Source organism: Moschus berezovskii, chromosome 25 (assembly GCF_049115385.1).
Source record: "Moschus berezovskii isolate FMDL1 chromosome 25, NW_MosBer_1.0, whole genome shotgun sequence".
NCBI lineage: Eukaryota > Metazoa > Chordata > Mammalia > Artiodactyla > Moschidae > Moschus > Moschus berezovskii.
The window spans coordinates 7,726,471-7,791,071 of record NC_142484.1 but is presented as its reverse complement, the minus strand read 5'-3'; the positions used below and the strand labels follow the sequence as shown (position 1 = coordinate 7,791,071).

General features: G+C 53.0%; 9 protein-coding genes across 19 annotated transcripts; 4 read left to right on the top strand and 5 right to left on the bottom strand.

Annotated features, from left to right (window-relative positions):
• Nucleotides 1-13,845: 13,845 nt before the first annotated feature.
• On the bottom strand, nt 13,846-21,609 carry CDCA5 (cell division cycle associated 5). 2 transcript variants are annotated; one of them, XM_088832414.1, is made up of 6 exons: nt 21,474-21,609; nt 21,146-21,240; nt 21,007-21,072; nt 20,893-20,928; nt 18,028-18,465; nt 13,846-17,836 (listed from the first exon to the last, which is right to left on the bottom strand). In XM_088832414.1, the coding sequence occupies exons 1-6, from the start codon at nt 21,517-21,519 to the stop codon at nt 17,756-17,758; spliced, it is 762 nt and encodes a 253-aa protein (XP_088688540.1). In that variant the 5' UTR covers nt 21,520-21,609; the 3' UTR covers nt 13,846-17,755. The 2 variants fall into 2 exon arrangements, with proteins under 2 accessions (XP_088688540.1, XP_088688539.1); XM_088832413.1 differs by having other exon boundaries at nt 20,893-21,072.
• A 127-nt stretch (nt 21,610-21,736) lies between these two features.
• Nucleotides 21,737-26,536, top strand: ZFPL1 (zinc finger protein like 1). Of its 2 annotated transcripts, none has more exons than XM_055415580.2 (8): nt 21,737-21,897; nt 22,220-22,329; nt 22,642-22,753; nt 23,867-24,060; nt 24,153-24,225; nt 24,299-24,445; nt 24,686-24,809; nt 25,307-26,536. In XM_055415580.2, the coding sequence occupies exons 2-8, from the start codon at nt 22,228-22,230 to the stop codon at nt 25,491-25,493; spliced, it is 939 nt and encodes a 312-aa protein (XP_055271555.2). In that variant the 5' UTR covers nt 21,737-21,897; nt 22,220-22,227; the 3' UTR covers nt 25,494-26,536. The 2 variants fall into 2 exon arrangements, with proteins under 2 accessions (XP_055271555.2, XP_055271554.2); XM_055415579.2 differs by having other exon boundaries at nt 21,737-21,902.
• Nucleotides 25,780-26,390, bottom strand: CATSPERH (catsper channel auxiliary subunit eta). Its single transcript, XM_055415582.2, has 3 exons — nt 26,217-26,390; nt 26,012-26,111; nt 25,780-25,903 (listed from the first exon to the last, which is right to left on the bottom strand). Exons 1-3 carry the CDS (start codon nt 26,388-26,390, stop codon nt 25,827-25,829), a joined length of 351 nt encoding a protein of 116 aa, XP_055271557.1. The 3' UTR covers nt 25,780-25,826.
• Nucleotides 26,537-30,508: 3,972 nt separating the features above from the next.
• Nucleotides 30,509-42,761, top strand: VPS51 (VPS51 subunit of GARP complex). 2 transcript variants are annotated; one of them, XM_055415573.2, is made up of 10 exons: nt 30,509-30,912; nt 31,382-31,511; nt 38,754-38,900; nt 38,974-39,193; nt 39,303-40,020; nt 40,389-40,604; nt 40,805-41,023; nt 41,460-41,581; nt 41,679-41,766; nt 42,377-42,761. In XM_055415573.2, exons 1-10 carry the CDS (start codon nt 30,688-30,690, stop codon nt 42,635-42,637), a joined length of 2,346 nt encoding a protein of 781 aa, XP_055271548.2. In that variant the 5' UTR covers nt 30,509-30,687; the 3' UTR covers nt 42,638-42,761. The 2 variants fall into 2 exon arrangements, with proteins under 2 accessions (XP_055271548.2, XP_055271549.2); XM_055415574.2 differs by lacking the exon at nt 31,382-31,511 and having other exon boundaries at nt 30,774-30,912.
• Nucleotides 42,762-42,901: 140 nt separating this feature from the next.
• On the top strand, nt 42,902-47,379 carry TM7SF2 (transmembrane 7 superfamily member 2). Of its 2 annotated transcripts, none has more exons than XM_055415575.2 (10): nt 42,902-43,144; nt 43,528-43,724; nt 43,830-43,884; nt 44,240-44,434; nt 44,514-44,617; nt 45,795-45,914; nt 46,004-46,172; nt 46,364-46,444; nt 46,533-46,655; nt 46,953-47,379. In XM_055415575.2, exons 1-10 carry the CDS (start codon nt 43,093-43,095, stop codon nt 47,111-47,113), a joined length of 1,257 nt encoding a protein of 418 aa, XP_055271550.2. In that variant the 5' UTR covers nt 42,902-43,092; the 3' UTR covers nt 47,114-47,379. The 2 variants fall into 2 exon arrangements, with proteins under 2 accessions (XP_055271550.2, XP_055271552.2); XM_055415577.2 differs by having other exon boundaries at nt 46,844-46,983.
• A 139-nt stretch (nt 47,380-47,518) lies between these two features.
• Nucleotides 47,519-48,860, bottom strand: ZNHIT2 (zinc finger HIT-type containing 2). Its single transcript, XM_055415578.2, has one exon. The coding sequence runs from the start codon at nt 48,750-48,752 to the stop codon at nt 47,553-47,555; it is 1,200 nt and encodes a 399-aa protein (XP_055271553.2). The 5' UTR covers nt 48,753-48,860; the 3' UTR covers nt 47,519-47,552.
• Nucleotides 48,861-51,222: 2,362 nt separating this feature from the next.
• FAU (FAU ubiquitin like and ribosomal protein S30 fusion) lies at nt 51,223-52,634 on the bottom strand. Its single transcript, XM_055414953.2, has 5 exons — nt 52,503-52,634; nt 52,152-52,234; nt 51,917-52,061; nt 51,555-51,610; nt 51,223-51,396 (listed from the first exon to the last, which is right to left on the bottom strand). Exons 2-5 carry the CDS (start codon nt 52,224-52,226, stop codon nt 51,271-51,273), a joined length of 402 nt encoding a protein of 133 aa, XP_055270928.1. The 5' UTR covers nt 52,227-52,234; nt 52,503-52,634; the 3' UTR covers nt 51,223-51,270.
• A 90-nt stretch (nt 52,635-52,724) lies between these two features.
• Nucleotides 52,725-56,832, top strand: MRPL49 (mitochondrial ribosomal protein L49). Of its 2 annotated transcripts, XM_055415571.2 has the most exons (4): nt 52,725-52,847; nt 54,271-54,421; nt 55,206-55,330; nt 55,442-56,832. In XM_055415571.2, the coding sequence occupies exons 1-4, from the start codon at nt 52,782-52,784 to the stop codon at nt 55,586-55,588; spliced, it is 489 nt and encodes a 162-aa protein (XP_055271546.1). In that variant the 5' UTR covers nt 52,725-52,781; the 3' UTR covers nt 55,589-56,832. The 2 variants fall into 2 exon arrangements, with proteins under 2 accessions (XP_055271546.1, XP_088688217.1); XM_088832091.1 differs by lacking the exon at nt 54,271-54,421 and having other exon boundaries at nt 52,742-52,847.
• Nucleotides 56,738-64,179, bottom strand: SYVN1 (synoviolin 1). 6 transcript variants are annotated; one of them, XM_055415569.2, is made up of 16 exons: nt 64,099-64,179; nt 62,773-62,923; nt 62,455-62,547; nt 62,213-62,365; nt 62,037-62,085; nt 61,513-61,616; nt 60,750-60,876; nt 60,554-60,653; nt 60,409-60,474; nt 60,197-60,313; nt 59,939-60,102; nt 59,545-59,673; nt 59,297-59,452; nt 59,022-59,208; nt 58,034-58,185; nt 56,738-57,958 (listed from the first exon to the last, which is right to left on the bottom strand). In XM_055415569.2, the coding sequence occupies exons 2-16, from the start codon at nt 62,902-62,904 to the stop codon at nt 57,852-57,854; spliced, it is 1,836 nt and encodes a 611-aa protein (XP_055271544.2). In that variant the 5' UTR covers nt 62,905-62,923; nt 64,099-64,179; the 3' UTR covers nt 56,738-57,851. The 6 variants fall into 6 exon arrangements, with proteins under 6 accessions (XP_055271544.2, XP_055271545.2, XP_088688213.1 ...); XM_055415570.2 differs by lacking the exon at nt 64,099-64,179 and adding an exon at nt 63,764-64,070 and having other exon boundaries at nt 59,022-59,178; nt 62,773-62,921; XM_088832087.1 differs by lacking the exon at nt 64,099-64,179 and adding an exon at nt 63,764-64,068 and having other exon boundaries at nt 62,773-62,921.
• Between the last annotated feature and the right edge of the window lie 422 nt (nt 64,180-64,601).

Sequence of the window (64,601 nt, the reverse complement as noted above, 5' to 3'; positions counted from 1 at the left end):
GACACCGAGACAGAAGCCCCATGGTCCTGCCCTACCCCCATCCTGGAAAGTGGGAGGACACAGACATGACACCTGGACGAGCGTGTGACATCTGAGTGGGTGACATCGGAGAACTCCAGCTCAGGTTGTTGGAATCAACTGATGTCAATCTGCTGTCCGCACCTGATGTTAACTTGATCAATCTTCTTTCTCCGTCTTGACTGGGAGGATGGTATGGCCCCTCTCTGAACATTTTGGAGAGACTGTGGGTATTGATGGAAATCCCTTCAGAGAGCTAATGCATTTGATTTCCTTTAGTGAATGATTATGTCCATCCACTCAGCTGCACTTGTTTATCTTACTTTTGGGGCACACCAGTGGGCATGTGGGATGTTAGTTCCGCGACCAAGGATCAAACCCGCAACCCCTGCAGTGGGAGCGTAGTCTTAACCGCTGGACCGCCAGGGAAGTCTCTTGATTTCCTTATCTTCCCACCTCACTCCCTCCATCCCTCGGACTCAGAGTTCTTTGATCCTCCACCACTGCCGGTCCACTGGTGCTGGCTTCTGTCCTCTCTCTAACTCCCAAGCGTGCTTATCTTCTTCCTCACCCAGCCAGAGTCTCTTGCAAACCCTCTCCACCACCTTGATCCTCTCTGCTTTGGTCACATTCACCGGAAAAATCCCTGACCTGGTTACATCCGCCCCTCTGCCTACACTTCACCTTCACCCTTGACCTCAAATGTGCCTGTGCAGTCAGATGCCCTCACTCGTCTCACCTTAAGTTTATGATCTGGGACCTCAAGCAGGCCCTCAATACTGCCCAGCAGCCCTACCATCCTCCCCTGGCCCACAGTCCTTCCATCCCAGACGGTTTCACATTCGAGCTTCCGACACGTTCTTCTCTACCCTGAGTCTCAGCTGAAGATTGTGCTTCCTATTTCACTGAGAAAATCAGAAGGAGCGTCCCCTTGTGTGATCCGCACCTCCATCCAAGGGAGCCTCTGCCCTGGGCAAAACCCACCCTGCCCTCACTGCTCAAGGATGCGGCCCCACAATTCTCCCTGCCTTTACTGGATCACTTCCACCCACCTAAAGCACCTGTTTATGGTGCTTAACACCATCTTAAAAAAAAACAAAACAACTCTCAATTCCCTTTGCTCCTCTGGTAACTGTCCCATTTTCCGTCCCCTTTCACAAAAAAACTCGGAAGAGTGGACCATGCCCGTCTCCAATTCCTCTCCTCCCATTCTTGTTTTAGATATTTATTTATTTGGCTGTGCTAGGTCTTAGCTGTGGCACTTGGGATATGTGATTGTCATTGCGGCATGCAGGTTAGTTGTGGTGGGGGAGGTCTACTTTCCTGACCAGAGACTGAACCCAGGCCCTCTGCATTGGGAGCGAGGAGTCTTAGCCACTGCACCAGCAGGGAAGTCCCGCCTCCATTCTTTCTTGAGGCCACCCCGTACAGGCTGTATTCCACCAAACTTGCTCTTGAAAAGGTCCACTTGCTCCGTGTTGCTCAGTGCACTGGTCAGTTCTGTCCTCTTTTCTTCCTTGAACCTGCGGCAGTGCTGCTCACAGCTGATCACCCGTCATCCTTCTGTGCTTTGCTCACTTGGCTTCCAGGACATCTCACTCACCCGGTTTTCTTCTTCCTGTTCAGTCTCCTTTGCTGGGTCCTCTTCATCTCCTGACCTCTTAGTGTCAGACGGCCAGGGCTCAGCCTTGGATGGCTTCCCCAGCTACACCCATTTCCTCGGCGATCTCATGGCTGTGCATCCCACTGTGGCCCCTCCCTCAGGTCCTCTGTATCTCTGCTCAAATGTCACCTCTATACGAGATCTTCCCTGCCACTCTCTCTAAACTATGTTTCTTTGCCTCTCAGGCTTTCCCTTCCTTCTCCCGCTTCATTTTTCTCTATTGCATCCATCACTGTTCTAATATTAATTATCCCTTATCTCCCCTTCTAGAATGTAAGTTCTGCTAGGGCCCGCATCTTTGTTTTATTCACCACTGAATCGCCAGAGCCCAGAGCAGTGCCAGGTACATAGGAGGCACTCAACAAATACTTGTAGAATGGATGAAAACCTGACCCGAATGAGTTCAGCTCCTCCACTCTGGGCATTGATACTCAGCTGTCTGATATTTAAGGGGTGTCCTGGGCAACCACAGGGATACAAAATGTGGGCACGTGGGCTTTCCCTGGTGGCTCAGTGGTAAAGAATCTGCCTGGTAATGCAGCACACTTGGGTTCAATCCCCGGTGCAGGAAGATCCCACATGCCACAGAGCAACTAAGCCCATGCGCCACAATTATTGAGCCTGTGCTCTAGAGCCTGGGAGCCACAACTGCTGAGCCCACGTGCCCTAGAGTCCGGGCTCCACAAGAAGAGAAGCCACCTCAATGAGAAGCCCGCATATCGCAAAGAGAGAGTAGCCCCAACTCGCTGCAACTAGAGAAAAACTCTCGCAGCAACGAAGACCCAGCACAGCCAAAATTAAAACAAATACATAAAACTAAACTAAAATAAATACATAAAATCAAAACTGCTGCCTAGCTTGCCAAGGTGGGGTAAGGGAGGGATGTATTAAGAGTTTGGGATTAGCAGGTATAAACTATCACATATCGAATAGAAAAAAGCAAAGTCCTAAAACATGCTGCAACTAAAGATCCCCCATGCTGCAAATATAGCACAGGGAACTATATCCAATATCCTGTGATAAAACCAGGATAAGGCAGGCATTCCCCCACTGTCCAGGTCTGCGGGGCAGTGCCAGCAAACTGGTGCCAGCAGAGACTTCACAGGGAAGACAGAGCTGTTCCAATAAAGTCTGCCTTCTGTGGGGGGGTTACTGAGGGAAGAAATGTGCAAGAAACTGTTACTGGCGCTACCTGACGGCAGCTTTGACATGAGTTCTTCTTTACTTTTTAAATCTTTGTGACTCCCAGGCTTCCCCTGTGGCTCAGCTGGTAAAAAATCCTCCTGCAATGTGGGAGACCCTGGTTCAATTCCTGGGTCGGGAAGATCCGCTGGCGAAGGGATAGGCTACCCACTCCAGTGTTCTTGGTCTTCCCTTGTGGCTCAGCTGGTAAAGAATCTGCAGGCAACGCAGGAGACCTGGGTTCGATCCCTGGGTTGGGAAGATCCCCTAGAGAAGTGGAAGGCTACCCACTCCAGTATTCTGGCTTGGAGCATTCCATGAACTGTATAGTCCATGGGGGAGAAAAGAGTCGGACATGTGAGCGACTTTCACTTCACTTCACTTATGATTCTCACTTACCCTAATCCAATCTTCATAAAAGAGACAGTCTACAGAAAAAAGAAAAAAATGTATGCCTATACACATAACTTGTTATGGAAAAACCCAAAATAAATTTTTGGCCAATCCGATTTAACTGAATTACTTTGCTATACAGCAGAAATCTGGAGGAGGAAATGACAACCCACTCTAGTATTCTCGCTTATAAAATCCCATGGACAGAGGAACCTGGGCTACAGTCCAAGGGGTTGCAAACATTCAGACATGACTGAGTGACTGAGCATGCAGGCATAGCAGATATTAACACAACATCAGAAAACAACTATACTTCAATAAAATAAATTTTTAGAAACCTACCACCTATCAAACGAGACCATGCAATATCTTGGAGACAGAAGTCCTTGGAGATAGAAGTGGTTGAACTGATTTAATCATTTAGCTGATCTAACTATCCTCCTCAATATCATTATGGTATGATTCCCTTCCCTTGTAGCTCAGCTGGTAAAGAATCTGCCCGCAATGCAGGAGACCTGGGTTCAATCCCTGGGTTGGGAAGATCCCTTGGAGAAGGGAAAGGCTACCCACTCCAGTATTAGGGCCTGGAGAATTCCATGGACTCTCCATGGAGTCGCAAAGAGTCGGACACGACTGAGTGACTTTCATTTCATGACTCCCTTCAGGAAAAGGACACAGCTGTACCACTGGGTCATTGGTTGGCTAGGGGAGGAGGGTGGAGTCTTGGGAGTGGAGGGCAGGTAAATCAGAGCTCAGCTCAGGTGGTGCTACTGGTGAAGAATCTGCCTACCAATGCAGGAAACACAAGAGACTCAGATTCAACTCCTGGAGTAGGAAATGGCAACCCACTCCAGTATTCTTGCCTGGAAAATTCCATGGACAGAGAAGCCTGGCAGGCTACAGTCCATGGGGTTGCAAAGAGTCAGACACAACTGAGCATGCACACACACACAGCTCAGTCTAAAGCTGTGACCAAATCAAACCTTCACTGGTCCAGTGAATCATCAGGTTTCGGCCTGAGAAGGATCCCACCGGTCTGATGTAAGTCAAACTGGGTCTGACAAGGGGCCCAACCTGGACTTCCATCCTCCCAGCTAGTGTCCCCTGCAGTGGGTACGTGAAGGCAGAGAGATGGTCACTGTTCTTTCCATGCCACACTAGAGGATTCTGCCCAGTAAATAATGCCACCCTTAAGGTTATGGGGCTTTGCCAAAAGTTGTCCTATAGCATGCTGACCAATTTTGTATCTCATTTAGCAATCTTGTTTCAGGATTCCTTCTCTTTTTCTCCTTTGAACATATATGTGTCTTGCTTTCTGTATCCTCCTTTAAACAGGCTTTGTCAGCTTGCTGGCTGTCATCTCCTTCATTAGGGAGGGAAAAAAAAAAATCTAAAGCACGTTCTTTGTTTAGTGGTATGGGAAACATTTCTAAGTTTTTGAATACCCTACCTATACATTCTCTGTGCGTCTGTCTTCTCTCATTACATCAGTAATCAGGGGATGCCTAGGAAGGCTCCCCAGGGTGGGCCGGGTCTGAGGGCAATGCAGCTGCGGGGTACAAGCCCTGAGGGCCTGTCGGTGGCCAGAGCACAGGGCCCACAGCTGGACACTCGGGTCCACGGGTGAGGTAGGGGCGGACTCTATGGCTCAGGACAGGAAGACCATCCTTGGTGAAGGGGAGCAGGTCTCAAAGCGGGGCCCCAGGAGACCCTGGTTGGAGGTGGAAGTGGGAATTTAAATTCCAGCAGCATCTCCAGGCCTGAAGTATGTGGGTTTGGGGCCCCTTTGGGGAGCTCTCACTCCACCCTCCCCCATGACTTGACTGACAAAAAAGAGACTCATCCAAGGCCACAGGGTAGAACGTGGCTCTTCCCGCCCCTCCCTAATCTGCCCTTTGGAGTTAGACCTGGGGCTTTCAGCCTCCCAAGGAGAGGGTGCGGTCCCCTTCCAGTCCCACCCCAGCACTTATCACAGGATCCTTGATCTTGAGGATGATAACAGCCAGATCTGGAGCCTCCTCTGGGGTGGGGGCAGCTCAGGGCCCAGGGGGGTGGAGGATGTTGGAGGACGGCCTACTTGCAGCTGGTGGTCTCCTCTCCACACACAGGCAGGGGGAGCCATGGCTCAGATTCAGTAAAGTTTACTGCAGGGAGCTGGAGAGGAACAGCCAGAGGGGCTCCCCAAGGAGATGTGCTGTCTCTAACCTCGGCTCAGCTAGGGCCTAGGGCTGACATGTGTTTCCGCTGTTGAGGGCAGGGTCAGGCTGCAGGATGTCCAGTCCTGCCATTTGGGAGCTGGGTTGCTGCAGACAGGGGAGACCCGGTTGAGTGGCACTGGGCAAACTGGTCCTCTCACCCCACCCAGAGCTGGGTGGAGTTCCTGGTACCTGGAACAGCGCCCCCTCCTGGACGGCATGGGCTCCTTCCTGGATGGCCTTACCCTCCTCCTGGAGGGCCTTTCCTTCCTCCTGGACGACCTTCTCTCCTTCCAGGATGGCCCTTGCTTCCTCTTTCAGGCTTTCATACAAGGAGTCAGGCTGGAACAAAGGGTTGCAGGGGCCAGAGGTGGGTAGATGATGCCAGGCAGGACGGCCTGCCAGGGGCCTGCCCAGGAGCAGGGCTGGGAGGCGGGGAGGAGGCACCACAAAGGAGGCGGGTCCTGGGTTGAGGTCTCACCAGGTCTCGAAGCTTCTCCCTCAGAGCCAGATTGTTGGCTTGGATAGTGCTGAGCGACTCCCGAAGCCTAGGGTTGAAAGGGAGACCCACCCCCTCAGCCCCCAGACTTGTCCTAGGCAGCCCCCCACCCCCATGGCACACAGCTCTTGCATGAGCTCCTGATCTGGCATAGCCACAAGCCCAGGGTTTCACCAGGAGCCCTGTCTGGTTCTGGCAAAGCCACAGGCAGGGAGGGAATTTGTCTCCCCTTGTGACTCGCAGCAGGGGACCTAGAGGGAGATGAATCCTGCTTCTTTTCTTTAGCAAGGGGAGATCCGGCTGCCGCCTTGCATGTACGGGCCTGGGAACCCTCTCAAGGAGCCTTGGGCTAGCTGCTCACGCCTCTGGTCTGCATTGGGGGCTGTGGCAGGGTTCTGTGTGGTTTCTGTGTGGAATTAGCTTGGCCTGAGCTCCTGAGCCAGCTGTAGATGAATACGGGTCGACCACTCAGATCCATGGCTGTGGGAATCTCCTGCAGCCTTGGGGAATGACTGTCACACTCCTCCCACCTCAAGACCTCTGTCTCCAGGAGGAGTTTGGACCCTGGCATTGCCTCTGATAGACAAGCGGCCATGGGACTGTGCAGACCTAAGCTCCAGAGTTTGACATCCAGAGAACAGACCACCCCCATCCTCTTTCTCCACAGACCAAAATACCCCTCAAGTTCTTGGACAGTTAAAGATGGCAGCCCCTTGCAGGCAATGTCATAGACTGCCCGCTAATTGGCCACATGGGCACATTGATGGGAAAGGGCTGTGGCCCCCACTCCTCTGGGACAGGACATACAAGGCCACTGATGCTTGAGAGGGAAGGGACCTACTGGCCAGTAAGGGGGTCACCCAGAGCAGAACAGAGAGAAGGGAAGGGAAGAAGGGAAGGAAGAGGGCCCAGTGAAGGTGCCAACTTACATCAAGGCCCAGGCCCTGCCCTCCATTCTGGGAAACCCTGTCACCCTCCCTGTCCCCACATGCCCCTGTCTGGCTCACCTCAGGCAAACATTTAGCAAATGGCGCATTTCCTTTGAGGTCCAATGCGGGCCCCAGTCTTCCTTATCCAGGAACTGGGACTCCTGGATCTCCAAGTCCCTGGGTGGGTGCACAGTGAGGGTTGCACCTGAGTCTAGAGGCTGGGGAGGGTGGGGTGAGCAGAGGGGGATCCCAGCCAAGGCCCAGGCTTCTTCAGTCCTGTCTGGGCCACCCCGCCACACACGCCCCAGGGATGAGTCCTGGTCCAGGTCTGAATGTTGATGGCAGAGAAGCAGCCTCTGGCCCCTCTCCCTCCGCCTCATTTGCCTTCACAGGGCCTCACTCTGCAGGGTCGCTGGCGGGCTCTGTCGCGGTTGCGGTTGCGGTCAGGAGTGTAAACAGGAACGTGGCACTGGCTCCCTGCTCCTGGTCCAGCTTCTGCTCTGAAGAATCTGAAAAAGATGGCTTTGGCAGAGAGGGTGCCTTGGTGACTGAAGTGGCATGAGGCTGGCTGGCCACCCAAGAATTGGGGTCCTCCCACACCCGACAGTAAGAGGATGGGCACAGTGGCTAGGGGTTCAGACCTCCCTCCAAGCAGGAGAAGAATTTCTCCAGCCCCCCACCCCCGCCCCCGCCCTCGGCCTCGGGAGGTCCTGTCACCTCTGTGTCTGGCTCCCCGGAGATCTGAGTGTCTTCTGGCTTCTGCTCCCCAGCAGGTGGCAGCACTGACTTCTCCTCGGGCTCCAAGTGGGCTGTTTGTCCATCCCAGGGACACTGAGGGAGATGGTAACTCAGTTGGTGAGCCACCCACAACATCCCGCTGGTCTCCCCTTTCCAGCCTCCCCTGGTTTTCTTGGGGCGGCTGCCACCACCAGCTCTGCCCTCAAAGTTAGGGTTGCCAGATTTAGTATGTAAAATACAGGACACCCAGTGAAATTTGAATTTCAGAATAAATGGTCATTTTTTCAAGCATATCTCAAACATTGCACAAGCCACACTCGAACTTTAAAAAGTGTTTGTTTTTCATCTGAAATTAAAATTTCACTGGGGTGTCCTGTGTTTTATCTGGCAACCCTACCAAAGCTATACAGTAACGGTATCTTGTCAACTGAATTCTTGCAAATGCAAGGTGTCCCTGGTAACTTTGCTTTGAAAACTAGGCCTAAAGAAACATCTCCAAAAGAAATAAAAGTAACTCACACAGAGGTCCACAGTAGCCGACTGACAGCCAGAAGAAAAACAGAAACCTGTCTAAAGGGCCCAAATACAAGGAAAGGGGAGTGAACGATGACTTATGATTGTGACAGAATGCAATCCACTCTGACGTTAATGGTCTCCAGTAAACACTGGTCCCCCAAACTCTGTCCTTGAGCCAAGCGTTATGCTGGATCCTGAGACCACACAGATAGATGACTGTGACAGAGTTCTGGCCAGAAGCCTCCAGGGATGGGGGGCAGGGGTGGCCTAGGTGCTCAGATGCCCACTGGGTAGGGACATGTGCCATCCAGAAGCCTGTAAAGAAAGCCTTGACTGAGAGGGCCACTTGGCTTAGGAGCTCCAGAAGACTCCACCAGCAGGTGCTGCTTGATCTACGAGTGGGGTGTCTCGGCCAGAGAAGGAAGAAGGGCAATCCAAAAGAGGAAGTGGCTTGGGCAGGATGATGCCAACGGACATGACACATTCAGCCATGGGGTGCTCCCACTGAGAGCCGGGGTGAGCAGGCCTGGGCTGTGGTCCCCAGGGGACAAGGAAGAGTTGAAGTAGGAGACAGATGGGTCCCTGGGCCACAGACCTGGTGTTTGTCAAGTGGAATAAAACTGAAGCTTTGTCCTCAGCCATGTGAGAACGATGCATGATTTCCTTCCTCCATTGATAGGGAGGGAATGAAGTAATGGTGGGGAATTTGTTGCAGCAAAAATAGAACGAGACTTTGCCGATAACTAAGAAAAATAAGGAAACAATGAACAGGCTGGGGAATCAGCACGAACGGGCCTGAAATAGTTGAGCAGTCTTGGGTATTCTTGAGTGTTCCTGCTAACAAACAACTTGTAGTTGGACTTGTCCTTCACAAAGCTAAACAAAGCAAATCACTCTGTGACTCCACATGAATTACACTCTGCACCCAGCACGCTTCTCCCCCTATACTCTTTCGTAGCATTCTTCTTTTCAGAAAGGTGGTCACGGGCCAATAACCAGAAAAGACCAACCCCAGTTACCATCTGCCTGATGCCAGCTGTGGCTGTTTTGAAATTTTTAAAAAAAAAATCTATTTCTCTTTTAAAATTTTATGTATTTATTTTGGCTGTGCTGGGTCTTCATTGCTGCACGTGGGCTTTCTCTAGTTGTGGCCGCCAGGGCTGGTCTTTGCTGCAGTGCTTGGGGCTTCTCATTGTGGTGGCTTCTCTTGTCGCGGAGCACAGGCTCTAGGTGCTCAGGCTTAGTTGTTCCGTGGCATGTGGGATCTTCCCAGAGCAGGGATCAGGGAACTCGAGTGCCCTGCATTGGCAGGTGGATTCTTAACCACTGGACCATCAGGGAAGTCCCTGTTTTGAAATCTTGCAAAAGAAAAAAAAAAAGAAACGCAAGACTTTCATTAGGATATAAAACCTCTGTCTTTTCTGGGGGCACAGTTCTTGAGGTGCTGGCCTACAGTTTCCGCTTTGCCTGGCAAAGATTAAAGCTATTTTTCCTTTTTTCCTCCAAACTCTGTCTCCGTATTTCTAGTCAGCATCAGTGAACCGGGAGCCAAGATTTTAGCCTTAGTGTGGGAGATCTTTGGGTGTTTGTGTTGACTGTCTGGGCCATTGGCTGGGCAGATGGATGGGAGGAGGAGACCCTGGAAGCAGAAGCCTGGGGCCTTGAGGGTGGAGAGTGGCATTCACCACTGATGCCTGTGACAAGTGTCTACCCCGAGTTGTACTGTGGAAGGCGAGCACGAGACGCTGTCAGGCCTCAAACGCAGGCCTCACATGGTCTGCATGTGCTACGCACCAATGCACCACACAGGGTTGCCAAATAGAATATAGGATGCCTGGTTAAATCTGACTGCCAGATAAACAATGAGGTTTGTTTTAGTATGATCACGTTCAAAATATTGCAAGGGACATACTTGTATTGCAAGACTATTATTTATTGAATTTGGGACATGATTAAAGAGAAAATTCATTGTTTATCTGACATTTAAATTTAACCAGGAATCCTGCATATTTTTGTTAAATCTGGCAACCCTAACGCCACGCCCGCCTATTGGTGCCCATCAGAGGAAACTGGGAGGCACAAACAGCTCCCTGGCTAGAATTAGTAACCAGGAAGGACTGGAGAATATGATTGGAGATACAGGAGAGTATCTGAACAATAAGAAATATGGAAAGTTGTAACACAATAGGGAGTCCATCAGGGTCCCCTTGGCCAAGCATTAGAGGTGATTAATTCAGATTTAAACAGAAGACAGCTCCAGGCTGAAAACCCATAGACCCACGTTGGAGTCTTGCTCTGCAGTTCAACGATGGGGCAGCCCCAAGCACTCAGGTTCAGTATCCTAGCCTGTAAAACGGGTATCAGTTCAGTCACTCAGTCGTGTCTGACTCTTTGCGACCCCATGGACTGCAGCACACCAGGCTTCCCTGTCCATCACCAACTCCCAGAACCTACTCAAACTCATGTCCATTGCATCGGTGATGCCATCCAACCATCTCATCCTCGGTCGTCCCCTTCTCCTCCTGCCTTCAATCTTTCCCAGCATCAGGGTCTTTTTCAATGAGTCAGTTCTTCGCATCAGGTAGCCAAAGTATTAGAGTTTCAGTTTCAACATCAATCCTTCCAAAGAATATTCAGGACTGATTTCCTTTAGGATGGACTGGTTGGATCTCCTTGCAGTCCAAGGGACTCTCAAGAGTCTTCTCTAACACCACAGTTCAAAAGCATCAATACTTCGGTGCTCAGCTTTCTTTATAGTCCAACTCTCACATCCACACATGACCACTGGAAAAACCATAGCCTTGAGTAGATGGACCTTTGTTGACAAAGTAATGTCTCTGCTGGCTATGGTTTTTCCCGTGGTCATGTATGGATGTGAGAGTTGGACTGTGAAGAAAGCTGATCGCTGAAGAATTGATGCTTTTGAACTATGGTGCTGGAGAAGACTCTTGAGAGTCCCTTGGACTGCAAGGAGGTCAAACCAGTCCATTCTAAAGGAGATCGATCCTGGGTGTTCATTGGAAGGACTGATGCTAAAGCTGAAACTGCAATATTTTGGCCACCTCATGCGACGAGTTGACTCACTGGAAAAAAGTGTGATGCTGGGAGGGATTGGGGGTGGGAGGAGAAGGGGACGACAGAGAATGAGATGGCTGGATGGCATCACCGACTCAATGGACATGAGTTTGAGTGAGCTCCGGGAGTTGGTGATGGACAGGGAGGCCTGGCGTGCTGTGATTCATGGGATCACAAAGAGTCGGACACGACTGAGCGACTGAACTGAACTGAATTAGGTTGGTCATAACTTCCCTTCCAAGGAGTAAGCGTCTTTTAATTTCATGGCTGCAATCACCATCTGCAGTGATTTTGGAGCCCCCCCCAAAATAAGGTCTCTGTTTCCACTGTTTCCCCATCTATTTGCCATGAAGTGATGGGACCAGATGCCATGATCTTAGTTTTCTGAATGTTGAGTTTTAAGCCAACTTTTCCACTCTCCTCTTTCACATTCATCTAGATCTTCACTTTCTGCCATAAGGGTGGTGTCATCTGCGTATCTGAGGTTATTGATGTTTCTCCCGGCAGTCTTGATTCCAGCCTGTGCTTCAGTTCCTCGTGATGTACTCTGTGTATAAGTTAAATAAGCAGGGTGACAACACACAGCCTTGACGCCCTCCTTTCCCAGTTTGGAACCAGTCTGTTGTTCCACATTCGGTTCTCACTGCTGCTTCCTGCCCTGCACACAGGTTTCTCAGGAGGCAGGTCAGGTGGTCTGGGATTCCCATCTCTTTCAGAATTTCCCACACTTTGTTGTGATCCACACAGTCAAAGGCTTTGGCATAGTCAATAAAGCAAAAATAGATGTTTTTCTGGAACTCTCTTGCTTTTTCAATGATCCAAAGGATGTTGGCAATTTGATCTCTGGTTCCTCTGCCTTTTCTAAATTCAGCTTGAACATCTGGAAGTTCACAGTTCACGTACTGTTGAAGCCTGGCTTGGAGAATTTTGAGCATTAGTTTACTAGCATGAGATGAGTGCAATTGTGCGGTAGTTTGAACATTCTTTGGCATTGCCTTCCTTTGGGAATGGAAAGAAAACTCACCTTTTCCAGTCCTGTGGCCACTGCTGAGTTTTCCAAATCTGCTGGTATATTGAGTGCATCATTTTCACAGCATCATCTTTTAGGATTTGAAATAGGTCAATTGGAATTCCACTCCACAAATATTTACTGGGCCTTGATTTTGTACCGGGCCCTGCCCTGAATGTGGAGAGGATACAAAAAGGAATTCCGTCCTTTGGGGAGTCTGTTATGGACCTCATATAAGGATGCCAGCAGTCAGTTATTACATATTCTACCAGGAGCTATGCATGTGACCATCAACCTGGACAACCAGTTGAACAGAGCAACTCGGTCACAGAGGTGGAATCAGCTCCACTTTTCATAAGAGAAAAGCGAGACTCAGAGAGGCTAAGTAACTTGGCTATGGTCTCAGAAGAGACAAAGGTGGGGTTCAGACCCTGGGCTTTCTGAGTTCCAGTCTGATGGCTGTCAGTTTGGTTACTTGCCAGTCATGTGCTGGGAGTACATGGGCCAGGGGTGGGAGTGGGGAAGGCAGCCTTCTCAGGACCATTCAACCCTTGGGCCAAGGCCTTCAAGCCTCTTCATTCCAGCCTGAAGAGGTGGCAGGTCACAGGGGCTCAGGACTCAGGATGAAGAGGTGCAGGGAGGGGTGGGGGTGGGTAGGGAGCTGTCATGTGCAAAAGAGTGAAGTCTATACCCAGGGCCATGGGGATCACTGTGAACCCTGGGGTCGGGTCCAGGATTAGTAATGGGGGAGGCTGAGGTCTCATGCTTGCCTCAGGCCACCCAAGTGCCACTTCTTTTGACTCACCCTGCCCCTCTTTCCTCCAGGGTGCTCGAAGCTCTCCAGGAGGGTGTGAGCCGCCATGGGCCAGGCTGGAGAGAAAGTATCACCCCTCTTCATCCTTCATGTGCCTGGACGCTGGCAGGACAGAGCTAAATATGACTGATTCCGCCTCCACCCTCAGAGCTCAGACTACCGCATAAATGTGTATGCCCAACAGTGAGCTTAAAGGTGCGGTGCGAGAGGTCTGCACATGGTCTGGGGAGTTAGAAAGGGGGGCGTGGTCAGGTCTACCTGTAAATAACTATTGTTCACTGAGACTTATCATGTACTATGCACTTTACTCATATCATTTCCTCTCATTCTCACCAAAACGACAGGAGGTGGGGACAGCGATTCCCCACTTTTCCAAAGTTCACTTTATGCCACTTGCTTTTATGAAAAGACCTAACACTAGCACCTGTTCTTGCTAACTGAAAGAAATGTTCAGTTTTAGGAAACCGGAGAAAATACTCATTTTTAGGAAAAAAGGTAAGAAGCAAAAACAGCGTTCAGCGTTGGTTTTGCAGGGAGCAGTTTTGGAGGCAGCTCGCACCCCAAGCAGCCAGAATAGCCCAGCCAAGCTCCTCCACCAGGAACTGCTCCTGCCACTGCAGCACCGTGAGCGTCCGTGCTTCGCCTCGACTTATGCTATGCCCGTTAGCAAGCTGGTGTGTCCTAAGGTAACTGCTTCTCCACTTTACACCATTTCTGTTTACAAAAGGTTTCACAGGAATGCTCTATTTTCAGATATCTGGGAAACCTAGAGTTGGTTTTTTTAAAAATGTTTATTTATTTATATTTGGCTGTTTTGGGTCTCTGTTGCTTCACGGGCTGTTCTCTAGTTGCAGTGAGTGGGGGCTACTCTCCAGTTGCGGTGCATGATCTTCTCATTGTGGGAGCTTCTCTTGTTGTGGAGCACAGGCTCTAGGGCCCATGGGCTCAGTAGTTGGGGCCCAGGGGCTTAGTTGCCCGGGGCACGTGGGATCCTCCTGGATCAGGGATTGAACCCTTGGGACAGGTGGGTAGGAAAGACTGAGCAGATGTGACACTGGAGCCAAAGCCACACCTAATCAAGGCAGAACTCAGCAGGTGGAGGACCTTGCAGCAGCTCAGGGCCTGCACTGGCTCTCTGGACCCCAGACTGGAGACCCGGCCAGCAGCCTCACCCTGGAGTCCTCAGGAGTCCTGCCAAGCAGTCTGGACCAGCAGGGCTCTGGGTTGCAAATAAGAGAAAACAGCATTGGGTAATTTGAGCAAACAAGAAAGGATACTGGGGAGTCAGGGAACTCTGAGGAAGAGTTCCAAGGGCCAGAGGTGTGGGATGCTGGCTGCCAGAACCACATGAGGACCCTACCACAGGACCCAACCGGAGTGCTCTGCCATCTCCACACTGGACCACAGAGGTCCAGGGCTGCCACCAGACCTGTGAGACCTTCACCTCACTGAATCCTCAACGATCCTTCGCTCTCCTCCTGGTCCTTGGTCCAGGTCCTTATGCAGTCTGACTGGCTGACTCAGGTCAGACGCGCATGTACTGGTCACTGGGATCAGGGCAAACAAGCATCTGAACCCTTCATGCCCAAGGAGAAAAGCGGGTCTTGCTGTTGGGCCATTTGTAGGGGTTGACACTCTGGGCCGCCGAAACCTGATAACACCCATTACACGATTACATGGACAATGGAAAGTCATCAAAGGGTGATTTTCTTATGGCTGCTTTTATTTTGGTGGGGGTTGTGCTGGGTCTTTGTTGCTGCACGAAGGCTTTCTCAAGTTGTGGCTAGCAGGGACTACTCCTCATTGTGGGTTGCTCATTGTGGCGGCTTCTCTTTTGCAGAGCACAGGCTCTAAGTGAATGGATTCAGTAGTTGCACACGGGTTCAGCAGTTGCACAAGTGCTGTGTTGTAGCTCGCGGGCTCTAGAGCACAGGCTAGGCAGCTGTGACGCATGGGCTTAGTTGTTCTGCAGCATGTGGGATATTCCTGGGCCAAAGATCAAACTTATAGGTACAACAGAATATACAAAAATGTATTTACTACATTTTCTCCATTCATCCATCGATAGATATTTGTGCTATTTCCAACTTTTGGCAATTGTGAATAACGTTCCTATGAACATGGGTGTGAAAATATCTTAAGACCCTGCTTTCACTTCTTTTGGATATTGTACCCAGAAGTGAATTGTATTAATAGACATTTTTGTTATACACAATAGGTACGACGGAACATTATCCAGCCTTCAAAAGGAATTGACTCTGATACATGCCATAACATGGATGAACCTTGAAAACATGCTAAGTGACATGAGACATACAGAATGTCCCTGGTGAGTCAGTGGTTAAGAATCCACCTTCCAATGCAGGGGATGCAGGTTCGATCCCTGGTCAGGGAACTAAGATCCCAAATGCCACTGGGCAACTAAATCCACACACAACTAGAGAGCCTGTGCCCTGCAACTAAGCCTTCACGCTGCAAGGAGACTCAGGGCAGCCAAAAAACACCCTAGGAAGTCTTGAGCAAGGAGGTGGTACGTTTAGTCTAAAAACCAGGGGGCAAGGGCAGAAAGGATGAGGTAAGGGAGAGTGGGTATGCCGCCTGCATAAAGATGCATGTATGTTCCTGGGCCTCCTCTGGCCTGGTGGGAGAATTCCTGGGAATCACAGCTTTGACTAGATTCCCAGGGCATTCTGCACCCACTGCTGTCGAGCACCCAGGCTGAGCCAGTGAGGAACTGGCTCCTTCACAGGAGTCTGCCAGGGAGAGGAAGCAGGGTAAGAGCTGGACTCAGGGAGGGGTGGAGGGTTGGTGTCCAGGTGCTAAGAGTGAAACTCTTAGAAGCCTCACCCTAGACCGACTTCTTTCCTCCTGGGACATGAGGGTATGGGGCTCCCCTTCTTGGAGGAGTAACTGGACAGAAAAACAGACCTGGGGGTGGGAATGATCTACCACAGGGCTACTGGAGGCCAGGCTGGCAGTCCCCCTTAAAAACGGACAACCAACTCAAAGAAAGCATGGTTTCCTGGGTCCCACATCCTCAGCTCTGCCTTTGAGCCAACAAAAGAAGAGTCTATGAACAGGCAGAAACTTTTTGTTTGTTTTAATTTTAAAAAGAAGTCCCAGTTTTCTTAAACTCTATTCTTAGTTTTTCAGGGACAGAGAGAAGTCTGTAATAACATCAACTGAACATCATTGGGTGACTTCCGGCTTTCAGGACAAAGACATTTCCCAGGAGTTGTCCTGCTAGTCAGCAAGGACAACTCTCCAGGTACGGTCCAGTTCAAGAGCGTCTGGGTTCACCCGGGCAAAGGGGCTAGCGTGACAAAGCATGAAGCACTGGACAGGTAGCCTAGGGCTCGCAGGCCTTGCAAAGCTTAATTGGTACCCACCAGGCCTGTGCCATTTAAGGGACCCTAACCAAGCAAACACTCATCTTCCCTGATGTCCTCTGCAATCCACTAGCCCCTCCACATTCCTCTCAGCTTCTACTTCCATGAATCCATAATCATCAAAAGGTACAATGGCCTGGGCTACAGCGGAAGCTGTAGTTGGGCAGCCTTTGAAAGCTCACTTTTTGCCAATATTGAGAAAAGAGAAACAAGGGCTGGGGCATGCGGATCACCAGAGACAATGAGATGACCCCTTCCTCCCCCCCAGTTCAACTCCTAGTACCCACTTCAGGCAGGGTCCTCGTGTGAGAGGCCGCTAAGGAAGCTGAAAGTTAAAGCTGCTATCAACCTGGCCCCTTTCTGGCCATGAGAAAAGCTTCCTAGAACTTACAAAACAATAAGGTCACCAGGACCATACAACCCCAAAGTTCTTCTTCCAGAGCTGAGTAGACTGTACACTTTGTAAAAAACAGGTATGAGTAACAAGAGAGGGCGCCTTTGGCCATGGGCCCCTTCCCGGCCCTCTGCAGGCATTGACCCAGAATCCCTGAGCCTCGGGTTCTACGTTGTCTCAAGACACCTTCTTCACCTCAAGCAGCCATTGCTCCATCAGCCCAATATCTCAGCAGCAACACACAGAACTATAAAACACAGCTTCCCTGTAGTAGACATTTACCGTCTGAGACGCAACCAAGGCCTCTCTCTCTCCTACAGAAAAGACTCTCTAGGCCGAGGGTCCAGCTTCTTCCTCAAAGATGGGACTTCTCTAATCCACGGGTTCAGTGCTCCCGGACCATCTACAGAATCTAAGAGGAAACCCAAGCTTCGCTACCTAGATGGGCTCGAGGAGGGGAACCCAGTCCCAGCAGAGGTGACTCAGTAGAGAAAGCCCGAGGCTGGCTGTGGCCCCCGCACCCGTCTCCGGTGGGCTGGTGCAGAACAGCGGCACTTCCCCATAGGAGCAGAGAGGTGCCCTCTCCCCCCGACCCCCAGCCCTTTAACCTCCCCTGGCTGGGCCAGTGATTCCTGCTCCCTAGTCTGTGGCCTGACTGGAAAGTGGCTGGGATACTCTGGGAGGCGACGGGAGAGGATGGTAGGTCACTGACTACAGACGGGACACCAATGCAATGCTGAACCAGGGAGGTCCCACTTTCTGATGCTCGGATGGCTGCCGCCGCTGCACCAACCCCCAGAGGACAAGCCTCATGTGCAGCAACAGCACATGCGTGGGGAACAGACCAGGGCAGGGAACCCCAAGCGTCTTTTCCACAAGGAGAAGGAACTATGTACAGCAGGAGGAGGGCAGAGTCTGGCCAGGGACACCCCCATTTCATCTCATTCAACCAGCAGATCAAAGCGCTCAGCAGCTTCAAACTCAGCATTCATGGCCGCGGCCCACTCATCCAGCTCCGATTTCTGGGGGAAGAGAAATGGGGGGCAGGTGAGTGGCGAAGGGGGCACGTCGGCTGTGCATCTCCACCCATACTCTGCAGGCACTGCCTTTCCACCACAACAGCCAGGGCTGAGCCCTGGCCCTGCCTGCGTCCTGATGTGTCTCCCCGTGTGTCTGGTGTGGTAGCAGAGGAAGACCCCTGCCCCTCACTCACCAAGATCTCTGGCACCTTCTTCTTCCTTCGTTTCTCTTTCACAACCAGAGGGGAGATTCCAGGGAGAGTTGTATCTGGGGTCCAGGGCTTCACAGGGACCCTGGGGACCTCAGCTAACTTTGAATCCACCACGGGCGAGACTCCAGCCAAGTCTTCAGCTGCCAGCAGCCCCTCAAAGCCAAAGCAGGACCGGCGGCCTGGGGTGGAGGTGGGCACAGGGCCCAGAGTCTCCAGGCGGCTGTATGAGCGCCTGACCTTCTTGGACATTTCCAAGTCTCTGGCGTCCAAGTCTCCTTTCCAGGAGTTGGACTCAGCATTCAAGGGGCATAACACAGGAGTGGAGGGGGCAGTGACAGGGACACTGCAGGTCTGGAAATGGTCCTCCTTAGTAAGCTTCTTGCTAAGAGGGTTGTTTTCTTTCTCCAATAAAAAAGCGATCTGTAGCAGGACAGAAGAGAGAATGCCTCCCAGTTATTTAACTGTTACTGACTTCAAGAAAGACCCAAGGACCTAAAATGTCCATCCAGTCAATAAGTCCTTATTGGTCACCTGCCAGGCACTGGGAAGACAGCAGGGAAGAAAACAAAGAAGACACCCCTGTTACCACAGAACTTCCATTCTAGTGGGGTAAAAAGACCACACGGGGAATCGTGTCATATGTTAGAGGCGTTAAGCACTTTGGAAAAAAAACAGAACAGCATGGGGCATACATGGGGTGAGCTGGAATCTTAAATAGGTGTAGTTCAATGTAGGCCTCACCAAGATAGAGGTAGCACTTGAAGGAAGCAAAGGAGTCAGTCATCCAGAGGAGAACTGTCCTAGGCAGAGAACAGAAAGTGCAAAGTCCTGAGGTGAAACTGCCAGTCAGGGTCAAGGAACAAGAAGGGCAGTGAGGGTGAAGTGAGAGGGAGTGAGCCGAGGAACTGATGGGATTTGAGAGGTAACGGGGGTGTTATTTTGCAGGCCACTATTTAAGGGGAGGCCCAGGGAGCCATGGCAAGGTTGTGAACAGGAACGTGCTTAATCTGACATGTGCACTAAGATGTTCACACACTGGTTTCTCATAATTCCAGTCTCAGCTCTAGCGCTGCTTCCTCAGAGAGACGGTCCCTAACCACGGGATGGAGACCAGCCCCTCCTCACCTCTGCCTGTCACCCTCTGTCACAGTGACCCCTTTCCTGGCCAGCGAGATCACCGCCTGATTTTGACTGTTTGCTTGTTGGCTAGAATGTGCATGCCACAGGGGAGCAGGTGTCTTTATCTGTCTCGTTGACCTGGCCCATGGCCAGCACCTTCAGCAGAGCCCTGCATGGAGTAGGTGTCCAATACATAAAGACTCAACTGACTTTCACAAAACTTGACACTGAGCTTTCTGATAACTAAGGTGAGAAACAGGACAAATTTAGTGACCCTTGTGGTTTAAAAGAATTACATTAGTTATCATGACACATTTCCTGGCTATAGGCTCTGGGGACTCTATCCCATCAGTCTTAGTAAAAGGGATGCTGAACAAAATGAGGGTCACCCAGACTACCACTTTGTCAGTCCCTACAGCCATCCAAGTCCTTGCACACTTTTTTGGTCCAATATCTCATGAATCTATCATTCAGCCAATAAGAATGGCCACCATCGGGGAGACAGAAGTTTGCCCTCAAGAAAACAAATATACAAAGTACTCTTGGCTATTCATAAGGCCTAACCGGAAGGCTTCAGGGAGGAAGTATCCTTTGAGCTGAGTCCTGTGTGATGGGGCTCTCCAGCAGTACTCTGCAACACTCTGCTTTTACCTTACTTCACGCTCCCAATGTCTCACTTTAGGACTCCTTTGATGTCCTCCTACTTGGTCTTGGAGTCCCCAGAAGGCTTTCTCCAACCCATTCTCCAACCAGACCCAAGAAGGATCTTTCTAAAACACCCAAGGCTGCCTCAGTCACTACCATGAGACTCTCCAAAGTTGCCCACAGAATGAAGGATGAAGTCCAAGTTCATCAGGATCTGCTCTGGCTTAGCACACTCCCTCTCCTGACAAGGTCTACTGCAGACACACCAAAAGTGCTGTTCCTGAAACCTTGTGCTTTCTCCTTGTGGACTCCAGGTGTCTACAAACACAGCTTCCTTTGCCTGGAACACTGCTAACTTGTCTTCAAAGACTCAGTTCAAACACCTCTGTGAAACATTCCGAGTGACCTGGTCTGGATTAGGGATCTTTACAGCATCTACTACTTTCTTTATTACAGTCCTCAGCATACTATGTTATCACTTATTTTTCTCCCCAGTTGACTACAAGCCTCGTAAGCTACTCAAAGGCAGGTAACATTTCTCATTCATTATATCTTCAAGAGAAGATCTTCTGTTAATGAGACACCTTTAACAATAACTTCTGCTAAAGCAGTTCAAGACATTATAAGTTACTGAAAAAAAAGAGGCTAGAGAGAAGAAAGAGTAGTAAGACCCAGCTCAACTTTAAAAGGAAAATGGTAGAGAATACTAGGGCATTAAACGCACCAAGTGTGCAGGAAGTAAGCAAGCCTGGCAACATATGAAGGTGTCCAAAGGCAAATTGTTCCAAAATACAGCAAAAACAACTCCCTGGGCAGTCATGAGTGAGTGAGTGAAAGTCGCTCAGTTGTGTCCAACTCTTTGCGACTCCATGGACTATACAGTCCATGGAATTCTCTGGATTAGGTAGCCTTTCCCTTCGCCAGGGGATCTTCCCAACCCAGGAATCGAACCCAGGTCTCCCTCATTGCAGGCAGATTCTTTACCAGCCGAGCCACAAGACATGAGCAGCCATTATATCCCGCCCCAGCTCTAGAGTGTCTGTCCTGGATTCCCCTTAACTGAGGAAATGAAAATGAACTTACCCGGGGGCTTCTTCGAGGAGAGTTAACAGATGGGATCTGTGGAGACAACAAGTTGATCACACAGTCGACTCCCGATCCTGGCTCTCCACCTACAACCCCTCTCTCAGCCCTCACCTCTACAGTATGGGCCACGATCTTCTTCAAGACGATGGGCTTTCTGACTGGAGCCTCCTGAGGCGCCTGGAGAAGAGGAGTGAACATGAGGTCTATATTAGCCCAGAGGCTTCTGGGGCAGGAGGAACCTGAGGCTCACCTTAGGCGAGATTTCCGGGAGGGTGTTTGGGAGATCAGAGCCTGATTTCCGCTGGGACCTCCGCAGAGACCGAGTGGGAGTTGGGGCGCTGGGTCCTGCAATCAGAAAAATTTAGGAGGTAGGAGAGGACTCTAGGCCTCAGAGTCTACACAACAGGTTCTGAGGAAAGAGAGAGAAGGTTCCCAAACAGGCCCTTTGGGGGCGCCTTCCTGGCCAGGAGACGAGAGAGCCTTCGAGGGCGGGTTGGGGGCGGGGGGAGACGTCCCTCACCGAACTGCGTGCCTCAAACGGCTCAACCCCACCTCTCCCGCGCGCCCCTTCCGCTCACCGGGGCACTGGGCGGCCCCTCCGGACCGGGTTCGTCTCTCGGACATGTCTAGCTTTGGTCTCTATCCCCTCTGCCGCAGGTGCCGCCACCAGAGCTCGCGCCAACCCGACAGGTAAACGTTCGAATTACCCGCCTTCCCCGGGAGGAAGCGGAAGTGACGTAAGGGGGAGGCCCGCGAGCTCCGATCTCTCCTTTTTCCACCCTCCTCCAAGTCTAGCGTCTACAGGGGCGGGGGTCACTGGCCCCTGACGTCATCAGCGCGCGCCGCACCCGGAAGAGACGTGGCATACGAGGGATAATCGGAGCGTTGTGAGCAGGAGAGAGCTGGGCGAGAGCTTGGCTGAACGCGGTCTGACTTTCCGCTCTTCGGACTGGCGCTCGCGCCCGTGAGGACCGGTGCCGCTGCCGATTAGTAACACAGAGAGTTGGGTCTGTGGGGAAGGTGGGGGCGGGGCATGGAGGGGGTGGGGCTCAGGAGGGACCTCTGGGGGCGGGGCCGGTGGTATCGGAGAGACTGATGGAGGGGCCTGCCCAAGGATGGGATGAGGGACGAATGCGGGGGTCTCAGGAGGCGGGATTTATGCAGGGGCCGTGGCCCAGAATGTAGAGGGACGGTGGGCAGGAGTTTGGGGTTGGGGCGGATACGAGCGGTGTCTAGGGAAGTTAAGAGTGGAAACAAACTGGGCTGGTAAATGTGTGGAGGTCCACAGAACCTGGCTCCCTGCCAACTGTGACGCCTTCCTCAGGGTCGACTATGGGGCTTTGCAAGTGCCCTAAGAGGAAGGTAACCAACCTATTCTGCTTCGAACACCGGGTCAACGTCTGCGAGCACTGCCTGGTAGCCAATCACGCCAAGGTGGGTGTTCAGGGTGGAGACTGAGCAGGGCACTAGGTGGGCAGGTCGTACTGACTTTCTCCCAATTTATGAAAGGTCTGGCCCTAGAATGGAAGCTCCGCAAGGGCAGGGACCTAGTTTATTTTGTTCACTGTTGTATCCCCAATGCTTAAGACAGAGTCTGGCACATGATATGTGCTCAATGAATGTTTATTGATTGGTCAAACAGAAGAGTGAATCTCCTCTGTGATGACAGAAACAGAGGCACCTGGGCCTCGGGGAGATGGGCTGTGGAGCCCTGGCTCCAGTTGTGACCTCCTTCTCCCGCTTCAGTGCATCGTCCAGTCCTACCTGCAGTGGCTCCAAGATAGCGATTACAACCCCAATTGCCGCCTGTGTAACATACCCCTGGCTGCTCGGGAGACAACCCGCCTCATCTGTTATGGTGAGGCCTGGGCACCTTGCGGGTGGGGATCTGGACAGGACCAGTGTGACTGGTTTCCAGCGGCTCCCCAAGCAGCAGGACAGTGAAAGCTTCAAGCTTGGGAGGCTGGAACTCAGATTCTGGTCCCACTAGGTAACTGAGCTGTGTGAGCTCAGGCAAGTCATTTCCCCTTTCTAGGCTTTAGTGTTTTTCCCTAAAAACTAAGCTCCTAGCTTCCTCCCTGCTGACCTCTCGGGTGTGGTTGTGGCTGTGAGCAGTAGCTGGCTGTACCTGTAGTGAGCTGAAAGCATGGGGCTCTTAGACGTTCAGGATTGATTTCTAATTCCAACATTACACAGAGAGGAACTGAATTTCCCACAGTAACGTCAGTTAAAAGAAGTCAGCAGAGGAATGTGTCATGATCGTGACCCGACTCTGCTGTAAGAGCCTTAGCTCCACTTTTTGAAGGAAGTCGTGTAAAAGCGTGAACTTAACATATGTGTTTCTCACTGTGAGTGTGTGTTTATATGTGCGTGAGTTAAATGTGCGTTGTGTCTTTACCTGTTAGTGTGTTCATTGGAACTGTGGGTGAGTGAATGGGTTAGTGTTGTATTTGAACATATGAGAGTTGTGGGGTTGCAGAATTCCTGGGTGTGACTGGTTGGGTGTTAGCATACTTGAGCGTGTGTGAGAGTTAGTATGCCCATAAGTGTGGATATAGGGGAGATGGCACTTGTGTTTGACTACGTGTATATAAACGTATACATTTGTGTCGATGGATGTGTACATGCATACGGGTGCCTGTGTATATGTCTAGTAACTTTTTGAGCTCTTAGCCCAGTGAGTTTGTGATGAGTGCAGGTCCAGAGAGCACTCCCAGAGAGGGTAGGTGGTATATTCTTCCCACTTCCCCTCAACCCCATGGGGCTGGGCAGCCTGGTAGCATCTGCCTTGTCTTGGTCAGATAGTGGTGGCCAGGAAGACTGAAGTCTTAAGGAACACTGATATAATCGACCTGGGAAGGAGGGGGCCCTGCGCTTACATACGTGTGCAGATATCTCTGCAGTGGCTCGTGGACTAGGGGTCCTAAGTGTCTTCTTCATGTCTCTCCTCCATTACTTCGTGGGCTCTAAGATCTCTTCCACTGGGCCTGCCTCAATGAGCGTGCTGCCCAGCTCCCCCGAAACACAGCACCTGCTGGCTACCAGTGCCCCAGCTGCAGTGGCCCCATCTTCCCTCCAACCAACCTGGCCGGCCCTGTGGCCTCCGCACTGAGAGAGAAGCTGGCCACGGTCAACTGGGCCCGGGCAGGACTGGGTCTTCCTCTGGTGAGAGTCTTTCTGCCCTGGGTCCCACCTGGCCCAGAGGGGTGGGTGGGGACAGCACTGGGCAGACTGGTGACATCAGTTCTTTCCTCCAGATTGACGAGCTGGTGAGCCCAGAGCCTGAACCCCTCAACACTACCGAGTTCTCTGACTGGTCCAGCTTTAATGGTAAGTGGTGGCCTCCACTGCTGATGGGGTCCTTGCCTCCCCACCCTGCTAACCGCTCTCTTCCTGCCCATAGCCAGCGGTAGCCCCGAACAGGAGAAGACAGCCAGCGCTTCTGCTGCCCCAACCTTCTACAGCCAAGTCCCCCGGCCCCCTGCTTCCCCAAGCCGGCCTGAACAGCACACGGTGATCCACATGAGCAATCCCGAGCCTCTGACTCACGGTGAGCTGGGGAATTGTCCAGGCCAGAGGGGGATAGAATGGGGGCAGGTATGCAGAGGGAGCTCGGCAGTCCACCCACCCACCCACAGAACCCTTCCTGTTCCATCAGACATCACCTCCCCACGATCCCAAGATGCTCTGTCAGGCTGAGAAGGGCCAGGGTCTCCTGCCCTCCCCCCTCCCCACCCTGCTCTGGGCCAGTTTCCTGAGCCTGTGGATGCCGGTGGCTCTGCCCCTGCAGCCTCAGCCCCGAGGAAGGTGTATGACACGCGGGATGATGAGCGGGCACCAGGCCTCCACGGGGATTGCGATGACGACAAGTACCGGCGCCGGCCAGCCCTGGGCTGGCTGGCCCAGCTGCTCAGGTACATGGTGTCAGGTGGGGCAGGATGCTAGGAATGGGGAGCGGGGGAGGTGAGAGCCAGAGGCCCCGGCGGGATGGTTTCATGATAAAGGAGACCTGTCCAGGACCTGGTGTTGGGACCCTGCATGGAGGCCTGGGCTGGGGTCTGCCCCTCTCTAGGTCTTTTCTTACCTGCCGCACATGAGGTTCAGACTCAGGCTCCTGAGGCCCCTTCCTGCTCTGACACCTCCCCGGTCTTTGTGACTCCTCTTACGCCTGACATTCCGGCTTCCAGAACACAGCCATTGCCTCAGCTGCTTTGAGCTGCACTGTCATCCTTGTAGCGGGCAGGCACAGAGATGAGCCGCCGCCTCTGCCCCCGTGGCACATTGAAGGAAACAAGGCTCAGGGCTGGTGGCACTGGGGCCAGAAGATGAGGGTTGTGGCTGGCACTCCTTTCCCAGCCGCAGGGCCACCAGGGACCGGAGGCCTGACCTTACTTTCCCCTCACCCCCCCAGGAGCCGGGCTGGGTCCCGTAAGCGGCCACTGACCCTGCTGCAGCGGGCAGGGCTGCTGCTGCTGCTGGGGCTGCTGGGCTTCCTGGCCCTGCTGGCCCTCATGTCTCGCCTGGGCCGGGCTGCGGCTGACAGCGACCCCAACCTGGACCCGCTCATGAACCCTCACATCCGTGTGGGTCCCTCCTGAACCCTTGCTTATGGCTGGGCCAGCCTAGAACCTGGGGGCCTGAGGAGAAGGGTAGGGGAGGCCATCTGGGGGGCCCTTCTCTGTTCCTCTCTCTCAAGCCTGAGACACTAAGATCCCAGACCCAAAGTCAAGTCCACCAGAATGGTTGCAGGCTAGGCCTGGGGTCTCTGCGGATCAAGCATTTGACCTGCTCCTCCTGGGTCTCCAGCTTCCCCCATCTCCCGATTCTTCCCACCGACCAAAAGGAGCCAACAGGTGGAAATAAATGATAGACTTTATTAAAACACCCGAAGCAGCCTTTTCCTTCCCCCTTCTCAGCCCGGGTCCCAGGCTTCAGTGGCTCTCTTCCCGGTACTGGATGGCGAGAAACTCAAGGGACAGGCGGTTGAAGAACATGGCCCCGTTGAGCACTGGGCAGAGGAGAGAGCCCCCGTCAGCCTTGCCTGCTCCCTCCTTGCTGTGTCTCTGCGTTCCAAAGCTCCCCCCTCCCCCTGAGCCCACATCCCTCCCCTACTCACTCAGGATGGTCAGGGAAAAGCAGCGAAGAAACTTGTCATACGTCATCTCCGCGTAGAGTGACCCCATGGCGGCCCAGCAGATGCTGATCACCTGGGAGAACTATTGGCCCCATCCCATGGGAGAGTGGCCCCTGACACAACAGTGGGGTTTCCATCAGCCCCTGGGCCTCCCCGGACCACCTCTCGAGCCCCCGTCCCGGCCTACCATCAGGACAACGGTGTAGCGGAAGCTCATGCGGTCGTAGCGGTAGGTGACCCAGAAGTTGTGCACGTCACTGGCAAAGACAGCCAGGTGTATGAAGAAGAGCATCAGCGCGGCCATGGTGAGAATCATGCCTTGTGGGAAGAAGAGCACGGCCACTCGGTCCCGCCACCGCATCGTAGCTGGAGTACAGACTCAAGGCGGGCGGCAGAGGTTGAGCAGGCGGACACTGTCCAGAAGAGCAGCCGACCCCTCCGGTTCTAGAGCACCCAGTCTGTAATAGCCGTGGGATTCTAGAATAAGAATGACATTGTAGAGAACAAGATTCTAGAACATGGGCTGGTTCCGGCCAATACAGGGTGTTTCATGGGTGGCCAGGGCAGCTCTGAATCGGTGGAGGGCGCCGGGCTGAACATACAGAGCAGGGCATGCTATCGTGTGGAGGAAGGGACAGCGCTCCTCATTCCAGGTTGGGCTCTGCTGTGAGTCTTCTCACTGAGTCCGCAACATGTCCATGCAGGATGCAGTGTGATCACGTTCCACAGATGAAGAACTGGGATCCAGGAAAGGGGAGGGGCATGTAGATCCTTAGCGGGTCTTTGTGTGTGAGAGGTCGGGTGTGATCTCATCTATTCAAGTCTTTCCGGTGTAACTGGAGGGTGTAACCAGGTGAGGGCAGGCCTGAGCCGGATCACAAGCTCCAAGTATTTGTTCCAACTCCTGTTGGAAGGGAAGGAACAGTGGATCCTCCGTAGTTGTCCCGGAACCTTCTCACACCCTCCCCAGGCATGGCCTGGAGAGCAACTGGCTTTTCCATCTTCTAGATGTTCTTCCAACACATGATGCTGACCAGCTCTCCCCCTGCCACCTTCCCGCACTTAGCATCTTCACACCCATCGCCTCTACTCTGCCAGGAGTCCCAGGAGAAAGCTGGGATTGGTGGCACAAAGCCTATTTTACACACAGACCTGGGGCACAGAGAGGGATTGTCTGCTCAAGTTTTCACAGACAATAAGGGACTTGGTACTGAGACTAAGATCCAGTTCTGCCCAAGGCTGTGGAATGGGCAAGAACAGAAGCCAAGAAAAGGAAATTGTACATGTGAGAGGTGAGAACTCCAGGACTTAACAAAATAAGGCCGAAAACTGGCCCAAGATGGTGTGGAGGGATGTGCAATCTCCCAGGAACTAAAGTAGAAAAAGTTGATTTTTAACTTGGCCAGCCCCATTTCCTCCTGCCTGACTGCCCCAGAAGTCGGGTCCCAGGCCTGGTCAAGATCTGAAATCTCCTGCCTTTGGAAGGAGTAAGGTTAGAACCTGACCCCATCAACCATGGTTGCTGCCCAGTGTCATTAATCACAAAACCCTCAGACCTCATCTTAACACATTGAAGGAGTGATGCCTGATCCCTACTGTATTCATACTGTTGAAATACTTGGTCACACTTTAGTTTTCATTTGAATACAGATGAACTTTTTTTTTTCTTGGTTAGGTCTCCTACCTCAATGCCATTTTAAACAGTTATCCAAGTAGAGTATATTCTTGAGGAAGATTTGCACGATGCACAAGCATACAGAGGAATCTTCCTCCACACTCCTCCCCCCACAGAAGTAACCCCTTCAACAGTTTGGTGAGTGGGCATCTTTTGAGTCCCTTCTTGATGTAACTTCATACATCTGCATATATGTATCTACATGCATAATTTAAAAATCACACCATAAATATTGTTAAAATATAATTTTTAAAAAGTTAACATGGGACTTCCCTGGTGGTCCAGTGGCTAAGACTCCGTACTCCCAATGCGGGTGGCCCGGGTTCAGTCCCTGGTCAGGGAACTAGATCCTACATGCCACAGCTAATACGCAACAGCTAATACCAGGCACAGCCAAATAAATATATTTTAAAAGTTAAAAATATACTTGAATAAACACATAACTAAGATACATTGGCTCTTCAGTGAAGGGGTTCCCCCTCACTCATGTGTAATGCATCATGAGGAGCTAGGTATTGATAGGCCTTTAAAGAAGAGTGTTAGGACACGATTACTAGATACAAGATTGGTTGATTTCCTGCAGGGCAATAAAAACAAAAATTTGAGGTTATTTTTCCACTGGAGATGTTTCACAGCTCTCCAACACTAGCAAGATCAAACAAGTGTACACTCCTGTGGGTAATTAAATAGTCCTTGGGGGTGCTGGTGAAACAATGTCCCAGTGTGGTATTGGAAGGTCATGCTACACTGTCTTTATTCCAACTGTTGGATAATTTTTCTTAACAGTATTCTGTGATTTTTTAAGTTTATAGATTTCCTGGAGTAGATCTAAATCTTTATACTCTTGTCTTCATTTTTCTTAAGATCATAGCTTCATAAGCTGAAATCTTCATAGATGTATTTTTAGACAGTCTCTGAATATCCCATAGATTCAGGAGTCAACAAACTTTCTGTGAAAAGCAAGATAGTAGTTGGTTTAGGTTTTGCCCCCCAAAGAACAAAGTGGTTTCCATTCCACCCTGGACCCCCAACCCATGTTTCAAAGACCACACTGACAAAGACTTTTTCTCCTTTTTCATTCAAACTCAGTGTGTTTCAGTTGAACTCCCAAGACTTTCCTAAACTGCAGCTCTTTACTTCCATGAACAGCTGTACATTTGTCCCAACCAGAAACCTGGGAATTAACTTCAACACCTCCACCTAACCCCTCAAGGCAGCACATTTCAACAGTCACTTGAAGAAACAAAGTGTTAGTCTTTCAGTAGTGCATGGACTGTAGCCTGGCCAGATTCCTCTGTCCATGGGATTTCCTAGGCAAGAGTGATTTGCCATTCCCTTCTCCAGGGGATCTTCCGAACCCAGGGATGGAACCTAGGTCTCCTGCATTGCAGACAGATTCTTTACCACTGAACCGCCAGGGAAGACTTATCAGTGACTTAAGATCTACCAATGGCAACCCACTCCAGTACTCTTGCCTGGAAAATTCCATGGACTGAGGAGCCTGGTGGGCTACAGTCCATGGGGTCACAAAGAGTCAGACATGACTGAGCGACTTCACTTCAAGATCTACCAAGTGTGTCTTCTCAAGGTATAACAGGAGTTCTCAAATTTAAGTGCATCAGAATTACTTAAAGACTTAAAAAAAGAAGCTAGGTTTGAGGGAGCCCAGAGTCTTCACAACTCACCACAGGTAATTCTGAAGGCTATTCTGATGCGCGTCAGAGGACCAGGCCATGAGAAACACTTCCCTTGAGGCACTATGGTTGTCCTTTAGTCCCTAAGTCGTGTCTATGAGACCCCATGGACTGTAGCCCGCCAGGCTCCATGGGATTTTCCAGGCGAGAATATATGCATTTAATCCTCACATGTTAGATAGATAGATAGTGAAGTCGCTCAGTCGTGTCCGACTCTTTGCGACCCCGTGGACTGTAGCCTACCAGGCTCCTTCGTCCATGGGATTCTCCAGGCAAGAGTACTGGAGTGGATTGCCATTTCCTTCATCCAGGGATTTTCCCAACCCAGGGATCGAACCTGGGTCTCCCGCATTGGAGGCAGATGCTTTAACCTCTGAGCCACAGTCATGTTAGGTAGAATAGGGAAAAGGAGTCCAAAATGGAGGTGGCCCAAAGACAAGGAAGGGAAAAGCCCGCGAAAATAGAACAAAGGAAGGTCCGAGGACCGGAGTGAAGACCTCAGGTAAAACAACTGGGTTGGGGGGAAACATATAAAAAGAGGAACCAAAGCTCGCTCGCGCGCGCGCTCTCTCTCTCTCTCTGGCGCTCTTCTCTTCCACTCTTTGGATCAATGTGCCCTCACGCCTTGGAGATTCATTTTCCTGCTATCTTCTAAATAAAATAGAGCTGTAACAATGAGCGGTAACACTGATTTGGTTAAGAGCTATAACACGGTCTGTTCGAGACCTGAGAGCTATAACACGGTCTGTCCAAGACCCAAGAGTGGTGACACACAGAGGGGGCTTTACTGTCCGTCACTCCAAATCTTTGTTGTAATGAGACAAAAACCGAGGAGCATACACTCGCGTGACAGTCCCCTTGTGAAATGTGTACCCCGATAATAGGAATGAAGGAAAATGAGCTGCTGCCCGCCCCCTCTCCCCCTAACAAGGCAGTGGCAGGATGCCAGGCATACGCTCTCTGGCTCCACTGGCCCGCGCTCCCTCCACTGACTGCCTCTAGGGACATAGGGTGGAAGCCACGACTCGTCCTCCTTCCGGGAAGACAGCGACCCAACCAGTTTCGCAAAAACCTTCCATCTGAGAAGCTACGGGGGAAACCCAGGGCTTTTCCGGAACCTCTGAGCTCGGGGACAAAACATGCGGGGGAACTCTAGTCTCGAAGGACTCGAGGCTGCAGGGGGACGTTTCACCTGAAGGACTGCCTCGTTTCAACAACTTTATGGCTCCCGGAAGTGCCTCCTCCCTGTCCGCTGCCCAGCCTCACGCCTGTGGGCTGCACTTGGAGCCATGGCGGCGGCAGCCGCTGCGCCTGGTCCAGGGTCTGGACCTGGGGACTCCGCGGAAGGACCCGAGGCGGAGGCTCCAGAGCGTCGGCGGAAGGCGCACGGAATGCTGAAGCTTTACTACGGCCTCTCAGAGGGGGAGGCGGCGGGACGCCCCTCGGGGCCGGACCCCTTGGACCCTACAGATCTCAATGGGGCGCACTTCGACCCGGAAGTATACCTGGATAAGGTGTGTATAGGGGGAGGGGGAACAGGCCCCTGATATATTACGCCCCAGATCATGCCTCCGACTTTTTGCGGGGGTGTGGGAGGAAGGATTCATAAAAGCAGGACAGCCCTGGGCGGAGCTGTAGAGGCAGAGCTGGAGGATAAGGAGGCGTGGGCAGACTGGAACTGGCCTGAGGTGGTGTGAAGTCTGAGGTCTCCTGGGCTGATGTTCAGATAAGATCCGAAATAGGGGGCGTGGCCCTGTCGCTGACTGGCATAGGAAGGACCAGGACTTGATAAATCTGAGGATTTGAAATGCTGACAAACCTCAAATAGGGTCTAACCTGTTAACTGTTGAGCTATGCCACTTATAATTTCCATGTCTGAAATTCTTGACAGGGGTGGGATCAGGATTTTCTTGCATCAAAAGCCTACGAGGTGGGGACATGAATGCCCCGTGTCCTGGACACTAACCACCTAATTTCCTCCAGCTGCGTAGAGAGTGCCCACTGGCCCAGCTGATGGACAGTGAGACAGACATGGTGCGGCAGATCCGGGCTCTAGACAGCGACATGCAGACCCTGGTCTATGAGAACTACAACAAGTTCATCTCAGCGACAGGTGATTCCTACTGGGACACAAATCCTCACGTCCCACATCCCCCAGTTCCTCCAGTATTGGGGAAGCCAGCAGAGGGTTTAGACAGAACTGACCCAGATTATGCTCCTGTCCTGACGGGAATCCAGTCTCATCTATCTCTTAGAGCTTTTGTGGTTTGATAACCATTGAGGTAATAACTGTTCTCAGAGGGTTGTTTTGAGGCCCAAAAGGGAGAAAAGGACAAAATGAAATTTTAAAAAGAAACGAATTTATCTGAAGCACTTAGAATCTCTGACACTAAGGACGCCTCAGTAACAGTTTCTTTCATTAGTGGTAACTTTCTTCTGTTTCAAGTCTGAATCAAGAATGGGCTTATTTCTCTTTCTTTTCTTTTCTCTCTTTTCTTTCTTCCTTCCTCTTTCCCCTTGTCCTCTTCCTTTCTCTTTTTGTAAATGAAGCAAAGAGACAGAAAATATATGTCATTAAGGGACAAAGATTATGTAAAGGCTTCCCCATACCCCCTTCTGTTCCCTTTATTCTTTTCAAGACAGTGCTAGACAGTGTTCAGCTTTCATCCACGCTAGCTTCTGTCCTGTGTTGGGGAAATGTACTGCTCAGACTTCTGTAATAATTTTGAACCCACATGTACTTAGTCCGAGAGGCAGATCTCATGGGTCTACCTGCAGTGTATATTATCTTTACTCTGAGTGAGATGAAATGAACAGAAGATGGGGTGACCTGACTTTTGTTTTAAAAGGACCCTTCTGTCCTCTGTTGAAAGTGGACTTTAGGGAGGCAAGGATGGTAGAGACACCCTTTAGAAGGCTGTTTTAACAGTCTAGGCAGGATGCTGGTTGTATGGACTAGGGTGGGTGCAGTGGAAAAGTAGAATGACTCAAGATTCTTAAAAGTTTGTTAGTTGAGGGATCTGGAGTTCAGTGAAGGCTGGAACTTGAGACACAAGTGGAATAAGACGAGATCTAGGGAGGGAGTGTACAGAGAGAAGAGGTCTGAGGACTGAAACTTGGGGCATCTTAATATTTGGAAGTCATGAAGAGAAGGAAAATCTCACAAATCTTCTTTTTCAAAGGAGCAAACATTTGGGAAAGTTTGAGAACAACCAGGACCCTGGGTGTCTTAGAAGATAAATGAAGAAAAGCATTCTAAGAAATTAATAAGCTTGATCAATATGTTAGCTCATGGAGGGCTCATCAGTGGTGCAAGAGAGGGAGAAACTACAGAAGCAAGGTCCTCAGGAAAGAAGGAGGGGGTTGAGCAGTGCACATTGGAGAGGTTCACCTGAACACAAGGTCAGGAGCCCATCTACTGTAGCAGGAGGGAAAGCAGACTGTGGCCAGAGCCAGGCAGATGGATAGGTGTGATAGAGTTTAACTAGAGACCTTCCAGAGCACATGCTTTACCTAAAGCATACTTAGCTAAGCAAGCTGTTATGATTCTTGTTTTGAAAAGATCCCTCTAGCTCCTAGCATTGGAAGGAATAGATTAGAGAGGTGGTTAGAGTGGGGCCATTTCAGTAGTCCAGACCAGAGATTCTGGGAGCTTACTCCAGGATGCAAATGGTGGAGATGGACAGTGATGAGTAAACTAAGAAGTGTTTGGGGCAACGTTGACAGGACATAGTGTTGAGGAGCTTTGAATGAATAGAATGCCCTAGTTCTAACTTGAACACTGGATGGCGGATGTGGGGCCCGAGAAACTGCAAGAAGATCTGGTGTAAGAGTGGAAACATAACGAGCTAGTTTTTCCTTGTTTTCGTTTTTAAGGGGAGTAAGGCATGACAGGAACCTGAAGGAGCCTATGGGGCCACATCAGGAGGGCCCTTTGTAGACAAGATAAGGATTTTGGTCTTGATCATAAGAACTCTAGAGATACTTCATGCAAACAGTAACCAGAAGAGAGTTGGGATAGTAGTACCAATTCCGACAAAATAATATTTAAGACAAAAATTGTTACTAAAGAGAAAGAAGGACATTTTATAACAGTCAGCTCATTAAGATATTAACAAATCTAAACACTTACGGATCTGAAAACAGAATTCCAAGTACATAAAGCAAAATTGGACAGAATTAAAGACAAAAAAAGAAATTCAGCAATAATAGTTAGAAATGTCCATATCCCACTTTCAAAAATGAAGCGAACAGTTAGACAGAAAGACAGCAAGAAAATAGAAGGCTTAAACAGCACTTACTCAGGGAGTTTAAACTGGGCCTCTGTGACAACCTAAAGGGGTGGGATAGGGTGGGAGGTGGAAGGGAGGTTCAAGAGGGAGGGGACATATGTATACTTATGGCTGATGCATGTTGATGTATGGCAGAAAGCAGCACAATACTGCAAAGCAATTTACCTTTCAATTAAAAATAAATAAATTTAAAAAAACAAAAAACCATACTTAAACCAAATAGACCTAACAGGCACATACAAAACCCTCTCCTGCAACAACAGCAGAATACACGTTCTTAAGTGTCCACGGAACATTCTCCAGGATAGACCATATCGTAGGCCATGGAAGTCTCAATAAATTTAAGAGGATTGAAATCAAGTGATTAATGTTCTCTGAACATAGTGGAATTCAATTATAAATCAGTAACAGGAATTTGAGAAATTTGCAAATTTGTCAAAATTAAACAGTATGCTCCTAAGTAACCAATGCATCAAGGAAAAATCACAAAGAAATTGGAAAGTGAGATGAATGAACATGAAAACAACATTCCAAACCCTATGAGATGAAGCAAAAGCAGTGCTCAGAGGGAAATTTATAGCTGGAAATGCTTACATTAAAAAAGAGAGGACTTCCCTGGTGGTCCAGAGGTTAAGAGTTTGCCTGCCCATGCAGGGGACATGGGTTCGACCCCTGGTCCAGCAAGTTTCCACATGCCTTGGGGCAACTAAGCCTGTGCGCCACAACTCCCGAAGCCTGTGAGCTCTAGAGCCCATGCTCTGCAACAAGAGAAGCCTCAATGAGAAACCCACGCACTGCAACTAGAGAGTAGTCCCTGCGCACCGCAATTAAAGAAAGCCTGTACACAGCAATGAAGACCCAACGCAGCCAAAAATAAAGTTTTAAAAGTAAGAGAGATCTTAAATCAATAACCTACTACCTAAGAAAGTTAAGAGGAAAAATGTGCAAACTAAACCCAAAGCAAGTAAAAGTCAGGAAATAATAAAGATTAGAATTAAGAGCATAGAAAAACAATAGAGAAAATCAATGAAACCAAAAGTTGGTTCTTTGAAAAGCTCAACAAAATTGACAAACCTAGCTAGACCAAGAAAAAATGAGAGAATATTCAAATTACTGCAACCAGGAATGAGAAAGGGGATGTGACCCCCACCTGTGCAAGTATAAGACTTGTACATTGAAAACTGAAACAGTGTTGAAAGAAATTAAAGGATACCTACATAAATAAAAAGATGTCCTATATTCATAGACTGGAAAACTTATTTAATATTTAAGGTGGCAACACTTCCAAACTGATCTACAGATTCAGGGCAGTTCCTATCAAAATTCCAAATGCCTTTTTTTGGGTAAATTGACAAGCTGATCCTAAAATTTGTAAGGAAATGCAGGAGATCCAGAATAGCCAAGAAATCTTGAAAAAGAACAAAGTTGGAAGACTCACATTTCTTGGTTTCAGAATTTACTACAAATCTACAAAATCAAGACAGTATAATACTGGTATAGGGTAAGGTTTCAGATTAACTGAATAGAATTTTTTTGGTAATAACTAGTTTATTAGTCATTATAAATAATAGCAACTTTGGCTAATACTAGACAATATTAATTGAGTGTTTAATATAAAACCACAGACTGAGGTGCTTAACATATATTAATTAAATTCTTACACATCTATGAAGTAGTTAACTATATATCCATTTTACAAATGGGGAAACAGGTAGTGAGATGCTAAATAACTCAATCAAAATTTTATAGGTAAAACACAATGTTTAATGCCTTGTTTCAAGCACAAAGCAAATCTAAAAGTAACTTTAAAAAATCAGGGATTTTGTCCTAGTACCTGTAGTAGCTTTTGAAAGAGCTGCTGCTGCTGCTAAGTCACTTTAGTCATGTCCGACTCTGTGCAACCCCATAGACGGCAGCCCACCAGGCTCCCCCGTCCCTGGGATTCTCCAGACAAGAACACTGGAGTGGGTTGCCATTTCCTTCTCCTTTGATAGAGCTGCTGCTGCTGCTGCGTCACTTCAGTCCTATCTGACTCTGTGCGACCCCATAGACTGCAGCCCACCAGGCTCTCCCGTCCCTGGGATTTTCCAGGCAAGAGTACTGGAGTGGCTTGCCATTGTCTTCTCCGTTGAAAGAGCTACATGTCTATAAAAGATAAACATTATTATGCATAACAAATAAGTTCCTAAATAGATCACTTTTATGTTTGAATATTATTTAACAAGTGAAAAATAAAACCATAACCATTAGAAAGTAGACAAATTCAAGAACGTGTAGCACGCCTTTCCTGGTGGCTCGTGGTAAAGAATCCATCCCAGTGCAGGAAACATGGGTTCTGTCCCTGGTCCAGGAGGATCCTACATGCCACTAAGACCATGTGCCACAGCTCCAGAGCTTGGGAACCGCAACTACTGAGCCCTCATGCCACAACTACTGCAAGCCTGCACACCCTCGAGCCCGTGCTCTGCAACAAGAGAAGCCACTGCAACGAGAAGCCCAAGCACCGCAAGAAAGAGTAGCCCCCACTTTCTGCAACTAGAGAAAAGCCCGAGCACAGCAACGAAGACCCATCTTCCTTTGTTTTGATTTCCTTTTTCGATCCAACAGTTGACAAGAATGAGGATTTTCTCTAAATAACGGGATCTTTTTATTTTTTAGTTTTGTTATTAATCTCCAATTTCATTGCATTGTGATCAGAGAATGCTGTTTGTACCATTTCAGTTTCTTCTGTAAATGTATTGAGATTTCCTTTATGACCCAATACATGGTAAGGTTTTGGTGTATTATGGAATCTTGAATATAAATCAAGTAGGTCTTCCATATTGTGTTACTTAGGTCTTCTGTAGCTTCATTTGGCTTTTGCCTTTTTGATCTGTCATGGATTGACGGAAGTGGATTAAAATCTCCTATAACAGATATGTTTCAGTTTCATCCTCATTGCTGTCTGTTACGCATATTGATGATGAGTTCCAGAGTGGAGTTAGGAAAGTCAGTTGGGAAATGCTCGAAGTATTTAGACAAGAAATGATAGGGGCTTGGAAAGAAAATGTTGGAGGTAAACTTTACACAGCTTGCTGATGGACTGAATGTAGGGTAAAGGAGAGATAAAAATCAAAGATGACTCTTAAGAAATGGCGAGGAGCCAGAATGGAAAAGATTAGTGGAGGAACAGGTTTGGGGAGAGTCAAGAATTCTGTTTTGGACCTGTCATGTTTGAGGTGCCCATTTGCCATCTGCATCAAGGTGTTCAGTAAGTTGTTAGCAGGGCTCTGGTCAGGCCCGGAGGCAGAAATGTCTGAGTCATCACAGCCATGGGACTGGAGGAGACCCCGCAGGGGTCCATTCACTCTGCAGATTTGGAAGGAGTTGATGTTTACTTGCATTCTGTCTGTGATGTGTGAATCAGGGTCACCATTTGAGAGCTGGGGGCATGTATTGGAGTTTTGAGGACTGAGGAGAAAATGTTAGTTTGGACAATGGGAACACAGACTCATCTGAAGGATGGCTGACCAATATGCAGTGCTGCTTTGGGACCTAAGTCCTATTCAGTAACATTAAGGGGAGGCCAGTTGGTGTGATTTTGTGGCCCATTTTCAACTGTTCCTTCTTAGGCGGTGGGTTGCTAATTGGGCTTAACCTGTGGTAGGGTCTTGCTGATAAATAATGGGAGTCAGGGTCAAGAGAGGCATGGGGGCTTGCAAATGGGTGACAATGCTGGTGGGGGCCCACTGATTCTAAGAGGAGTGAGCAGGGAAGTGCAGCCATGCGAGGTATTGCAAGTAGTGACCAGAGGTTGGGCCCAATGGGTCTGGAGTTCCTGTAAGAGCCAGAGGAATTTTAGAGTGTGGTCCACAGGATGAGTGGTTGGAATTACAGAAGGCAGTGAGACTTGAAGCTGAGGTTTTGTTTTTTTAATGTTTTTAAATTAAAAAAATATATATTTATTTTTGGCTGCGCTGGGTCTTTGTTGCCATGCAAGTTGCGCTTCGTCGAGTTTGGCCAGCAGGGCCTGCTCTCCATTTCAGGGCACAGACTTCTGGCGGAGGTGGTCTCCCTTGTTGGGGAGCGCCAGCTCTGGGGCACACAGGCGGCCGCACTGGCGGCTCATGCGCTCCGTAGTTGTGGCACTCCAGCTTAGTTGCTCCTCAGGATGTGAGATCTTCCCAGACCAGGGATCGAACCTGTGTCCCCTGCATTGGCAGGCATATTCTTAACCACTGGACCACCAGGGAAGCTTTGAGGTTTTAGAGGAGGCAGTTCTTAGTGAGGGCACGGAGAGGGTGGCATGGATGAGGCAGAGGCAGGAACTGATGGAGTTAAGGCGGTCAGCAAACAGAATCAGGACTGTCCTAAGCGTCATCCTTGTGGATGCTCAAGAAGGTGAAAGTGATCCCGAACTGAGAGGCATGGCAAAGAGGTAGTGGGATGGCAACAAGAAGGGGTGTGGTTTGATGCCATGGTCTTCAAAGGCAGGAGAAGAAGAAGCTGTGTAGGAGCTTTAAGGGGCCAAGCCCTGAGGCACCTGGTGGAAAGGAAGAACAGCCTCTTTAGCTAGGTTTCTGTCAGGACTGAAGAGGAAGGGCCCTTCACAGACAGTCAGCCATGTTCCAGAAGGCCAACGGCTTGGAAGTCCAGGAAAAAGATAAAGGTGCACAAGTATTTACTCTCTGCCCTGTGCCAGGCAGGGTGCTGGGCATAGAGGATGCCCCTGGGACCCAGCTGACAGGTCCCTGTACCCTCCTTTGAATCTGGGCATCTTCTGAGAGCAAAGACTGCGGCTCCAGGGCCATCTTCTCTCTGCATCCAAGCTTGAGGCACATAGGGGCTGCCCAGAAAAATCTTTGGGGCACTGACATGACACCTCACCCTGGCTCCTAGCGACCAAGCACCACTGGCGCCCATTTCAAGCACCAAGTCATCCATGTGACCCTCCAGGAGTGAGCTTAGGCGCGTCTGGGGAGGGGGCGAGTGTGTGAGGGCACCCGGACCGCGTGTCAAGCTGAGAGGCCCGCCGGCACCCCTAGTCATCCGCGTTTCTCTCTCTTGCGCTCCTGTCCTCCCAGACACCATCCGGAAGATGAAGAACGACTTCCGGAAGATGGAGGACGAGATGGACCGGTTGGCTACCAACATGGCGGTGATCACGGACTTCAGCGCGCGCATCAGCGCCACGCTACAGGACCGCCACGAGCGCATCACCAAGCTGGCAGGTGGGCCGCGCCCCAGAGCCGGTGTTAAAGTGGGCCTCCCTTGAGGCTGACACCACCTCCGCCTGTCCCCCAGGGGTCCACGCGCTGCTGCGGAAGCTGCAGTTCCTCTTCGAGCTGCCCTCACGCCTCACTAAGTGCGTGGAGCTGGGCGCCTACGGGCAGGCTGTGCGCTACCAGGGCCGCGCGCGGGCCGTGCTGCAGCAGTACCAGCACCTGCCCTCCTTCCGCGCCATCCAGGACGACTGCCAGGTCATTACGGCTCGCCTGGCCCAGCAGCTACGGCAGCGCTTCAGGTGTGGGTCCTGGGCCACCATGCCACTGCTGCTGGGCTCCCAGGTCTGCTCCTCCCCTGCCCCCCGAATTCTGTCTTCCTGCCCTTCACCTCCGTCTCCCTTCCTGCAGGGAGGGTGGCTCTGGCGCCCCTGAGCAAGCCGAGTGCGTGGAGCTGCTGCTGGCCCTGGGCGAGCCTGCAGAGGAGCTGTGCGAGGAGTTCCTGGCGCACGCCCGAGGGCGGTTGGAAGAGGAGCTGAGAAGCCTGGAGGCTGAGCTGGGGCCCTCTCCTCCAGCTCCCGACGTGTTAGAGTTCACTGACCACGGCGGCAGCGGCTTCGTCGGTGGCCTCTGCCAGGTGGCGGCGGCCTACCAGGAGCTGTTTGCCGCCCAGGGCCCGGCGGGCGCCGAGAAGCTAGCAGCCTTTGCCCGGGAGCTGGGCAGCCGCTACTTCGCGCTGGTGGAGCGGCGGCTGGCGCAGGAGCAGGGGGGCGGAGACAACTCCTTGCTGGTGCGGGCGCTGGACCGCTTCCACCGGCGCCTGCGCGCACCCGGGGCCCTGCTGACCGCTGCTGGGCTGGCGGAGGCCGCCACCGAGATCGTGGAGCGCGTGGCCCGCGAGCGTCTGGGCCACCATCTGCAGGGCCTGCAGGCGGCCTTCCTGGGCAGCCTGACGGATGTGCGGCAGGCGCTGGCCGCCCCTCGAATTGCTGGGAAGGAAGGCCCCAGCCTGGCAGAGCTGCTGGCCAATGTGGCCAGTTCCATCCTGAGCCACATTAAGGCCTCACTGGCTTCTGTGCACCTCTTCACCGCCAAGGAGGTGTCTTTCTCCAACAAGCCCTACTTCCGGGTACGGCCTGTCCCTGGGCATCCTTTTTTTTGTTTTCCTTTTTGGGGCATTCTTTTGTTCATCCTGCATGTGGCTTGACAGCTCCAGGGCCCTCAGTCTTTGCCCCACGCCGACCGGATGTGGTTTCAGGCTGTCTTGAAGACTGCCACAGCCTGGAGGGGTGGGGCAGGCTTTGAGGGCATTGGCAATCTCGGTCCCCAGTGCAGACTTTGCCCCCTTGCAGTCCCTTATCCAAGCAGAGGAGCTGCTCTTGGGTACTGGAAACACGATGAGAGAGGCCAGGGCACTTGGGGTCCCAATAGAACATCACTGGCAGCCTCTGCTGGAAGAGGGGACCTGCTGTGTATCTAGGCCCCTCCTCCTCACAGGGCGAGTTCTGCAGCCAGGGTGTCCGTGAGAGCCTCATCGTGGGCTTCATCCGCTCCATGTGCCAGACGGCTCAGAGCTTCTGCGACAGCGCCGGGGAGAAGGGGGGTGCCACGCCCCCTGCCCTGCTCCTGCTGCTCTCCCGCCTCTGCCTGGACTACGAGACGGCCACTGTCTCCTACATCCTCACCCTCACCGATGAGCAGTTTCTGGTGCAGGTGAACTGCTAGCTCATAGCAGAGTACGGGGTGGTGAAGCTGGGAACACAGGAGACTGGCCAGTGCCCTCATAGATAGGGCTGCCTGTGCCCAACTCAGCCTCCCCCTTGCCCAGCCTGTGCCCAGCTCCTGGTGGGCACTGGCTGCAGAGCCTGCCCCCAGTACCCACTGACTGCCTGTCCTCTGCATCCGTGGCTCAGGACCAGTCTCCAGTGACGCCCGTGAGCACACTGTGTGCAGAGGCCAGGGAGACGGCACGACGACTGCTGACCCACTACGTGAAGGTGCAGGGCCTGGTCATATCACAGATGCTGCGCAAGAGTGTGGAGACACGGGACTGGCTCAGCACGCTGGAGCCTCGGAACGTGCGTGCCGTCATGAAGCGAGTGGTGGAGGACACGACAGCCATCGATGTGCAGGTGCTGCCCCGGGCTGGCCGGCGGCGCTGGGGGAACAGCCCTCTAAGGATCAAGGCAGCTGGGGTCAGGCAGTGCCTGCATCTCTGGCCTCCTTCCGCCTCAGCCATGGTGGCACCATCACCCCCATTTCACCTCAGAGGAGGAAGCTGAGGCCCAGAGTCACCCGGGAAATCAGGGCAGGGTTGACACTGAAGACGGCCTCAGTACCAACTCATGTTCCACCTTTGCTGCACTCCGCTGGTTCTATAAATAATGACCGGGTACCAGGGAGGTACAGCCCCTGCCCGCCCCCAACTACCCCACCCCCCAACTACCCCGTGTTGTTTTCTTTTTATAACGTGATTCTTGTAACATGTGAGCGTAACTTAGGGCGTCCTTGGCGGGCTGGAAGTTCCCCATGCTCTGGCCTCCTTGCAGTTCCTCCTTCTGCCACCAGGTGGGGCTCCTGTATGAGGAGGGTGTTCGGAAGGCCCAGAGCAGCGACTCCAGCAAGAGGACCTTCTCGGTTTACAGCAGCTCCCGGCAGCAGGGCCGCTACGCACCCAGCTATACACCCAGGTCTGACTGGTCAGGGTAGCCCCGGGGGCGGTGGGGGTGGAAGAAGGAAGACTGGGGTGCAGGGGTGGGCTCTGATTTCTTGTCTTGCCCCATCCAGCGCCCCAATGGACACCAACCTCTTGAGCAACATTCAGAAATTGTTCTCTGAGCGTATTGATGTATTCAGCCCTGTGGAGTTCAATAAGGTTCGAATTCCCCAGGGACCCTGCCTTCCCTGGGCCCCTTGGGAAGGTCAGCTGAAGCAGCCCCACACTGGCCCCAGGAAGCCCTGGGACTCAGTCCCCTCGTCTCTGTTTCTGGGAAATGTGTCTAGGAGCAAGTGCTCACCCAGTGCCCCAGCATGACCATCTCATCGCTCTCGGCCTTGCCCTGGGTATGCTCTAAGCCTGCATCTGAGGGGTCACCTAGTCTGCCTCTTTGGCCTTTGTTCTTACGCCCTCCATACTCGTAGTCCTCCCCAGGGACTGCTGTTCACCCCATGATCTCTGCCCCCACCCAGCCCGCGCTCAGGGACCTCATGCTCTCCCTCCAAGGTAGTAAGCCTTTCTCCTCCCTAAGTCCATGCTGACCCTGTCTCTGCCTCAGATCGCTGGGCCCTCCTTGTCTGCTCCCCTCCAGGTGATGAGGCCGACATCCTATTTCCCTCTTACCTGGGTTTTGGGACTTTCTACCCCATCACAGCTACTGGCATTTTACTGGCTCCCTGGCCCCTGCACGGAACGCGGGGTGCCTTCAGGGATCCAGTACCCACGCCCCACCTCTAGTGGCTCTGCATCTCTGTGTCCCTGTCCACAGGTGTCGGTGCTGACCGGCATCATCAAGATCAGCCTGAAGACACTGCTGGAGTGCGTGCGGCTGCGCACCTTTGGGCGCTTCGGGCTGCAGCAGGTGCAGGTGGACTGCCACTTCCTGCAGCTCTACCTGTGGCGCTTCGTGGCTGATGAGGAGCTTGTGCACCTGCTGCTGGACGAAGTGGTGGCTTCAGCTGCCCTGCGCTGCCCGGACCCAGTGCCCATGGAACCCAGTGTCGTTGAGGTCATCTGTGAGCGCGGCTAGACTCCGGCACGGCCATTCACGGGCTTGCCCAGTCGCCCCAATCCGCCCATCCCCTGGTCTCCTGCCCCGGCGGCCCTTCCCCTCAAGCTCTGCCCACTGCCTAATAAAGTCGTGCTGTCTCCTCCTCTCTGTCGCTTGCGGGGAGGCGGGGCGGGACTTAGAGGACTGGGGTGGAGCTGTGAGCCTGCCTGAGACTGCCGAGGCGGCTTTGGAGGTGCTCGCGTCGGTCTCGCCCCCGAGAGCCGATTGGTTGACCCGCTGGGCCCAGGATGGGCCGGGGGCGGGCCCATTTAAAGACCTCGGGACAAAGGCGGTCGCTGTCTGCTGCTCAGACAGGTGCAAGCCCAGCTGGGCTCGGTCCTCCACGGCAGCGAGCCCATCTCCTGGGGGATGGGGTGGGCTGTGTTTCCTTGACAGACGTTTGAGAGGTTCCAACCCCCAGCGCAGCGGAGACCATGGCCCCTCCTCAGGGCTCTCGGGCCCCTCTGGAATTCGGAGGACCCTTGGGTAATGGGGCAGAGAGAGGGGTACTTAAGGCCTGAGACTTAGAGGGAGAACTGGAGGGTTGAGCTGTGAACAGGGATCTGAGGGTGAAAGACTTTGCGGGGTATCGGGGGACAGTGGGATCTAGGGGTTTGCAGGGGAGTGTCTGGAGAAGGGCTGCAGAGCTGGGGATTTGTGCAGTGGAGGACTGGGCCGACTAGGGGAAACAGGAGCGGAGTCCTCGAGGGGAGCAAGATAGACGTCAGAGAACGGGGACCGAGGGCTGAGAACCGGATGTGGAAGAGGGCAGTGGGAATGCCGGGGGAGCCCTGGCTACGAAAGGGTGCCTGTGGGGGTCAGGGAGAGCCGGAGAGCGGACCCCTGAACGCGATCGCCCCCTTCCCCAGGCGCCGCGGCGCTGATGCTGCTGCTCCCGGTCACTATGTTCCACCTGCTACTGGTGGCCCGCTCGGGCCCGGCGCGCCTCCTGGGCCCACCCCCCTACCTGCCGGGACTGGAGGAGCTGTGGAGCCCGTGGGCGCTGTTGCTCTGTCTCACCTGGCTCGGCCTGCAGGCGGCGCTCTACCTCTTGCCGGCGCGCAAGGTGTGGCCTCTGCTCGCGAACGCGCGGGGGAGGCGGCGGAGGGCGGGGGCTCGGCGAGAAGGAAGGCTCCCCTCAAGCCTTATCAGAACCGCTTTGTGCCCGCAGGTGGCTGAGGGGCAGGAATTGAAGGACAAGAGTCGACTGCGCTACCCCATTAACGGTGCTTGGGGGCTAGGTCCTTGCGTGGAGCTGCGGATTTTGGGGGTGGAGCCCCAGGCCCAATGGGAAGGTCATGGAGATGCGCCCGCGACCCCAAACTCATTTTGCGCCTCTTCCACCCAGGACAGATATAGGGGGTTTCATTGGTTTTCTCCACACCCCTCTGTCCTCCATTCCTAGCACTTGCTGCTACTCAGAGAAGTGGCTGGGGTGACCCTGCAAGAGCCAAAGTGTCAGATTACTGGCTAGGTCTGCAACCTCCCTGGGCTTTAAGTTGTCTGTGTGTGTGTTTAGGGGTGGGGGGCGGCGGAGGTGGAGGGTCTTAATCCCAGGACTCACCATGTGCTGCGGTTCAGGCTTCCAGGCCCTGGTGCTGACAGCCCTCTTGGTGGGCCTGGGGGTGTCCGCTGGGCTGCCCCTGAGCGAGCTCCCGGAAATGCTCTTGCCCTTGGCATTTGCGGCCACCCTCACCGCCTTCATCTTCAGCCTCCTTCTGTATCTGAAGGCTCTGGTAGCCCCTGCCTCGGCCCTGGCACCTGGAGGGAACTCAGGTGAGAGAAGCCCCAGTCGGGTAAGGATAGAGGTAGATGGGGGTGCTGGCTTGCACCTTCACCCTCCATTATTCTCCAGGCAATCTCATTTACGACTTTTTCCTGGGACGGGAGCTCAACCCGCGCATCTGTTCCTTTGACTTCAAATATTTCTGTGAACTGCGGCCTGGCCTCATCGGTTGGGTATGCTGGGCATGGCTAAGTGGGCCTCCAACCAGGGGGAGGGGTGGGATGGGTGAGCAGTGCCTGGGCAGGGGAGGGCCAAAATTGTGCTGACATGCCGTTAATCATTCCACAAATGTTTGTTGAGTTCATCATGTGCTCTAAGCACTGCTCCAGGTACTGGGAGACAAAAGAAAAACAGTTACAGGGAAGAAAAAATAAGTTTGTCTTCATAAAGCCTACATTCTAATAGGAATAAAATATGTCACATGTCAGGGGATGCTACAAGGAAAAAGCACGGAGGGAATTAGGAGAGACAATTTTAAATAAAGCCGTCAAGTGCAAAATCTATTTTGAAGAGATGATTCTGTGCTGCTAGAGGTCAGAACGGTGCAGAACTTCAAACTCATCAGTGGATTTAGCAACCTATCCATCGTTGGCAGCCTTGACAACAGGCCAACTGTGTTTTTTGTTTATAATCACCCATACTGGTCTGTGGTCATGATTTCCTGAAGTGTGTCTTAGGCAAGGTCCCCGTCACCCTGGAAACTGCTTCATCCGGAGGCGGGAGGAATGCTGAGTGCCCATCAGGGGCCTGGATCCTGGCCTTCGAGGCTATTTCCTCATGTGTGAAATGGAGTAGAGTAACAGCTTCCTCCCAAGATTATGATGAGGGTTAGAACTAGTAGCCTGACTGACAGCACCAGGCCTGGTGCTACCTGACTGGGGGTGCTCAGTACAGATCGATGCCAGCTAGTCATCACTGTGCACTTACTGTGGCCAGGCACACCGTGCTGAGCACGGCGCACACATCACGTCCACGATTACCTCCGTTTTCTATGTGGAGGTGGGAAAGGAAGGTTTAGAGAGGGTGAGCAGCTTGCCCAGGTGGCAAAGCTGAGATTCAAAACCAGGTCTGATTTAACTCTCAAGCCTGAAGTGTCCAGTTGCTCCCTATGCAGCTCTCCCAAATGGAACACTGCAGGACAAGGCAAGAAAAAACAGGTCAGGAGGTGGACAAATGCAGTCTCTCTGCCCCTGGGGACATGGCTGGAGCCACTCAACACAGGTCTGGAGGGTTAGTGATGGAGAGCTGAGACAAAGGGACAGGCTGGTCGCTGCCTTTTCAGGCACTGTCACCTCTGAAGAAACGGACTGGGGACGGACTGCCCTGTCTCACCCTCCACCTCACCCCCAGGTCCTCATCAACCTGGCCTTGCTGATGCAAGAAGCAGAACTTCGGGGGAGTCCCTCACTGGCCATGTGGCTGGTCAATGGCTTCCAGCTACTGTATGTGGGTGATGCCCTTTGGTACGAGGTGAGGCAGGACGGGGCCGGGGAGGCAGGGGTGGGTGCCTGAGGACTTTGCGGGGACTAAGCCAGTGTGTCTGGGTCCTGTCCCTGCAGGAGGCAGTCCTGACCACCATGGACATCATCCATGACGGGTTTGGCTTCATGCTGGCCTTTGGGGACCTCGCCTGGGTACCCTTCACCTACAGCCTGCAGGCCCAGTTCCTGCTGTATCACCCACAGCCTCTGGGGTGGCCCCTGGCCTCATTCATCTGCCTCATCAACGGTCAGTGGGGAAGGAGCCCCTTCCCCCTTTCATTATTTATTGAGCACCCTCTGGGTAGGTGCTAAGCCTCACATGCTTTTTTAAAGCTAAGGGCTGGGTCCTTGGTCTCCTGGCAGACTGAGTCGAGGCTGTGGGTAGTTGGTCAGGGTCAGATGGAAGGCCCCTGAACGCCTGCTCATGCTTTCCCCCAGCTGTTGGTTACTACATCTTCCGTGGAGCCAATTCTCAGAAAAACACCTTCCGAAAGAATCCTTCTGACCCCAGAGTGGCTGGTGAGCTGGGTTTCCTGGGTGCCATGAGTGAGCTGGGGCAGCTGGATTTCCAAGGGCTCCCCCATCCCGCTCTGTGTCTTTTCTCCAGACCTTGAGACCATCTCTACAGCCACAGGGCGACGGCTGCTGGTGTCTGGGTGGTGGGGTATGGTCCGCCATCCCAACTACCTTGGAGACCTCATCATGGCTCTGGCCTGGTCCTTGCCGTGTGGTGAGTGATTTGAGAGGGGCCACCAGTGTGTGTGCGGGGGGGCCAAGGTAGAGGATGCCCAGTCTGGGTGTGGAATGGAGAACAGGGCTGCACCCCAGTGGAGGGAGTAATCAGGGAGCTGGGGATGCACTCAGGCTGTGGCTGGGGCAGACCTCTGGGACAGCCTAGCATGCCAGCTCTCCCTGCAGACTTTGGCCCTTTCAGCACTGAGCCGATGCCCCCGTGAACCATTGGCGGCAGAACCGTTCCTGAGCTGGGAGGCTGGTTGAGCGGTCGGAAAAACCCCTTTCCCCCCAGGGGTGTCCCACCTGCTGCCCTACTTCTACTTCGTCTACTTCACTGCGCTACTGGTGCACCGTGAGGACCGGGACGAGCGGCAGTGTCTGCAGAAGTACGGCCTGGCCTGGCGCGAATACTGCCAGCGCGTGCCCTACCGAATCGTGCCCTACGTCTACTGAAGCAGCTCCAGACACCCCAGGTTGGGGCACGTGCCTGCCCAGCTGCCAGCACACTTGGCACCAGGAGCCTGGATGCACCCGGGACACAAGGGCCTGTACCCTATCCTGCCCTGAGCTCCCAAACACTGGGATGAACAGCCTGATAGGTGGCTGGAGCAAGGGGGAAATGAAGCCAGTGCTCCAAAATGAAGTGTGTGTGTGTGTGTGGGGAGGTGCTGCTCCTCCTCCTTAGATAAACAGCTGGAATCCTTGGTGCTGCTTCTCTCCCTTTCTGGGGCCAGGCTGTTTAAAGACTGGCTGGGTCAGCCCCAGTCAAGGAGAAGCTGACAGGTAGTTTGTGGGCCCAAGAGTCTGGGGGACGGTGGCACAAGAACCACCACTCAGAAATGGGCACTGGCAACAGGGCAGAGCGGTCACAGTTTTATTAATGGCAAAGGGTTCAGCCGGGGAGCTCCTCAATGAGAGTCCTCCGGGCAGGTGGCAGGGGGCCTCCCCAAAGCTGCTCCAGCTCCCCCGTGAGAGCTGCCACCTCCTCGGCCGCCACAGTGTGAGCTCGGTGGGCCCTGGCACAGTCTAGAGCCAGGGGTTTGAGGGCGTCCTCATTTTCGTTGGTCCAAGACAGAAGGAACTGGCATTTTTTTCGGGCTCGGTAGAGGAGATCTCGTTCTTCGGGGGCCACAGCTTGTTTCCGGGCCCGGCCCAGGGTCTGCGCCAGGTCCCCCAGTGCTGCCAGCGTGTAGCTTTTCTGGTTGGCCGGGCCCTCACCCAGCAGGATGCGCGCGGCCTCGCGCATGGCACCCCGTGTGCCCAGAGGTCCGGGGGGATGCTCGCCTGCTTCCAGCACGTGGGCTGCGGCCTGCAGGGCTTCCTCGGCAGAGGCGAAGATCTGCTGGGCGCCTAGGGCTCCGGAAACGCCGAGCAGTGTGGCACAGAAGTCCGAGAGCAGCGCCTCGTCGCCGCCGTGATACAAGGCCAGAGTGTGTGCGTAGGCAAACAGCACGTTGGGCAGCTGGAAGCGCACGAGCGGCGACGTCCGGCCCCTGTTCAGGCTGGCCAGCGCGGGGATCCGGGTGGGCACGGCGGGAGGGCAGGCCCCGGGGAGGTCTCCAAGACCCGACTCGATGGCCGCGGGCTCATCCCTCACGGGTTCAGGCGGCATCCTCGCGGGGAAGGGCTCCAGTTCCTCGGCATCACCGCTTGGGGAATCACCCAGCTCCTCTAGAAGACGCGGCCCGGCCCCGCGACCCCACCACCATGGCCGCCACGGAGGCAGCAGCCGCCCGGCCTCGCCTCGGCTCAGCAGCCGCTCGAAGGCCACCTTCTCGGCCGGGGCCAGCCGCTCCCAGAGTCCCGAGAGGCCGCCGGGCGCCGGGCCAGGCCTGAGGCCTGCGTCCCCGGGCTCATCCTCGGTCTCACGTTGCTGACGCAGCCGGCGCAGGGCGGTGGCCAGGCGACTGGGCGAGGCGCTACGACCGCGCAGTTCTCCCAGCACCTGGTCACGGTAGAACTCTTCGGCGCAGGTGCCATGCGCCCGGTAGCAGCGCAGGGAGCAGTAGGGCACGTTACAGCGAGGGCAGGTGTAGCGAGCCGGCTGGGCCTCCCCAGCTGGGCAGAAACCACACGGCGCGGCCGGCTCCATGGCAACTGGCGCAGCACACCACCAAGGAACGCACAGGCGCTGCAGATCGGAAGTTTCCGGCGCTTCTCGACTACTTCCGCCTCTTTGCGGGGCCGACGGAGCGCTTTGTCCAAGCCCTTCTCGGCAGTTTCCGGCCTCATTCGGAGGTCAAGCCACGCCCCCCACTTGACCCGAGATACGGCCCAGGAGCCATTGGTGAGGTAGCCCCGCCCTGAGCAGTGGGAGCGTAGGAAAAGGGCGTCTGCCGGGAGCTCGGTCGGTACCAGCCCGCCCCCTAGTGGGTGCTTTAAGCATCATAAAGCGCTTTGGCAAAACCCAATCTTGACTAAGCCTGGCGTGCGTCCATGGGGTCGCAAAGACCTACTCTGGGCCACTAACTGTGCCAAGTCGATGGGAAATGAGGCGTCCCTGCGCTGGAGGGGCAGCCATTCTACAAGGGAAGAATGGAAGGAGAGGGAAAGGAAGACCAAAGAGGGGTACTAAGCCTAGACTGGGTGTGTTGGGGGCATTTCCCCTCTTGAGGAAGCAACATTAAAATTTTTGAGCTCCTCCCTGACTTTCAAAGAAAATACACCGAAGAGCAAAATGAGATAGGTCACCTGTCCTAATGGAGTTGAGTTTGTGGTAGACTAGGGGTGATGACACCAACTGTGCCAAAAGCTGTGAAGCCTTGATTTATGGCACCCCTGAACGCTCTGGTTCTTTAGTGCCTCACCTTACTCGTATCCAGTCCCACAACTAGTCAGTTCTACCTTTAAAATACCTTGTCTTTATCTCAACATGGATCGTCTATTTCCCTACCAAGATCTGGATGGATTTGAGGAGTCAGCTCATTTTTGCAACCCCCCTTCCCAGGTGTTGCTAGTGGTAAAGAATTTACCTGCCAAATGCAGGAGACGCAAGATCTTCAATCTTCAATCCCTGGGTCAGGAAGATCCCCTGGAGGAGGAAATGGCAACCCACTCCAGTATTCTTGCCTGGAAAACTCTTATGGACAGAGGAGTCTGGCAGGCTACAGTCCATGAGGTTGCAAACAGCTGGACATGACTGAGCAACAGTGCACACACACCCACACTACCCCTGGTGGTCTAAGCTACTTGTTCTTCAGTTCGAGGACACCAGCCTAACTGGTTTCCTTTTGCCAGCCCTCCAGAAAAGAAAAGTCAGCTAGAGAAAGTAGACCACAAGTCACATCCCAGCAGGCCCTTACTTGAAACCCTGACCTGCACTTGGACTGAAACCACACTCCTCTGCACATCTGACAAGACCCTGCAGGATCTGCTACACACCGCCAGAGTTCTCCTGGCTGAAATTCACCATCTCACCACTTAAATCATTTCCTGTTTAAAGTCTCACATATCCCATCCTCAGAGACCTTCCTAGGGTAGTTATCTGTCCACCACTCCCTCCCTCTTTAGTTACAGCACCCTGCTTACTTTCTATGGCCACAGCACTTGTAACTAGTTTTTTTGCTTTCCTCACAGGAAACTAAAAGAGATGGGGCCAGTGTCTTTCTAGAAAGCTCACTATAAAAGACAAAAATAGCCAATACATTTGTGTATTTTTCTAGATGGCAGGAACTGATCTAAACTCTTTATATCCTTTAATCCTCAAAAGCAACTCTCAAGAGAAGATGGCAAGAACTTCCCTGGTGGGCCAGTGGTTAAGACTCAACACTCCCAATGCAGGGGGCTCAGGTTCAATCCTTGGTCAGGGAACTAGATCCCTGATGGTGCAACCAAAGTTCCCCATGGAGCTACAAAAATCTGGGAGATGATGGCAGTGGAATTCTCTGGCAGTCCAGTGGTTAGGACTCAGTGCTTTCACTGCCAGGCCTGGATTTGAGCCCTGGTTGCCTGGTTGGGAAACCAGAATCCCATAAGCTGCATAACACAGGAAAAAAAAAAAAGCCAGCCAGCCAGTGAATAAATGGAACAAGGAGCCAGACTCAAGACAGTCCAAATCTAGAGCCCAAGGTCTTTATCCCATAGTATGCTGTATCCCAAGAACCATGAGGTTCAAAAACCTTAGCAGAATGAATGAATGTATATGCATGTGTTTCTAGGAAACTTTAATCAGCTCCAGATAACTCCACTTCTGGGAACACTGAACCCATCAACCAAGCAACCTCACCTGTGACATACATGATTAGGTTAGCAAGGCCAGTCAGGAAATCACAACAAACTATCACTGCACTGAAATGTGATCATGCAACACTTTCTAAAGCTAGGGTAGACCAGATTCCTGACCTGGACTCCAGTAAGGCCACACCTATTCCAAGTTAAGGGCTGGCATCTGTAGTTACCAATTTTCACAGGAAGTTTTTTAAAAACATGTTTACCACTCTTCCACTCCCATCCAGTCACTGAGTTCACAATGCCAGGAAACCAAAGTGAGGCCTGTTCATACCACTAGTCCTAGAAACCACATCATTCCCTCAGGCCCTGGAAATGAAGATGAAACAATGGTATGACTGGGTTAAGTGGCTTTATTATAGAAAGCCAAGATTACAGAGGACTTAGGAGTTAGCATTAGGGCCCTTCTTCTTGCCAAAGGTGGGCACAACATTGACAAAGCGCCGGTTGTACTGCATACGCCTCTTGGCTCTGCCTGTCTTCTTCTTCTTCTTCTCTTGCTTGGCCACCTGGGAAAAGGGAGGGATGATCAGACCTAGATTGCCTCTTCTAGGCCTTCCCTCTGGCTCATTGCCAAGAAACCAAACAGGACAAGAGCCCAGGGTTTTGGCTTAGCTGTGCCAGAAAAAAACAAAATCCAAACACCACCACTAATACTCTCACTTACCTTGGGAGTCTGACCTCTCACTTTCCCAGCACGGGCCAGGGAACCATGGACTTTACCTGTAGTGGGAAAAGAGGACAGCAAGCAGTTAGAACAAGAAGGCACCATCCAGCAAAATCCTTTCTCCTCAACTTAAGCAAGATGGGCCCAAGAGAAAATGAAAACAAAGTCATAGAGATTTGAACTCTGACCAAGAATGTCTAGTCTGGTACATTCTGGGGTGTCACTTCAGAATTTTCTAGCTCCTGACTTTAAACAAGACCTAAGGAAGCTTCGGGAGATAGTGAAGAACCACCCTGGACTGAGGACACACTCTACACCCATAAGATTACAAACGGTTCAAAGGATAGTCCTCCCCAACTCACCTCCAAGCATGCGGCCGGCTACTTCCAGAGTGCTCAGAGCCTCCACCCCACACTGGGCCAGAGTAGCCTCATCCTCTAGGGGCGTGCCAGCCAGGAGCAGGACTTGATCTTCTGGAGCGATGCCCTCCAACGAAGCTACATGAGCCTATGGAGAAAAACAAGGTTCAGCGTTCCCGCAAGGAGCGAGGCTGAAGAAGACACACACACAAAACCAGAGGGCACCAGGGACTCTTACCTTGATTCGGGCGACCGTCTCCTGGCCGGTCACCTCGAGAGTGTGTAGCTCCTGGGCGCGGACAAAGAGCTGCATGTTGGCGACTGAAAAAAAGATAGGGAGGGGTGGTTTCTAAGAGAAGAAATACTCTGGGAGAGAGGAGGATCGCTAAATGGGTGGGCGGCCCGGGAGGGCTGCGCAGGGAAATAGGTGGTCTCGGGGTCTCACGTGGGTAATGCCCAAACTGCCAGAGAGGACCGACGGCAATCAGCCCCAAGAACAGTCCCTCGTTCCCTGTTTTTTCCGCGTCTTCTAACCTCGAGGCCAATCTGCTGTTAAGTCCTTCCTATCCACCCGTAGCCCAATTCTTACCTAGATCACGGACACCGCTGCCGCTACCGCAAAGATGGAGTCGAGAAAGAGGAAGGAGCGAGGGCGCACACTTCCTCTCCGCCTGCTGCGTGCTACGTCACTGAGGAGCGACCGCCGAGGCCTCTGGTATTTCTACCTCCCGAAGCCGTTCTGGCTCCGCCTCTCTGTGATTGCGCAGGCGCCTTCTCGGTCCCGGGCGGGGCGAACAGGAAGGGGCGGGACCAGGCTGATTGCGCGCGCAGAAAACTAGTTAGGGGACAGTTCAAGGTGGCGGCGACTATGTTTCGGTATGTGCTGCGGGGATGGAGCACCGGTGTCCCGCCAGGCTGCGGACTACGGCGACTGGTGAGAGAGCCGATCCTGGAGCTGGGGCCAGAGGGCTAGGTGTGAGACTCACCGTGTGCCGTGTAATCTAAAAACTGCGTCCCTCCCTAGGGGGCACTTTTCTGGAGCTCAGATACAAGATTGACAGAGAAGGTTGCAGGGCCTGGAGCGCGTTTCCGAACGTGGGGCTTGAAATATGATTGGAGGACAACTTGAGTTAATTAAATTAACAGGATTGAAATATGACTGGAGGACAACTTGAGTTAATCAGCACATCCGACTCTCTCTGCCTAGTTTTTTGTGTTTTTTTTGAAGAAGCCGTTCCGGAGGGTGAGGATTGGCCCCAGATCATTGGCGACAGTTTTGGGAACCTAGGACTCAAGCTATATGGGCCGCTCCATCTTTTCATTTCATTGTAACCCTGGGAGCCCGGGCTTTCTGTTGGGAGAATTAGGGAAGGACAGACTGTAATGTGACCTTAGGTATGTTGTTTGCTAATGTCTTTATCTATCTTAGATGTACAAAGGAGGTAGTAAAACCCCTAACATGTCGAATTAACAGAATTAAGTGAAAACCCTTAAGCACTTAGTGCCTGGTTGTGTCCATATGAATTTGAGTGTGAAACGTTCCAGGTGAGGGAAGGTCACTTCAGATGAGTGTGAAAGTCCCTAACCCTGAGGTAGAATATTTCAGTAGAATCTTGAGGAAACTAAAATACTGAAAAATGCCGGATTGGTCAGACCTAGGGTTACTCGTCTTTCCAGAGGTATACACACACTTCTCGTTTGAGTCCCACAAAAATCCTGAGAGGCAGGCACTTCTGAGTTCCTGACTTGTACCTTTTGTTGTTCAGTCGCTAAGTCGTGCCCCCCATGGACTGCAGCACACACCAGGCTTTGCTGTCCTTCACTATCTCCTGGAATTTGCTCAGATTCATGTCTGTTGAGTCCGTGGCACTAACCATCATATCCTCAGCCTTGTACCCTGAGGGTAACCCTGTTCCCTCAGACTTGTACCCTGCAGCCTGGCAAACTCGAGTCTGGTGCTTTCCTATCTCCTGACCCCAGGAAAGGGGGAGCAGCGCAGTGAGCGGTCTTCATTCATTTACTATTTAAACTCCAACTTTTTGGAGAAGGAAATGGCAGCCCACTCCAGTATTCTTGCCTGGGAAATCCCATGGCCAGAAGAGCCTGGCAGGCTACAATCCATAGGGTCACAGAGTCAGACCCAGCTTAGTGACTAAACAACAACTATGTTTATATATTCTTTTCCAGATTCTTTTCCATTACAGGTTTTTGTAAGACATTAAATTTAATTCCTTAACTATAAAAAAAAAAAAACTCCCAACTTTTTGTTTATACTATTCTCTTTGCTTGTAATGTTTCCTTTTTCTACTTAACTGAAGTTCTGCCAGCTGATGGAGAGTTTTTTTTGTGTGTCTCAGAGCCAGACTCAGGGGACTCCTGATTACCCCCGCTTCCTGGAGTCTGTGGATGAATACCGTTTTGTGGAGCGCCTGTTACCCCCAACCAGCATCCCAAAGCCCCCAAAGCATGAACATTATCCCACTCCTTGTGGTTGGCAGCCCCCTAGAGGTGAGCTGGATGATGGGGATGGCTTGATGGCTGCAGGGAAACATCCCCCTCCCTAGTGGTCTGTCTGCCCTGGCCCAGGCTCTTGACTCCCCAGAGGGTTAAATTGAGATCACTTAGAGCTAGCATCTTAGGTTCAACAAAGGGCTGGGGATTGGATACCTGTTTTAGTACGACCCATCCATTCACACTATTGGGGTGAGGTCTTCTTATGTGGGAAAAGTGAAGCATAGAGAGATGACCCAAAAATTTTTCACCCCAGCCATAATTGAGAACATAGCTTGGGAGTTGGGCAGTTCTGTGTTCAAGTTTGGTTTTGCCATGCATTGCCAGTATGATCTAGTTGCTTAGCTTCTCCCAACCTTAGTTTCAGCAAAATAGAGATCATCTGCTCAGCATATTAAAGTGTGTTGTGTAGATCTCGGCCTGTGCTAGGTATTCAGTTCTTGTAAATCGCCATCCCTTTGTGCCGGATTGATTTTAGCCTCCCTGACCTAGTGGAGAAGCAGCGATTGGCCCAGAGGGGGACTCAAAGATCCAGGGAGGCATAGCCCCGACTTCATTTCTTCTTCTGCACCTGCTGGTGCCGGGCCTGTGCTGGGCCTTGAGGTACCAGTGTGAACAAGCTGATCCTGGCACTAAACTTAGGGAAAGAACGTGTCTCCTGATCTGAAGTCTGGAGGTGGCTTTGCCGTTGTGTTTACTGACCCTCTACACACTGAGGAGAAAGGTGAGGTGAGAGGAAATCTGGGGACATTTGACTTATCCCTGTCCCTCTGTGTCACAGACCCCCCACCCAACCTGCCCTACTTCGTGCGGCGCTCTCGGATGCACAACATCCCAGTCTACAAGGACATCACGCATGGAAACCGTCAGATGACTGTGATCCGGAAGGTGGAGGGGGACATTTGGGTAAGTGGGTGGATAGGTCAGGGTCCAATTCTGACCTTTCAGGGATGAAGGGACAAGAGCCTCTGGAGGGAAGGGTCTCCTGACCAGGCCTGATCCATCATCTTCCCCCAGGCCCTGCAGAAGGATGTGGAAGATTTTCTGAGCCCACTGCTGGGGAAGACACCTATCACCCAGGTCAATGAGGTGACCGGTACCCTTCGGATCAAGGGCTACTTTGATCAGCAGCTCAAAGCCTGGCTTCTGGAGAAAGGCTTCTGATGCCCAGCTGAGCAGGCTCCATGACAGCGTCCCCCTCAGACTGGAGTTCCGGGGATCCCAGGAAGAGGGAGGCTGTTGGAGCAAGGAAAGAGAGGGTATAGAGACCAGGGCTGAGGGCTCTGGAGCAGGCCTTGCATGCATCAAGAAAATGGGACCCTGTGTGGGTGCCAGCACTGGAGGAGGGCTGTCTAACATTGGAGACGCACCAGAAACAGCCAAGCTCGAGGGGAGTGTTAATTGCCTCCCTTCCCCACTTTGGTGTGATCCTTCTCTCCCTTCATTGGAGCTCCTTGACTTTAGCTACTCAAGCTTTAGAGGTTGTGTTAACTGCCCCTTTCTCAAAAGCAATAGCCCAACCTGGTTTACCAGAGGGTACCCCAGGGCAGACCCACAGGGCACATTTCTTCCTTGGCCCGCAGACCGTCACTGCTGCAAAAAATCCCTGAGCCCTTCTTCTGGGTCAGACCTGGCTTGGTAGAGGCTACAGAGAAACCAGGATGACTCAGACACCAATCCTGGAGGTCTTCATTTCCAAGTGCCATGCAGGTCAGACCCTGGGCTTGTTCCTTTTACCCATAGAGAGGTAAAAAGTGGCCTGCATCTCATTCTGTATTAGAGTTGGATCTGACTGGGCTTCTAGCTCCAGGAAGTTAAGTGATTAGCTGGCCTGCAGGGCTCCTTGAGAGTTCCTGGCGCAGCCCACAGCCATCCCTCCCAGGTTGCTGACCTAGTATCAAGGCTGGACAATGTGCTGGAGGCAGGAAGATACTGACCTTTTGTCCCTATCGCCCTATCCTGCCTCAGCCAAGGAACCTTCACACTTGCCCCACCTTGGGAGTCCTCAAGGCCAGAGACCTGAGATCCCACCCCATCCCCACCTCAGCATCAAGCTGACTCAAGACAGGGTTCAAAGCATGGCTCCCCTACTTGCTCTGACCTCAGGCAAGGTAGTTACCCTCTCTGGGGTTCAGTTTCTTCGTATGTAAAATGGGTATATCTTCCAAAGACCTTAATAATTCAACACTGTGCCCAGGGACAGTACTGCCTTGTATAAATAAACCCGCAGATTCCAGGCCACTCTCAAGTCTACAACCTGGGTTTAGAAAAAGAGGGAGTGTGGCACACCAATCCTATCACACCAGTTCCACCAGTCATTAATGCAAGTTTTTATTTGGCTGTATATACAATTTAAGCTATTAAAATTTGTACAATATTTACAAATTAAATAATCATCTGAAACTGTCTCCAGCAACTCTTGTAACATAAAACCAAGGGGAAAAAGACAGGGGCAGGCAAGGCCTTGGCTCCTGTGGACCCTACCTGGCCTAGAGCCTTTCTAAACTGGAAGGATGAGGAGCTCAGCACTCCTGCTTCCCTTTCCTGGGGGTCAGGCATTCCAATTCAAAATTTAAGCCAGAAGACATAGCAAGGAAGTTAACTCCCATTCTTCTAAACTCAAGAAAAAATCTGCAAGTTAAGAAGTGGCCTTTCCGTAGGGTCTGAGGCTTGCAGTGGTTCAGAATCAGACACACGAGCTCTCAGCCTAGAATGAGGCTACCCGGTGCCTGCTGAGTGAGACCAGAGTCTCACCTTAAACAAACTACAGGGAGAAAAGGGCCGGGGGGGGAGGGGCAGAGCAGGGCCCCTTAGTGCTGTCGCCTGCCCCTCCACCCCCAGATACTCCTTTCCCTGAGTTGTGTGGTTGCCAGTAAGACATGAAAGTGCCACAGGGCACAAAGGGCACAGAAGACCACCGCAAGGAGCTTCCGGAGAGTTTAGGTAGGAAAAGAGGTTAGGTACCAGTCTTGTGGGCGGGCCCAGGAGCAAGTTCCTGGCCTGCCTCCAGCCCCTTGAGTCCACACTCGGGAACAGGAGCTAATACTGTTCGGCACTGCAGCGTGACTCCACACACAAGGGGGGCTCAGAGGGGCTGCCCCTTCTCCCAGAAGGGCACTGGGGGATCAGGGGGCATCTCAGATGCTGCACCTTTCTGCCTTCACAGGCCCAGCAGAATACAGGGCTGAAGGGTTGGAGAGGAAGCCTGGAAGTGACCCCAAATCCCCATGGCTGCCAGGGGACTGTAAGGGCTGGGGTCAGCTGGGGCCTCCAGCCTCTTTCCACTTGGTCTAGGGTGCCACTTCCTCTGCCTCAGAGCTGGGGGTTACTATTCCCTGGTGCAGGTAGGGAGGGAGCTGGCACTTGGTGGCAGGATGTGTCCCAGCGAGGGCTGCTCGAGAGGGGGCAGGTCAAGACTGGGGCGTTGTCAGTGAGCAACAGGGGACTCCAGCTTTTGTAGACGGCGGCGGCGCAGCTCCGCTGCATCAGGCTCCCCATCTTCAGGCAGCTCCTCGGTGCTCGCTGACTCAGGAGCTGGGGACAGAGAGATCCAGAAGTGGAACCCAGACAAGGCTCCTGGCTCACTCCCCAGGGGCTGACCGCAACTACCTGAAGGCTTCTCAGGTTCAGGGGCTGGTGGGGAGGCTCCTGGGGATGGAGTGGTGGCCTCAGAGCTGGGGGTGCTGGTGGAAGAGGTGGTAGCAACAACGGTAGGGACGGTCTCCTCAGTGGGGTTAGCTGCGGTGGCAGGCCGGGGGGGCCTAGGAAGAGAAGGGACGAGAGGAGGGCGTGGCATCCTGGCCTGACTGGACAGACTCTGCACTCGGTGAGCCTGGCAGGGTGAAATCCAGCACCGACGTGGTCACCAGCAGACGCCAGTGAACACATGTTGTGTGACTCCTTGAAATTCTGTACCACAGACCGTAAACCATGTACAGGCAGGGACTGCGGGCCGTGTTCACTGTTACTCTGCCGAGTCCCCATCTGAGGTGCCAGACACCTTCCAGACCAACTAAGACAGTCCCCCGAATAACCCACAAAGCACATGAATCTCAGACTCAAAGCTCCCCTCCAAGTCTGTACTGACATTTCCGGGTACCAAGCACTTTATACACGTTCCCTGCGAATAGGAATTAGAACACCTCTACTCAAATAAGGTAACAAAGGTCCCAAAGTGAGTGAGTGACAGGGTCAGGACTTGAACTCGGGCCACGCTCGCTCCAGGCGACTATCTGCTGTCTCGGATCAAGGATAGTGATTCCCAGTCAAAGTGTCACCCTGTGTCGAGAGGGTGTACATGATAAAGCTTAAGTACCAGGAGTTATGGGTAATCTGACTTCAGGAAGTATAAAGGAACGATATTCAGGTCAGCTCTTTAATAAACCCCGCTCCTCTGCAGATCCAGACAGGCTGTGTGCAGGGGCAGGATAAAAAGACACCAAGAACCCTGACACCTTGGGTGTGCCTACAGGTATAATACCTCAATCAACAGGTGGCAGAGGGTGGCAGGAGCAAAGGGCCAAGAACCACCGCTGAGGGCCTTCTCTTGGCAGCTCTACACCCCCGCCGCCCACCCTGGCCCCGGGTGCAGACCTACCCCAGGGAGGCGAGCACGGTGAGGTACTGGTTGATCTGCAGCATGGCGGCGTCCAGCAGCGTGTGGATGTTGCGCAGGCTCTGCAGCCGCGCCTCTAGGTGCTGTCGCTCATGGCCTTCCAGGGCCCGCAGCTCCTCTGGGGTCAGCCCAGCAAAGCCTGCGGGAGGCACAGGCATCGGGGGGAAGGCTGAAGGGAGAGAGAGGCTCAGCCTGGGCTGCCTGGGCCTGACACCACGCCACCTCCCCAAACCACCCCTGGAGAGGCCCCCATTTACCAAAGGGCGGAGGCAGCGGCATGCCCATCCAGGGAGGGGGGAAGGGGAAGCCGGGGGCAGGGCTGGCCTCCGGGGAGGAAGCAGGGCCAGGTGCTGGGGCAGAGGCAGCAGCAGCGGCTGTGGTTGTGGCTGCTCCACTGGGCCGAGAAAGGGTGGCTAAAGAGCAAGAACAGGAAGTCAGCAAGTGTTGACAGGCTTCTGCTTCCCTTCCTTCCATCCCCTGGCTGATGTGGTACCAAAGGGCTCACCTGCACTGGTGGATGGAGGGGCCACAGCCTCTCCTGAGCCAGGGGGAGGTGGAACAGGCGGAAAGGGGCCCATGGGGGGCCACAGCGGGAACATGCCTGGAGGAAAGGGAGGCAGGAGGCCCTGGGGGACTGCGGAGAGAAGACTGGTGGTGAGAAAAGGTCCAAACTGAGATAGATCCAGGTCACAGGCAGGGGGTCTGGGCGTCCTCTGTCCTCTGCTCCCACAGGTCCTCTCTGAGCTCAGCACAGACCACTTGTGACTACAATCACCAGCCCTCGCGGCCCCCCCACCCCCTCTAGAGGGCAGGGACTCTGTTTCACCTCAAGATTTCCCATTCCCAGTCCAGGGCAAGTACCCAACAGTGTTGGACAGCCAGATGAAGGGGCCACTCACAGTTGGGGGGCTGGGGCAGGAGTGGTGGGGCGTGGGGGGCAGGTGGCGGCCCCTGATCTGCAGGCTCAGGGGGCGGCGGTGACTGGGTCGGCAGGGATGCCCGAAGGACGTCCATACGGCAGGTGGGGCAGGTCTGCTGCCGCTGGAACCAGGAGCGCAGGCAGCTGGGGGTCAAGACCAGGCAGTGGTTGGAAGGTCCCTGGGGGTCTGCCTCCCAGAGCCACCCCTGATGCCCAGGCTCCTCTGGGCCTCTCCCACCTGGTATGGAAAATGTGGTTGCAGGGCAGTCTCTTGGCACCAGTCACCATCTCTTCTCGGCAGATAATGCAGACATTGTCCATTGCCTGCAGTTCCTCTGGGGTGGCGTCTGGATACCTGGTCAGAACAGGCCAAGGGCACATCAAGACCAGAGCTGGAGGCGGGGCACCTGGGACAGACCTTGGGCGAGCAGCTGGGACAGGCCCACTTACAGTGTGTTCATGTTGCGGATAGCTCGGCGAGACATGATGGCGTCAGTCACAGCTTTCTTGAACTGCCTGAAAGGACAGTTTCAGTAGAGGAGGGAGACAGAGGGGGAGGGGTTGAAGGTGTGGCAGGGCTGGGGGCTAGGCTCACCTCATGGCAAGATACATCGGCCGGATGGCAAAGAGAGGGAACGTGTGCACCTTGATCATGATGGTCATGAAAGCCATGTACAGCAGAACCTTGATGAAGCCTGGGCGTCAGGGGGACAGAGAGTGGCAGGTCACAGGACTTGGTAGGCAGGGCTGGGGATGCTGGTACGGGTTGGGGAGGTCCAGGCTCCTCTCACCTGTGAACAGCTCGGTGTAGAGCATGTACACCGCCTTGTTGTCCCAGGGATTCTCGCTCTGGAGGTCCACGGAGTGCAGCACATACTTGATGAAGATGGTGAGCACCATGGTCATCAGGATGGCGTACTGGGGGGGGGGGCAGGGAACATAAGAACGCAGCCCTCCCTGCTCCAGCCAAACTCTGCCATCCCCAGGCCTGTGCACAGCGGAGTGCCACGGCACAAGCACAGGCTTGGACGCCACAGGGTCCTCCTCGTTTCTCCACTCACTAGCTGATGTGACTTTCAGCAACTCACTAGACTACTCTGCACTTCAGTCTGCCTGTCTGTTAATGACAGAATTAACTGCTCTTATGTAACAGCGTTGCTTTGCTGATTGAAACAGATGCAGGTCAAGTGCTCAGCAGAGGGCCCAGCGTACAGAAAACACTCAACAAAGATGAACCATTGTCATTGGACATGCCTCCCCAGCTGTCCATCAAGCTAATTCCTTCTGTCCATTAACAGCCAGCTCCCCTGGCATCAACTTCCAGGAAGCCTTCCCTGAGCAACAGGCAGGGCTCCTCCACACACGCCTTTCTAGGCCTTACCCACTCTTCTACGAGTGTGCAGTGGGCAGGGCTGGGACTGACTGACAGCTGCTCCTTGGTGGCCCACGCGGGCTGGCCACAGAGCAGGTGCTCAGTAAAGGTTTGTGAAGTGATTCAAGGCACGTGCAGTGCCACCTCAGGCTTCTCCTCCCAACCTCCCAAGCCAGTTTTACCTCAAAGCCAAACACCAGCTGCACAGAGGCCCCTCGGGTCAGGATGCTGTGATAGGCATGGCTGACGAAGAGGAAGTCCAGGATACCCAGGAGGAACATAAGGGCTGTGGGGACCCCCCAAATGGGAGGTTGGTGGGGTCAGCCCGGGGCCTGACAGCCACTTCCTGCTCCAAGACAGCTCCCACCCTCAAGCCCACCATGGCCCCATCCATCTAGTCAGGTGGGCATACTCCATTGAACCCGGCCCCCTGCGATCTCTGGTTCTGCCTAACGGTGGCCCAAGCTCCAGGTGAGGAGGCAAAGAGCTAATAAGGGGCCAGGCAGTTGAGAAGCCCTGGAGTGGAACAGGGCAGAGATGATGCAAATTAACTTCCTAAATTATCTTTCCTGTACAGCTGTGGGTGGAGCAGGCAGCCTGTGCTCTATGGTACGCTCCACGGTTAATGACTTTTCATGTTCCAGTCCTTCATAGTGCCTCTTCTCCCTCCAGCTCCCTCCTCTCCACTCCCGTGGGTCTCACTCACAGACAATGCGGCAGTGGAAGAGCCAGGAGATATTGGGGCTGCGTTCCATCTGAGGCAGAGCAGAGAGGGGGCCTTTCAGGAAGTCTGGGGTTCACCGCACACCTCCAACCCAGCCCTCACTCCACGAGTCTGCCCTCCAGCCACTCTGCTCCAAAGAACCCCCTAACCCAACTCACAAAGTCCACACGGTCCTCAGCCAGCCAGTGAAAACACTTGAGGAAGAGAAGGAGAGTGAAGAGAGCAACAAAGCGGGGGCTGAAGTCGTCCCGAAAGACGGTGAAGGCCAGACAAGTCTCAGTGACGGCATACCAGGAACGTTCCAGAAGGTGCTGGAGGTTGAACAAGGAAGGATATGGAACTCAGACATTCTGTTTGCCCAGCTCCCTGCCCCACACCTTCGGAGCCATGAACATCTTACCTCCATCTCTGCTGCCCTCAGCTGTCCGAAAAACACCTTGCCCATCACCTTGCCCAAGAGGAAGACAAGGACGAAGGCCTGGATATACAGGACCTAGGAGTGAAGAGAGGCTACGTTTTGAGGTCACTTTCTGCCTTGTTCTGTCCGGGGCTCATCATTCAAGAACCTCTCCACATCCCCATCACAACTGGTTCCAAATTAGGTCTGGCAGCTACTTCACTTTTCTCCTACCTACCTGACCTTTAGCCCCACCCCTGTCTCAAGCAGACTCCTCCTTCCCTCCCTAGGAGTTCCTCCCTCCCTGAGCCTTGAACTCACTGCCATGCTGGGGCTAGACTTGGTCAGGTACACCACCGTGGGGTAGAACTGGTGCTTGAGGTAGTAGGCATGAGCCACCACGGCCCCAGTCAGCGCCAGGCTGGCCGCCATCATCACGGCAGTTCGGAACATTGCCCTGGCCTGAGGACCTGCAAGCGGAAAACAAAGAATTTTTGATGCCCATACCGTGCAAACCTAGCACCGTGCCTGAAACGCAGTGTTAATAAACAGGAGAAAGGAAAGATAACCTCACTTCGTCCTCAGCATCATCGCGTCAAGAATAACATATGCTCCCCTATCTTACAAATTAGAAGACTGGGACTCAAAGGGGTTAAGTGATCATACTGACGCAAGGGCTAGAGCCTGGGTTAGTCTTGTTTCAAATCTAGGGCTCTTTCCACGCTGCCTGCCAGACCGCCGCCTCTAGGGAAGAATGAGGAAAGGCAGCAAAGTCGGAGGAGGGAACCTGCTCCCTTTGCCCCTAAAAGTGACTTTGATGGGGTGGGATGCAAAAGCAGAGACCTCCAGAAGCGGGATCAGGCCTCCTGGTCTGGGAGAAGCCAAGGCGCTGGGGGGCGCAGCCGCGCAGGGGCAGCGCCAGTGACAGCTCGGTCAGGGTGGGCAGCTCAGACGCGCGCCCCGCGGGAGCGGGCCGGGGTACGTCAGCCTGGAACCCTGGCGCCCCCCATCCCCCGGGGCAGTGTCAACTCGGGGCACCGGAGAAACGGCCGACCGCCAGGATGCAGGAGCGGGACGGATAAGGACCCGGGTCTCCCCCACCGCCGATCACCTGTAAACGCCAGGAGCTGCGAGCGTCGCAGGCGGGGCCGGGCCTCCGGGAGAGCGGCCGCGCGGGCACCCGTCTACCGCCAGCTGACAGGCCGACGGCGGGCGGCGGGGCTGAGGGGGCGCGTCAACCCCGGAGGCCTCGAGGGGGAACGCCCCGGTCCCGACTCCAACCACAACCCGGGCCCGACCCCGGCCCACTCACCAGGAGCCCAGCACCGCGAGCCCGCTCAATGCCCCCGACTGCGGAGGCGGCCCCGGTTAACAACACTCCCCACCCCCTGCGAGCCGGAACTTGGAGGGCGAGACACCTCACTTCCGGCGGGGCGGGGCGGGGCGTGGGTCGTACCACGCGCCCCCTTCCCGTGCCCGCGCTGCCGGTGGCGCTCCCATCCGTCTGGGGTTCGCGCCTACGGTTCGCGCAACAGATGAGAGAGGCGAGAGGTGGTCTGAGCGGCAGAGGGGCACCCGGAGAAAATTAGGGTCTCCCCATTTACTAAGCACAGATGGTAGCGTCTCCGCCGCTGAGTGGACTTAACTTAGCCGAGGACTCGGGCTCTCAAAGCTGCTAGCGGACGAGGAGGGCGGGAGGGGAGGCGTGCGGGCCGTACCATTCGGAGGGGCTGCGTAGGCAAGGGAAAGACATTACAGGCCTAAGAGAAATAAACAGAATGTCTTAGAGACTCATTCCAAGGGGACTCACAACAGTTTGATAAGTTAGGTGCTTTCTGAGAGAACTGGATGCGGGAAAGAAAAACGTGTTCCCTCCTAGATCACCCCCAAATTGGGTGGGAGTGAGTTAGATCCCCGTGGCTGCTACTGATTGCTCAAAATAGAGTTACGCGGACCAATCAGAAAAAGAAATGAAAACTGCTGGCCTATAGGAAGAGAAAAGCAGTTGAGCCGTTGCTAGGGGCGGAAGGTAGCGTTGCCTAGGGCTAGCTCCAACCCCAGAAGGGTAGCGAGTAGAGAGGGCGCAGTCTATGGGCGGGTTTACTGAGTCTGCCCCAGGGGAACGTTTGCTGAACCGCGAAAGGGAGGTG

What these genes read in the sequence shown, in the direction of transcription:
- SYVN1 (XM_055415569.2), bottom strand. Translation starts at nt 62,904, where the DNA reads ATGTTCCGAACTGCCGTGATGATGGCGGCCAGCCTGGCGCTGACTGGG. An exon ending in TGAGGGCAGCAGAGATGGAG is followed by an intron (nt 62,366 to 62,454) that starts GTAAGATGTTCA and finishes TTCAACCTCCAG; the next exon opens with CACCTTCTGGAACGTTCCTG. An exon ending in CCCTCCATCCACCAGTGCAG is followed by an intron (nt 59,453 to 59,544) that starts GTGAGCCCTTTG and finishes CTTGCTCTTTAG; the next exon opens with CCACCCTTTCTCGGCCCAGT.
- VPS51 (XM_055415573.2), top strand. Translation starts at nt 30,688, where the DNA reads ATGGCGGCGGCAGCCGCTGCGCCTGGTCCAGGGTCTGGACCTGGGGAC. An exon ending in GCACCCAGCTATACACCCAG is followed by an intron (nt 41,582 to 41,678) that starts GTCTGACTGGTC and finishes TGCCCCATCCAG; the next exon opens with CGCCCCAATGGACACCAACC. An exon ending in GCCCTGTGGAGTTCAATAAG is followed by an intron (nt 41,767 to 42,376) that starts GTTCGAATTCCC and finishes CCCTGTCCACAG; the next exon opens with GTGTCGGTGCTGACCGGCAT.
- FAU (XM_055414953.2), bottom strand. Translation starts at nt 52,226, where the DNA reads ATGCAGCTCTTTGTCCGCGCCCAGGAGCTACACACTCTCGAGGTGACC. An exon ending in AGACGGTCGCCCGAATCAAG is followed by an intron (nt 52,062 to 52,151) that starts GTAAGAGTCCCT and finishes TTTTCTCCATAG; the next exon opens with GCTCATGTAGCTTCGTTGGA. An exon ending in AGCCGGCCGCATGCTTGGAG is followed by an intron (nt 51,611 to 51,916) that starts GTGAGTTGGGGA and finishes TTCCCACTACAG; the next exon opens with GTAAAGTCCATGGTTCCCTG.
- CATSPERH (XM_055415582.2), bottom strand. Translation starts at nt 26,390, where the DNA reads ATGCGGTGGCGGGACCGAGTGGCCGTGCTCTTCTTCCCACAAGGCATG. An exon ending in GCTACACCGTTGTCCTGATG is followed by an intron (nt 26,112 to 26,216) that starts GTAGGCCGGGAC and finishes TGGGGCCAATAG; the next exon opens with TTCTCCCAGGTGATCAGCAT. An exon ending in CTTTTCCCTGACCATCCTGA is followed by an intron (nt 25,904 to 26,011) that starts GTGAGTAGGGGA and finishes TCCTCTGCCCAG; the next exon opens with TGCTCAACGGGGCCATGTTC.
- ZFPL1 (XM_055415580.2), top strand. Translation starts at nt 22,228, where the DNA reads ATGGGGCTTTGCAAGTGCCCTAAGAGGAAGGTAACCAACCTATTCTGC. An exon ending in TGACTGGTCCAGCTTTAATG is followed by an intron (nt 24,226 to 24,298) that starts GTAAGTGGTGGC and finishes TCCTGCCCATAG; the next exon opens with CCAGCGGTAGCCCCGAACAG. An exon ending in TGGCTGGCCCAGCTGCTCAG is followed by an intron (nt 24,810 to 25,306) that starts GTACATGGTGTC and finishes TCACCCCCCCAG; the next exon opens with GAGCCGGGCTGGGTCCCGTA.
- TM7SF2 (XM_055415575.2), top strand. Translation starts at nt 43,093, where the DNA reads ATGGCCCCTCCTCAGGGCTCTCGGGCCCCTCTGGAATTCGGAGGACCC. An exon ending in ACTGCGCTACCCCATTAACG is followed by an intron (nt 43,885 to 44,239) that starts GTGCTTGGGGGC and finishes GCTGCGGTTCAG; the next exon opens with GCTTCCAGGCCCTGGTGCTG. An exon ending in GGCCTGGTCCTTGCCGTGTG is followed by an intron (nt 46,656 to 46,952) that starts GTGAGTGATTTG and finishes CTTTCCCCCCAG; the next exon opens with GGGTGTCCCACCTGCTGCCC.
- MRPL49 (XM_055415571.2), top strand. Translation starts at nt 52,782, where the DNA reads ATGTTTCGGTATGTGCTGCGGGGATGGAGCACCGGTGTCCCGCCAGGC. An exon ending in GCTGCGGACTACGGCGACTG is followed by an intron (nt 52,848 to 54,270) that starts GTGAGAGAGCCG and finishes TGTGTGTCTCAG; the next exon opens with AGCCAGACTCAGGGGACTCC. An exon ending in TGGTTGGCAGCCCCCTAGAG is followed by an intron (nt 54,422 to 55,205) that starts GTGAGCTGGATG and finishes TCTGTGTCACAG; the next exon opens with ACCCCCCACCCAACCTGCCC.
- CDCA5 (XM_088832413.1), bottom strand. Translation starts at nt 21,519, where the DNA reads ATGTCCGAGAGACGAACCCGGTCCGGAGGGGCCGCCCAGTGCCCCG. An exon ending in AGGGGCCGCCCAGTGCCCCG is followed by an intron (nt 21,241 to 21,473) that starts GTGAGCGGAAGG and finishes TTCTGATTGCAG; the next exon opens with GACCCAGCGCCCCAACTCCC. An exon ending in AGAAGGTGCCAGAGATCTTG is followed by an intron (nt 17,837 to 18,027) that starts GTGAGTGAGGGG and finishes CTCTTCCCCCAG; the next exon opens with AAATCGGAGCTGGATGAGTG.
- ZNHIT2 (XM_055415578.2), bottom strand. Translation starts at nt 48,752, where the DNA reads ATGGAGCCGGCCGCGCCGTGTGGTTTCTGCCCAGCTGGGGAGGCCCAG.